This window comes from Lepus europaeus, chromosome 2, assembly GCF_033115175.1.
Source record: "Lepus europaeus isolate LE1 chromosome 2, mLepTim1.pri, whole genome shotgun sequence".
Lineage (NCBI taxonomy): Eukaryota > Metazoa > Chordata > Mammalia > Lagomorpha > Leporidae > Lepus > Lepus europaeus.
This window is the reverse complement of record NC_084828.1, coordinates 163,272,266-163,344,354: the sequence shown is the minus strand read 5'-3', so window position 1 is coordinate 163,344,354 and position 72,089 is coordinate 163,272,266.

Sequence of the window (72,089 nt, the reverse complement as noted above, 5' to 3'; positions counted from 1 at the left end):
AATGGAGCTGAAACTTGCCAGAGAAAGCATGCACTTACTCTACACTAGTCGGTCTTAGGAAACTCAGATGGGCTCAGTGTTGTCCCACCATACTACCCTAGGCCCTTTTTCTCATAACTGCTTGGTTATTCCTCATTTCACTGTCATTATCACTTATTTTCACTCTTCTCAGCCTGTAACACCTCCTCGCCCATCCTTACTCCTCCACTAAGCCACTAGAAGAACTAGCGGAGGGCCATTACCCATGATCAGTGTCACATCTCCACAAATTGTGGATGCCCATGACTTGACCTTTCCTCCTATCACCAGGAGCCATGATTTCTCATGTGTTCAAAGATGCTGTTTCAGGAAACTGTCTTCTCTCTCTCCTCATCATTAATTTCCCTACCATCTGGATCATTCTCATTCATATAAACATGCTTTGGTTTCCATCTTAAAAAATTACTAAAAATGTCTCTTAATTCCACTCACTGTCCAAAGACCAAATTGGGTTTTTTTTTTTGTTCCTCTTATAGCAAAACTTCTTGAGAAATTTATCTGTCGTTACAGACTCTGCTTCCTCCCCTCCTTTTGTTTGTTAAGCCTAATCCATCTGGCTCTCATCTTTTTCACGACAATGAAATCATTCTTGTCAAGGTTATGCATGATATTTATGCTGATAAACCAGTGACTCATCTGGGTCTTTCTTTCATACTTGAATTACTCCCTTAGATTCTGAGATTCCAGTCTTCTGATTTTCCTTCTCCTTGCTTGCTCACTCTTTCCCATATCATTAGCTGGTCTTCCTCGTTTTTATAATTTCCAATTATTGGAGTATTCAGATGGCTCTGATGACCTCTCTTTTCTCTCAACACTCACATCTTCCTTTAAATACCATCTATAACCTAACATTTTGATGACTATAAGATTTATAGCTACCCAGAGCCTCTTCTCTGAGCTCAAAGCTAATCTATGCAGCTGAAGAGCTCCGTGTCTACTAAGTCTACTTATATCCCAATTATTCCATGTCCCATAATTTTCTTACTTTTTCTGAATCTCAAATCTTTTCCTCTTAAAATATTTCCCACCTCAGAAAATCTCAGCTCTATTTTCTTGAAATTAAACCTTTTTAGTCATCCTATACTTTTCTTTTCCTCACATTCAACATCCCTTATATCTTCAAGTTGTGATGCCTGTACCTTGAAAATACATCCAGAATCAAGTACCAAATCACTGAATCCGCCTCTACCACCTGGGCTCAAGCCACTGTCATCTCTCACTTGAATCATGGCAATCACTTCCTAACTGGTCTTTGCTTTCTCTTTGGCACCCACTGCCCCCATCCACTGTAATTTTCACACAATAGTCAGAGTGATTCTTATGCCACTTGTCTGTCTGCTCAAAAACCCCCGAAGTTTCCATCTCTTTCAGCGTAAAGGCCAAATCTTTACAAGACCTAATGAAGTAGGCAGGTGCACTCTAGTAGGCCAGACCTACGAGATGAGCCCCTGGAAAATCCAGATGCTGACTGCTTTACTCATGGCAGCAGCTATATGAAGGAAGGAGTTAGAAAGGCAGGCTATGCCGTAGTGGATCTTACTCAGACGATAGAAGCCCAAGCACTACCACACAATACCTCAGCCCCAAAGGCAGAGCTAATTGCATTTACTGGGTCTTTACAACTGGGAAAAGGCCAGTGAGTTAATATATATACAGATTCCAGATATGCTTTCCTTGTGTTACATGCACATGCAGCAATCTGGAAAGAGAGGGGCTTATGGACTGCAAAGAATTACCCTGTTAAATATGGAAAAGAGATACTGGCTCTACTTCAGGCAGTACTGGAGCCTTTAGAAATGGTCATCATCCACTGCAAGGGACATCAGAAGGGAGACAATTATGTTAACCAGGGAAATGCATTAGCAGATAGAGCAGCTACACAGGAAAATTTGGAAATGGTCCTTATACCTCAATCTGTGGAAGTGGCTAAGGAACCTCACTATACGGAACCTGAGGATGAATGGGCCCAACAGAGAGGCTATACTAAAAACACAAATGGATGGTGGATGCTAAATCATAGAATTATGCTACCAATGGCCAATTGATGGAAAATCATTAAGGAGATACACAACTCTACCCACTTGGGAAGAGAGGCCTTAACACAACTGGTCTCCCGAGCTTTTGGAGGAAAGGAACTAAATACAGTCATAAAGGAAGTGACTCGCTCTTGCCCACTATGTTTACAGAATAACCCTGGCCACGTAAGGCCACCTCCCTGTTGACTCCTGTGCAGAGGAGGGGAACATACCCAGGTGAAGATTGACAGGTTGATCTTTCCAATATGTCCCCCAAAAGCAATTATAGGTATCTTCTAGTCTTTATTGATACTTTTACAGGATGGATAGAGGTCTTTTCGACCCTAGCAAAGAAAGCACACGAGGTGTCTAAAGCCTTGTTGAAAGACATTGTGCCACGCTTTGGACTCCCACGGTCACTCCAGAGTGACAATGGACCTTCATTTATATCTAAAATAACACAGCAGGTAGCCACTGCTCTAGGAATTTCTTACCACCTCCATACTTCTTGAAGGCCTCAGTCATCAGGTGGATCCAACAGATACATCGGCTTATTCCTGTGAGCCAATTGAAGATCTAAAATACCTCTTCAAAAGGCAGAAAGATAAGTAGAACTCTTGTCCTAGCCATGCCAATATGCTGCAATTCAGTGCCCTCCTGATGTACATACCGCTCCTGGTCCTTTCTGGGTGCTATTATTGGCAGAAGGACCCCTTGATGGGTTCCTCAGTGGTAAAGAATGACAGCCCAGTAGAGTTTTATGAAACCAACTTTAAGAACCTGACCTTAGCTGTGGGTAATCTGGCCTACACTTCAGGACGGCTTCTGCAGCAGGCTGTGATTTCAGTAGACTCCCTGTCCAGGGTAGTTATGGACATAGACAGGCCTTAGAGTTCATGTTTATAGAACAAGGGGGCATGTGTGCAGTGCTCAATGGGATCTGTCACCTTTATTCAAATAATAGTATGTTCACAGAAAAGGACATCAAAGCCCTCTATGCTCAAGCTAAATGGTTTATAGTTTGCATAGGGGTAATCTCCCACCACCTACTGTCTGGGAGATGGCTAGACATGTTTTTTCTATTTTAAGGGGCACACCAGTTGCACTTGGGGCTATTCCAATCTTGCTCATGGTGATTGACAAATATATGTTTCAGAACCAACAGCTTCTGAGAATAATGATGACCATGCAGGGGACATGGAGGATGGCAGTGACTGAAAGAGCTCCAGCTCGTGAAACGAACTCATTAGATGAGATAGGCAGAGACTTCCGGACCGAGAACAGGCAGGGTCTGCACCCCTAATAAGCAGGAAGCAGCTACAGAAGATGGTGACTCAACACCCACCAACATCTCCTTAAGATTAAGGTCTGGAGTCTCTGAGGGGGGAATGAAGTAGGCAGGCATACAGGTTAAAATTGATCAGATTTGTGATCTGGAAGACCACGCCTTTGCCACGCCCCTGTGTGACCTCATGTCCCTACCTGATGCCTTCGCCAAGCCCCTGTGTGGCCTCATTCCCCTACCTGGCCACACCTGGGTGCCCACCAGCCAATCAGGTTAATTAATCACTTCCCTTTGGAAGTGGGTTAAAAGTCAGGACATGGTGTGGCCCGGGCCCTTCTCTTCTTCCCTGGACTCTGGCCAGGAGGCAGGCTTGCTGTAGCCCTGTGCCTCCAGGGCACATGGCCTAGACGTGCCCTAGACTTCCAGGCCTAGATGCTCCTTCACGTGCTGGTTCCTGGTGCTTGGTATGAATCCCTGTTTACCTCTCTTAAATAAAGCCCTCACTCTCCTATGCGTATTTCTCACTAAATAAAAGCCTAAAATGTACTATGCTGCCTTGTTTATCTGTGCTGGTATTTAGAATTCTTCTCTAAATATTAGGCAAGAACCCTCTTGGGCTTATTAATATTGGGGATTTATTAATAAGCTCATGGTGAAATCTCATGGCATCCCAAATTCTGGTAGCACATGTGGCACCCCAGACAGCACTTCTGGGGAACTTCCAAGGGCCACATTTCAAGGTAGATTTTATGGGGTCATGTCCGATTTCATTACAAGATGGGCACTCTTTCCTCTCCTAGTCTCCTAACTCTCTCCTGACTGGCTGACTCCACTTGAACCACACTGGTCTCCTTGTTAAGCCTTGAATCTGCCACACAACATTCTAACTATGTCCTTTGCTTATGTAGTTCCGCTCAGAGCCCTTTTCCCTCAGTCTCAGAGTTCACTCCCACACCTCTTTTCATCATCACATTAGTGGAGGCTTCTTCCCAAGCACCCAGCTAGCAACACCCATTTCAAGAACATCTGGGTTTCAGGGGCAGAGCAGCATATTAGCATCTTGTCATCAAGGCAGCAAGTGCAGAGCAACCTCCACGCTGTGGGAGTGCTGCAGTGTGGGGTCCTGGAGAAAGGAAGGTTCACTGTCATGGGCACTTGAGGAAGCATTGTGGAGCAGTAGGGTTTGAGCTGGACCTCAAAAAGAAGTAGATGTGGATAGGAGGAGAATTTGGCATAGAACATTCTGACTTGAAGGGACTGAATTAGAACTAAAGAGGCCGGTGCCCCGGCTCAATAGGCTAATCCTCCGCCTGCAGCACCAGCACCCTGGGTTCTAGTCCTGGTCGAGGCACTGGATTCTGTCCCAGTTGCCCCTCTTCCAGGCAAGCTCTCTGCTGTGGCCAGGGAGTGCAGTGGAGGATGGCCCAAGTACCTGGGCCCTGCACCTGCATGGGAGACCAGGAGAAGCACCTGGCTCCTGGCTTCGGATCAGCATGGTGCGCCCGCCTCAGCGCGCCAGCCGCGGCGGCCATTGGAGGGTGAACCAACAGCAAAGGAAGACCTTTCTCTCTCTGTCTCTCTCTTACTGTTCACTCTGCCTGTCAAAAAAAGAAAAAAAAAAAACAAAAATAAAAAATAAAAATAAAAGAACAAAAGAGTTGGGGGGAGGATCCAATAACTCATGCTGTGTGACCTTTGGTAAATCACTCAGGTTTCCTAAGCCACAGTCTCCTCATTTGTAAAAAAGAAGTTTTATTCTGTGCAATCTCCCAAGTTTCTTCTAGGTATAAAAACCAACGATGAGATCTTAACAGGGAATTAGCTTGTAGTGAGGAAGCCAGGGAATTAGCTTGTAGTGAGGAAACGCAGGTGGTTCCTTGCATTGACTCTCCTTCTTTAGACAATAGTGTCTTGAGGGGAAAGCAAATTAGGCAGACGGGTTTTGAAAGATTAGTCAAGATCTCCGACCAGGGCTCAGGCTGTGATGAAGAGAGATGTCTGAGTGGGAGGAGGGATCCTGGGAGCCCGGGGGCTCGTTCATCCCAGCGCTTTTGCTTTAGTTTGCCTCAGGGTAAGGCCAGAATCATAGATTTCATCTCACTTTTTAGAGAAAGAGTGGATTGTGGGTGCTGGATCTGCTCTACTTGGTTCGTGTCTCGGCTCTGTCACTTACATAGCCACTTAACCTCTCTGTGCCTCCATTGCCAAATCTGTGAAATAGGATAGCAATAGTACATTATTGATAGAAATATTTTAATTCTTTTACTGTTTGCAAAACACTCAAACCAGATCCTTTTATAACATAAAATATGTAATGGTAGTTATTATTTTTATTAACCCTTACAAGTCTTGCTTTATAGTCAATTTCCTGGAACTCAACTGGAGTTTGGGTCTTTCAATTCTTGTTCCTTTGTGCTTTTTTTTAAAAAAACCTATTCTAATTACATATATTTTTTAAAGATTAATTTATTTATTTGAAAGCCAGAGTTACAGAGATGCAGAGGTAGAGAAAGAGAAAGAGAGAGAGAGAGAGAGGTCTTCCATCCAGTGGTTCACTCCTCTGGTGGCCACAATGGCTGGAGCTGTGCCTATCTGAACCTGGGAACCAGGAGCTTCTTTCGGGTCTCCCATGCAGGTGCAGGGGCCCAAGGACTTGAGCCATCTTCTACTGCTTTCCCAGGCCATAGCAGAGCGCTAGATGGGAAGTGGAGCAGCTGGGACTTGAACTGGTGCCCATATGGGATGCTGGTGCTTCAGGCAGCAGCTTTACCTGCTATGCCACAGCGCCGGCCCCTCCTCTCTGCTTTGATTGTTGAGGGGTGAGGACTGGCTTTAAGTTACTGCCTCATATTGTATATTGATAATCTATTCTGAGTGAGGCATGCTATAGTCTCTCAAGTGTGAAGTCAGCTCCTAGAAGGAGATAACTTGCCTTATTTTCCTTTGAAACGCAAACCCAGGATGGGGTTCTTGCCCCATCATGTATGAGGAAGGAGAAGAGAGTGAGAGTGAGCAGGTACACATCAGCACCACATGCCCTTGACCATGTGCCCCTTCCTCAGATCTCTTTCTTCTTCAACTTACTCTCTTCTGATGGTTCATGTTGCCTACAGAGTAAATAGTCCTCCATAAGTCCACTTTTTGAATCTCATTTCCATTAAACCTACCCTCCTAAACTGTTTTCGTAAACACATGGTAACCTGGTCACCTCTCAACCTTCCTTGCCTTTTCCTCTTCCTGATGTGCCCCTCTCTCTTTGATGCCACTCATCTTTCACGGTACAATTCAAATGCTGCTGCTTGCACGCAATGCTGTCAGGAGCCCAGACGTATCTTTTGCTGTGCATGCTGGCCAGAGCTCCCGGTGAAGATCCTTCGTCCCTGACTTAGACTCTGATCACAGGGTCCATTCTACCCATTCAAGTCTCACTGCAGGCACAGAGGAAGGCATCCCCTGTCTCTCTCTGCCTCAGCATCATCACTAGGATCCAGCAGGGCTGGAATAGCTGTGAGTGTACGTTGCACATGGGCTCCCAGTTTCTCCAGTGGGATCGGTCTCTTTGACAACACACCCTTTATTAGCTTCCTTCCCTTCCTGTGTCTCTCCCCACTTTCCTGCTTTTGTTTCTTGGGAATCAATTCCAAGAAAAATTGCTTGCCCTCAGAGCTTTAAATATGCTTTTTCTTCTATCTGCTTCCTGAGAAATCCCCAAGGAGAGGGATATTGCTTCCCTATGCATATTCTTGGAACATCTGTACATGCCTCTCCATTTCCTGTGTATATGCTCATACATTTGTGCACAAAACACAATTAATTGCATTATTTGTGTGTTGACTATGAGATAGCAGAGCCCAAACCCGTGTCTTTCTAAACCATGCAGCCTTTTAAACTGCTGCGCACCTGTCAAGTAACTAGCACCAGATATTTATTTATTTATTTATTTATTTATTTATTTATTTATTTTTGACAGGCAGAGTTAAACACAGAGAGAGAGACAGAGAGAAAGGTCTTTCTTTTCTGTTGGTTCACCTCCCAAGTGGCCGCTATGGCCGGTGCACTGTGGCCGGCACGCTGCGCTGATCCGAAGCCAGGAGCCAGGTGCCTCCTCCTGGTCTCCCATGCGGGTGCAGGGCCCAAGCACTTGGACCATCCTCCACTGTACTCCTGGGCCACAGCAGAGAACTGGACTGGAAGAGGAGCAACCAGGACAGAATCCAACGCCCCGACTGGGACTAGAACCCAGGGTGCCGGTGCTGCAGGTGGAGGATTAGCCAAGTGAGCCACGGCGCCAGCCCCAATATTTATTTTTTAAGGATTTATTTATTTGAAAAGCATGGCTATCTATCTATCATTCTTTCTTTCTTTTGATCTTTCTATCTATCAATATATGTATAGGCAGAGAGAGAAAAGAGGATATATTTCATCCACTTGTTCATGTTCCCAATGGCTGAAATGATTGGTGATGAACCAGGCTTAGGCCAGGAGCCAGGAACTCCATCTCAGTCTCCTATATGGGTGGCAGGATCCCCAAGTACTTGCACAATCTTCTGCTTCCTTCTCAGGCACATTAGTGGGAAGATGGGTATGAAGTGGAGCAGCTGGTACTTGAACTGGCACTCAGATATGAGATATCAGTGTCACAAGCTGAGGTTTAACTCCCTGCACCCCACTGCTGGCCCCTCCCCAGTATTTTGGATTGACTTCCCCTTCTCTAACCAGAGAGTACTCTATCTTGGCATGGCAGGGATGCATCAGCAATTTTCTCCCAACTCCTGTTTGCACCAGTATCTTTACTGAGAGCTGGTCATGTTATTCTAAGAGTCCCTGGACTTTAACCAGTGTAGCAAGCAGCTATTGAAGAATTACAGAGAGGTCTAAAGGTTAACCAAATTTGTGATTATAAAAAGTTCAGCCTAATAGCACTTGGGGAATTGTGAATGTTTGTAGGATGATTAGTAAGCAGGAAGGTTAAGCTAATGAGGACTGAGACCATGACCCAGGGAGGCAGGAAATTTGCCAAAAATCACAGATCTCATTTCCTAGTCATGCTGGTCTCTCAGGTTACAGTTGGAATATAGAGTTGGAAAGAGAATCACTCCAACATTTATAACAAGAATAAAGTCGTTAAGAATACAAAATCCCGACTTTTCTTGAACTCATGGAATAGCTAACATTACAGAGCAATCATTTTGCCTAAAATCTGGAGATTGGCAGGCATTTGCATGATGCTTACTACTGCACACCAGCAAGAATTCTGCTGGGCAAGTTTGTTGCTGGTGGAACCAAGGCAAGGGCTGGTGGGGGCAGTAAAACATTCATTCCTGAGGGCTGCAGACACAGGGAGACTGTACCATGCTTCAGGCTTTTCTTCTCTAAACCTACCAGATGCTCACAGTGAAGCCAGGAAGAGTCCAACTTCACCCTGGAGGTAGGGAGATGAAAGCCCTTGCTACAAGGAGAGGCACAAAAAATTCTGCTTAGACCCTGATCCCGACCTCTTCTTTAGAGCCAAAACCTTCATCAGGAAATTGGAAATCCCTTCCCTGGAGCACTTTGTATCTGTTGGAAGGGAATAGCAAACACAAAGCAAAACATCTTTACTCTTGGTGGAGGAGCAGAAATGCAATGTGAAACCGGAGTATTCTATAGTGCCAAAAAACAAGAGTGTTTTCAAAACAGGATGAGGACACATTAAAAGGGCTCCAGAGCCAAACTGAACAAATCCACAATGGCACAAATCTGAACAACAAAATAATGAACAGGAGTAGAGAGTAGAACATGGACCCATAAGTGCATCCTGATAGATGAAAATACGTGGCAGAACTGGCAACTCTTCCCCACAGAACACTTCCAGTGAATAAATGCAGAAGGAAGGAAGGAAGGAAATAGAAAAGCACCACTGGAACATCTTGGTAATCATTGTTGCAGGCAAGATCCCCTGATGGGCTCTGAAATTCGGAGAGAAATAGGACACACTCATAGTCTCCAAGTATTGCCTCAAGAAACTTATCAATTGTAAAGTTTGAAAAAGCCCATTAGTTCAAAATATGGGGAAATCTATATAAATCCCATAGTTTAGTTGGAAGTATTGAATAAATATTAAATTTTTAGTTCTGTTAACTATGCTATGATTATGTAAGATTTTAAAATAGGGAAGCTAGAGGCATGGTATACAGAAATTCTATATTTTACAATATAATTTATAAATTTAAATTATTTCAAATTAGAAATTTTAAAAAGCATTATATAAACTATGTCTTGGGGCTGGTGCTGTGGCATGGTAGGCTAAGCCTCTGTCTGTGCTGCCAGCATCCCGTTTGTGTGCCGGTTCGAGTCCCGGCTGATCCTCTTCCAATCAAGCTCTCTGCTTATGATCTGGGAAGACAGTAGATTGGGTCAGCTCTGGCCATTGTGGCTATATGGGGAGTGAACCAGCAGATGGAAGATCTTACTGTCTGTAACTCTACCTCTCAAGAAAAAAAAAGTCTTTACTCTGTTCACTGTTATCAAATGTTTATTCATTGCAGAAATATTTGGGAAGAAATACATGCAGTATTATCAGTGCTTGCATTTGGTTGATGAGATTGGAGAAATTTAAATAATATTCTTGAAATCCTTCCAATTAATTATTTCTCTTAATTCTCAAAACATCCTATGATGCAGCATGATTATTCACATTTTACAGAACACAGGCTCAGAGAAGTGAAATGTCTTGTCCAAGTTTATATGGAAGCCAAAAAGATCCCTCAAAGGAACTTGGACTCACTAACTCCAAAGACCATAGATAATGCTGTATTCTTTAATTTTTGCATTTTTCTCCTTCTCTTTCTCTCTTGTCTGTTTTTCTTTTGGATTATGTACTTCTATTACCTTTGTAGTGGGAAAAACACAACACAGTCTAATAAAAAAAGAAATGAAATCTATTCCTGAAGGCAATAAAACACTGAAATATACCAAATGAGTGGAAAAAACAGAGTTCTTGTCTTAGAGTTTCTTATATGGATGGCAGCTGCTGCTTAATTGCATTTCTTAGCACTCACAGGAATATTATTGAGTTTGCCAACCAAGAACTTGCTGTATTTCTCTTGTTTTCTGGGCTTTGATGCTCACTGATGTGCCAAGCCATGGGATATGTTAGGAATATATGAAATAAGAATTCCTAATTTTTTGTTTGTTTTTGATAGTGGTTGACAGCGACCTAAAGAATGTAATGCAAGCTGTTGCTGTTCTTTCCAAGAAAATGTACATGAAAAATGATGCAACAACACAAAGTTCCTTTAAGGCTGAACCCCCAAACAATGGAACAATGGAACAGATGTCTAATCCAGTGAATGGAAGTGCTCTACCTCTCAAAAACTAAGTAAAACTTTAAAATAAATAAAAATAAAAACATTTTAGTAATAAATTTTATTTGGTCCAATATGTCCAAGATATGATAATTTCTTATTTTATTTTATTTTATTTTATTTTTTGACAGGCAGAGTGGACAGTGAGAGAGAGAGAGACAGAGAGAAAGGTCTTCCTTTTTGCCGTTGGTTCACCCTCCAATGGCCGCCGCGGTAGCGCGCTGCGGCCAGCGCACCGCGCTGATCCGATGGCAGGAGCCAGGTGTTTATCCTGGTCTCCCATGGGGTGCAGGGCCCAAGGACTTGGGCCATCCTCCACTGCACTCCCTGGCCACAGCAGAGAGCTGGCCTGGAAGAGGGGCAACCGGGACAGGATCGGTGCCCCGACCGGGACTAGAACCCGGTGTGCCGGCGCTGCAAGGCGGAGGATTAGCCTAGTGAGCCGCCGCGCCGGCCCCAAGATATGATAATTTCAACATAGTCAATACAAAATATATTAAGATGATTTGCTTTTTAGATTTTGGTGTGTGTGTGTGCCAAAGCTTTGAAATCAGCACACCTGAATTTGGACTAATCCAATTTTCAGTGTTTAGAATTGGTCAGCAGGGATACCGAGTCTATGAAAAAGTGAAAGTGGAAAAGGCCCAAAGGGAAGAATTTCTTTGGAGCGAGTGGAGGGAGTGCTGTAGTGTTGGTCCTGTTCCACTCTCCACCAGAAATGTTGAGTGAAGTGCCAGTGCTTCAGGGGTCCTCCTTCAGGAACCTGGCACACATGTCCTGTGGTGCTTACGACAGAAAGCCTGGGGTGTGGTTTCCACCTGGTGAAGACCAGAGTGAAGAGACATGGCTGGAGTTATCCTCCTGATGGAGGCACAAGCCAGAGACAAGACTGCTGAGAGCAAGGCTGTGCGAACCTGTGGCTGGCACTCATTTTGAAAAGCTGCTCATTTTTTTTTTGAAAGATTTATTTGAAAGAGTTACACAGAGAGGGAAGGTGAGACAGAGAGAGAGAGAGAGAGGTCTTCCATCCACTAGCTCACTCCCCAATTGGTTGCAATGGCTGGAGCTGGGCCGATCGGAAGCCAGGAGCCAGGAGCTTTTTCCAGGTCTCCCACACGGGTGCAGGGGCCCAAGGACTTGGGCCATCTTCTACTTCTTTTCCAGGCCATAGCAGGGAGCTGGATCAGAAGTGGAGCAGCCAGGACCCAAACTGGCGCCCATATGGGATGCCAGCACAGCAGGAAGGGCTTTACTCACTATGCCACAGATCTGGCCCCAGCTCCTCCTTTTAAGTATACATCCTCCCACAGGCTGTGGATGTCCTTTGAGATGTTGATGTGGTTTAGAAACAGGTAGCAAGGGGAGAGTGATTGTTTACCCTACGTGATGACCTCAGAAGGGAGTATCTCCAAGAACTGATAGAGAAGGCCCAATATAGAGAATCAAAGTGCCATCAAGGCGGGGATTTATGCCCATTTTGTTTACTGATGCATTTAAGGACCCAAAACAGCACCTAGTAGCACTATTGGATGAGTAATTGCTATTGTATCCTATTTATAGGATTCTAGATGACTCATGGGAGAATGAATCATCTGATCCTGAAGCCAGACCACAGCAGGACCACGTGACTGTCCTCCTGCTTTCTCCTCCTTGGACAGCTGGTCTCAGGAGGAGAGAGAGAGAGAGAGAGAGAGAGAGAGAGAGAGAGAAATGGAAGGAAGCACCCTTCTCCCTGACCCAGCTCCGGAAAGTCCTGAAGCAAGGGGAAAAGCTCTCTGAATTTATTCACTCAGCTGTAACATGGGCACAGCCTTCTCCACCCAGTAGAGTTGAGATCAAACAAGATAGCACACGCATGGAGCCTGTGTTGTAGGGCAGTAGTTAAGCCTTCACTTGCAATGCCTGAATCCCATAGCAGAGTGCTGGTTTGAGTCCCAGCTGCTCTGCTTTCCATCCATCTCCCTGCCAATGCACCTGCGAAGGCAGTGGACCATGACCCAAGTACTTGGGCCCTGCCAACCATGTGGGACACCTGGAGGGAATTCCTGGCTCCTGGCTTCAGGCTAGCCCACACCAGGCTGTTGAAGCCATTTGGGGAGTGAAGCATCAGATTCTCTCTCTCTCTCTCTCTCTCTCTCTCTCTCTCTTTCTCTCTGTTGCTCTGCCTTTTGAATCAATCACTCATCTTAACAAAAAAGATTAACTCTTGTGGTTGTGGGCTGGGCTGGGGACTTTCCAAGAGACACTGCCCTGAGCAGGTGGCTCTCCCCATTCTTCAGACAGGGAGACTGAGACCCAGAAAGCCAGAGGCCGTAGGGGCCCTGCCCTCACTTGCGGGCACTCGGGACGGTGGGTGGGGGAGGGGTGATGACCGCCCTCGATGGATGGGAGCCGCTGGCCGATATGGATTTTCTTCTTTTCCTCCATTTTACAAATGGCAAAGCTGCCAGGCAAATAATAGCAGGTACAGAGACAGAGGCCATGCGTTCAGGTTAAATCAGGGCTGCGTCACAGTTGGGGCATCCTGAACAGGCACTGGTTTCCTGTGAAAGGGCCTGGGACCCTCACATCTTCCACCTGACACTTCTCTTCAGTTAAAACACTAACGGATCACCCCAGGCCCAGACTCCCTCACCTCACCTGAACCGTTGGTTTCAGGTTTATAATTGGCAGCAGGAAAATGACTGCTGTGTCAAGCCCTTCTCTTTTTCCTCCCTCCGGAAAAAGGGAAAAAAGTCATTTTTCTGTGGAGCTGTATCAGCTGTTACTGCTGCCAACAGCTTTGTCCACACAGGGGTCTGCAGGTCGTGGGTGCACAAGCCTCCCTGAAGCCTCTTTAAGAACAGGCAGGATGTAGGCTCTTTTGTAAGTTTTAAGTGAAAAATGAGATAACGGTTGTAATGTTCTTAGCGAACCACCTAGCATATAATAAGCACTCTAAAGTATGCGATTCATTGTGTAATGGCATTTCCCAGTCCCTGCACCACAGATAGAGGATCCACAGTGGTGTGAATATTTACCCAGGCTATTCCTTCCAGGATGAGGTAAGGGGGAGCTACAATCCATGCTGAGAAAACATTCACATAAGAAGTGCCACCTCTTCCTCAGGTTGGGAGATAGCTCTAGCTAAAGACAGTTTATTCTGCATATTTATCACTAAGGCCTCTACTTAGGTACAGCAGTAGGAAGCCGTACATCCTTCTCTCCCCACTTTGTTGGCAGGTGTTCCCAGAGCTCTGAGGGCATGGCTATGTCCCACATGCTTCAGTATTGATTTCAAGCACCCGGCAGAGACAACTGGGGAGTCTGGTCAGGTATGAGCAACCCCGCCTTTTGGCCTTCACTTTCCTGTTGGGGTTGTATATTCTGCACATCAGAGGCATGCCAGCCTGCTGCTGTCATGATGGTCTGTCCACCCCTTTCTTTCACTGTGTAGGGTAAAACAAGATCCTGCACGTGTGTCATGCTCTTTGTCTTCACACGGGAGTGGCCCAGCCACCAGGCTGGAGAGGTTGACTTTAGCCACATGTTCTGTCAGTGAAAGAACTTGCTTGGCAGAGGATAGAGCATGTCCAAAGAATGGCAGTGTGGAAGCATAGTTCTCCTGGGGAACAGGGATTTTCCATGTCTCTGATGTGCTGAGTTCCATGAGGATTTCTGTTGAAAAAGTTGGTCTCCATGATGCTACTTGGGTTGGAGCAGACGGTCTCTCAGTCTTTCAGGTAAATCCTGGGAGTATGTGAAGTAGCTGAAGAAAATTACGATGGTATTCAGGGAGTCTTTACACATTCAAGCTTTACAACTGGTATTGCGAATTTGACCTAGAAAGGCCAGTGCTATCATCCTACAATGTTGGAGAGGGAAGGGAGGATCTTTCATCACTGGAGGAGTTTCAGAGGGTATCTCAAGTGACATGTTCATCGATCCTAGTACAATATTTTCCCTTCTTTATCATCTGCAGCTTTCTAGGCATCCAGGCCCCTATCTTCAGGCTCTCAGGGGATTTTAATTGCCTTGGGCTATTGACAATGGTTAGCTGACCCACGGAGTAACTCAGATACCATGAGCACATTTAGGACAGGGTCAGATGATAGTGTTTTTGCAGGATGACACTAGGCTCACTACTGGCTGAGTGCTATTTATTGATGGCCTTGAGCGACAGCCGGTGTACTGTAGAGGCAACACTATGACACAGTCTTCCCTGGCAACCTCAGATCTCTAGACACTGACCTAGCTCCTGACAGCTTCCTGGTGCTGCCAACTCACCTCTTCTTCAAGGCAGACTCTGAAGAAACTTCGGACACTAACTGCTGGGTACATGGTTCCTTCCAGACTCTCCACTCACTCCCACGTCCTTACTCCCAGCCCAAACATGTACTTCTCTTTCTGGTTTATTTCCCTGTGCTCTAGGAATGGGATGGGGCAGCAAGTTCTTCATCTCCAAATCCATTATGAACAATAAAACATTTTTATTTTGCTGCCCAAAAAACCCAGATTTTTTTTTCCGAAGAAATCCTTAGTTGTCTTTGCCAAGGGCGTTAGAAGTATATTTTGAAATTCAAAGCTGTGCAGCCACCTTGTCTTTCTTAAGGCATTTTTATTGGAACAACCTTACCCTGAGGATAGCATGTAGAAGAGAGTCCCTTGCTGCATGAATGGTTGGGACAGAATAGGAGTGAAAGAAATTGCAGAACAAAACACACAGGTTGATTTCAAAGTGTTTATGGTAGTACTCAGAGAATTTTGGTCACATCTTACTCATCCCAGATGTTTGCAAAGTGTCCAGGTAATGAACAAGAAACTTGGGTTTGTTGCCTTAATTAGCCAGCCTCCCATTCAATTTCCTACTACATTGGTTGCTTTGCTATGATTTGAATATAAATGATTCCACACAAAAGAGGAACTGTGCATACACTTCCTGTAGGAATACTACTCTTTTTATTTTTAAAGATGTATTTATTTATTTGAAAGTCAGAGTTGCAGAGAGGCAGAGGCAGAGAGAGAGAGAGAGTGAGAGAGAGAGAGATCTTCCATCTGCTGGTTCACTCCCCAATTGGCTGGGGGGGGGGGGTGCAGAATTGGGCTGATCTGAAGCCAGGAGCCAGGAGCTTCTTCCGGATCTCCCATGTGGGTGCAGGGGCCCAAGGACTTGGGCCATCTTCTACTGCTTTCCCAGACCATAGCAGAGAGCTGTATGGGAAGTGGAGCAGCCAGGACTTGAACCGGAGCCCATTTGGGATGCTGGCACTGCAGGTGGCGGCTTTACCTGCTTCGCCACAGTGCCAGGCCCAGGAATGCTATTCTTGGAAAGCAACACTGGTTCTTTGCCTTTGCGAGCTAAGGTGGGTTAGTTAAACATTTCCCTCATAAAATAAATGGAATTTGAGGAGTACTGTCCAGGCAGTTTGAAAATAGCATGTTCAGAACCCAGTAGAGACCTATGGTGGAATATGTTGTCTGTGTTTTCAGACATGGTTCTAATAATGTAGGATTATGTATGATGCCACATGTCTTTGAAGGAATCTTCTTTGTGTCTTTAATTTAGATATGAGATAGAGTTCAACTAATTTTCAGCCACCCTATTGTGAATAAAAGAAAACCTGTAGTGACCTCATTATTGTTATTATGTTAGACTTACATCTCCATTACTCCAGCCATAGATGTTCTGTCTCCCTGAAGAAGATGGATTTTGCTCCCTTTGTCACAGCTTCTCACCAGAGTCCTGATGACAAGGGACCAAATGCTGAAAAACCCTAGGATTTTGAAGGCCTGCCTCCCAAGACTACCACTGGATACCTGTGCCTAGTTTCTTTCATTTTCAACTCTCCTCTCTCATGAACACAGGGCCCAGAGGGCAGGCTTTGAAATCACACTTCCTAGGGCTATGTCTTGGCTCTGCCTCTTGACAGCTGTGTGACCTTGGGAAGATCCTCCTTCTCACTGTCACAGGTTAGTAACAGTTGCCAGGTGGTGGGTGTGGTTTGTTGCCATCCATCATCCATCATCCATTTCTTCATTGTTTTTTCCCCCAGAGATCCATGCCTTCAGGGGAGGTGAGCTTTGGCCTTTTTACTCAGGAATTGGCACATGTCCCAATTATATCCACTGAGACGTGTGAGGAAGTCAGCCTGTGGGCAGTTCAGTGGCCATTGAGAGAGAGTCATGTGAGGAGTCCCTTTTCAATTGTAGTGATCAGTGTGACCACCTAAAACTGCACTAGTCATCTTGTGACACCACCGAGGATGGGATGCATCAAAACCTGTCTCTGATGACGTGGTTAAAGCACTCAGCCAGTCCAGCCCCCAAGTCTGCCAGACTTCTGGACTTTCTGTTATTAAGAGAATAAATTTTCTTCCAGGTCAAGTCCTTGAGCCCTGCACCTGCATGGGAGACCAGGAGGAAGCACCTGGCTCCTGGCTTCGGATTGGCGCAGTGTGCCGGCAATAGCAGCCATTAGGGGGGTGAACCGATGGAAGGAAGACCTTTCTGTCTGTCTCTCTCTCTCTCTCACTGTCTAACTCTGCCTGTCAAAAAAATAAATAAAAAAAAATAAAAAAAGGATGCATTGCATTTTGAAATTAACATATGATTGATGCTTTCTAATGCTAGCCTTTTCACAGCTGAGTTTCAATGCCTTTAAGTCCAACTATCATCCTGGATTATCATTGTCATTTAATTTATCTCTTTTTCTGAGAGCCATGGGGCTAGGAAGACCTCAGGTTAAGAGGCTTACCTGTTTTTGTTTTTCAAAATTAATATAATATTTTATGGATAATTGATAAGTCAGGAATTGAGAACTTGATGTAGGCTGGAACACAAAACGATGAATTTCATGTGTCAACTGTCAGAACAGGAATAATATTTTAAACTCTATTAGAATTCTATAATTAGAGAACAGTTATCACAACCTTGAGAATATTATAATTGGGTGATATCTGCTGGGAGATGGGTTAAGTAAGTAGTTATCATGACCGGATTTAAACTTCTTATTTCTTAAGCTAATTCAATGTTTAATTTTAGAGTCATGAATCTGCAGTGTTCTCACAAGGGAAAAATACACATCTCTAATTCCTTACTAGCTCAAATAATAATTCCTTACACAAGCATCTTCCTTTGTGGTTATCTCACCAACATCACCTTGAATTTCAGTAACATGTTCTTTGGAAATGATAGTCATTGTCAGTTTTCTGTCATGGGATATGGTGGATGACCTAGAAAAACATGTACATCTACAGATAATCCTCAAAACCCACTTGGCCAGCAGTTTTACTTTCAATATTGCTGCTTTATGTGAATAAACTGTGCATGAGATGATGAGACATTAGAGGTGGCTGCTGTCTCTTTGGGATCTTTCCTTGATGAAAGGAATGGCAAGCAGGGAAAACAGGTGCCGCAGACGATTATTAAGCAACCATCAGGGTTTTACACCCACAACCTCGTTCATAGTTTACAATTGGTGCTACTTAAACCCTGCTGCAAATGAAAATCTCTTGGGAGAGTGTTTGATAAATCCCAATGACTAGGCTACATCCCAGACCAAGACCTCAGTATTTTGTGGGCTTCTCAAGGGATTCCAATGTTCAGTCAGGATGAGAATCATTGCTCATAGAACTCCCCTTTTTCAGAGTGGGGATTTTCTGCTAGCTTGTTTTAAAGGCCTAGCAACTTTGACTTACTTAAGATAAACCAAGAATAGATTTTTGAGACAACATTTGACTGCAAATTTGCTAGCATCCAAGTTTAAGTTTGCTTTACTTACACTTCTCAGCCTCTCATGTTTATATTAATGACCCTTAGGAAATTGAAAGGCATCACAAAATGTTCTAAGAATGAATCTATTTGAAATGCTTGGCACACTATATCATATTAACTTTCTATTCTGTTCTATCCTATCCTGTCCTATTCTGTTAATTTAATTTCTTATGCGGCTAGTTTTCTTAGAAAACATATCATGGCAAAAAGGTAATCAAACATACTGTTTTGGTTATTTTTTTTTCACAGGCAGAGTGAACAGTGAGAGAGAGAGACAGAGAGAAAGGTCTTCCTTTGCCGTTGGTTCACCCTCCAATGGCCGCTGTGGCCGGCGCGGTGCTGATCCGAAGGCAGGAGTCAGGTGCTTCTCCTGGTCTCCCATGGGGTGCAGGACCCAAGGACCTGGGCCATCCTCCACTGCACTCCCAGGCCACAGCAGAGAGCTGGCCTGGAAGAGGGGCAACTGGGACAGAATCCAGTGCCCCGACCGGGACTAGAACCCGGTGTGCCGGCGCTGCAAGGAGGAAGATTAGCCTAGTGAGCCGCGGCGCCGGCCATTGGGCCATTGTTTGGGTTCTAAGATGCATGCTCCTGGATCATTTCCTACCTGCCTCCATGACCCCAAGTGAGTATTTACCTATGCAAGTATTCCACGTAGATGCACTCCCAGAAGCAGTACTATGTTGGTCACCATGATACTCAGAGCAGCAGGCATCTTTGCACCTCCAGCTGAGGCTTGTGGGAGTCAAAAAGTCACTCTCCTTACCTGCCTTTTCTTTTCCTGTCTCCTGGGCTGTAGTCATTAGCATTTAGATACCTAAAGGATAGCATCCCTGTGTCTATGCAGCTATTTCCTCTTGTCATTTTTAAACCTTGGAGATTGCTTTGTGTGCCATAGGAAACATTCCAAAGTGAATTCTAAGGAGGAAATGAAGCAGTTGGCTTATGTGAGAGCAACGGCATAGAATGTGAACTTTATTTATCCTCTCAGATACTGAACCTAGGGAGAGGCTATGGCAGTTAGGATCCTGCTCCCACTGGGATTTCCTGAGAGCAGTGCCTATCATTGAAGGTAAGGGTGGAGGAGAAGGAAAGGCTTGGGGGAGAGGCTGGGAAGCCAAGGAGGACTAAGCAGCGGGAAGGCAACTTAAAAATCTGGGGTACACTCCCCACTGATGGCCGAGTGGCCACAGACTACAGAGAGAAGATGAATTCCTGCTTCCAATATCAGCATTTTAAAAAAATTCTACTTCCTAACCATTTATTGTGTATTTCAGAATAGCTAGGAGGTTTTTTTGTGCATTGCCAATACAAAGACATAATAAATGTTTGACGTGATAAATATTCCAATTACCCTGATTTGATCCAATATCAATTTTGAAGGTGGTCTTGGCAGCAACCTCTTCTCCCTGGACCTGCAGTTAGCACTTGGTTGATGGGTGGACAGGTTGAAATAGTGGAGGCTGCAGGTATGCTTTGCCTCCAAGGCATCCCTGGTCCACAAGCTTCGTTTATTTGTTATCTGTTAACAATCGATTTTCAGGCTGCGTTAGTGACATCACTTGGTCGATGACAAGGGCCTCTGGAACAGGTGCCCTAGCAGAGCTGGTGGGCAGGGATAACCTGCTGGATTGCCTTACAATGCTGAGCAGGTCTTGTTGGAGAACAGAAGGTCCAAGAAGCAACTGTGCCTGCAGGGAGGCAGCTTCTGATGAATCTTAGCCTTTGCCTCATTCTGGCCACTGCTGGGAAGGGAATAAATATTGTATCTTTAGAGCAGGGGTGAGGGCAAGTAGCCTGCCTCCAGCGAGGGACGTGTGAGCCTAACTCTGAGAGGAAAATGAACTCAAAGGCAACCAGCACAGAGCTGTGGTAGAGTGGGCAGCCTCAGACCACAGAGAAACCTGTGGTTGAATCCAGGTGCATCCACCCAGAAATTAATTGGCCTCTCCAAACTTCGTTATCTGTAGGTAAGTTGTGCAAGAGCAAAAGCAGTGCTTCTCAAACTTTATTTGCATCAAAACCACCATTGAGCTTTATTACTGCAGATTGAGGGGTGTTACCTTCAGAGTTTCTGATTCAGTAGGTCTGCGAGTGGGCTGGAGAATCTGCATTTTTAACTGGTTCTATGCGGCGGCTGCTGCTCTGGGGACCACATTCATTAATTCTGTGGATATATATCAAATCATTTACCTGGAGTCAGAGCAGTGAACCAAACAAAATCTTATCTCTCCGTAAAGTTTCTCTGTTTTAAGAGACAGCAACAAACAAAAAGGCAAATGTATAGTAAGATATGTTTGTATCACAATAAAACAAGCTACATAAACTATATTAAAGCAGGATAAGGGCTGCATCGGGTTGTGGTAAGAATATTACTCCATATACAATGGTAAGGGTAGAACTCACTATGTTGACATCTGGGCACAAACCTGAAAGAGGTAAGTGAATTAGTCTTTTCCAATGTCTAGGGTTATGCATTTTAGGAAGGCAAAGCAGCAAGTCCAGAGATCCTGAAGTAGGAATGTGCTGTATGTGCTTGGATAACAGTGAAGTGGACACCATGATTTGATGAGGATTGGGCATGGGAGAGAGTGGCAGGAGGTGAGGTCAGAAGCATAGCTGGGGGCCTGGCACTATGGCGCGGCGGGTTAAAGCCCCGGACTGCAGCACCAGCATCCCATATGGGCGCCGGTTCCAGTCTTGGCTGCTCCACTTCTTATCTAGTTCTCTGCTATGGCCTGGGAAAGCAGTAGAAGATGGCCCAAGTCCTTGGCTCCCTGCACCAACGTGGGAGACCTAAAAGAAGCTCCTGGCTCCTGGCTTCGGAATAGCTCAGCTCTGGCCATTGGGGCCATTTGGGATGTGAACCAGCAGATGGAAGACCTCGCTTTCTCACTGGCTCTACCTCTCTATTACTCTTTCAAATAAATAAAATAAATCTTAAAAAAAAAATAGCTGGGAGAAGGTGATGCCTCCATGGTACTGACATGGGCCCTTGAATTGGGAAGTCCATTGGTGGTGTCACAATTGCTGATGAATTCTGCCAGTGCCGTGGGTCCAGTCCAAATGCAAAGAAATCTGCCCCCTGCCCCGATAAAACTGAGGTAAACTCAGGACGGGTGTTGGAGTCGGCATTCAGCTCCCACACCTGCCTGTTTCTTCCAAGCCTTGGATGGCGGAAGTGATGATGGTGGAGTCTGGTGTGCCCTGAGGATGCTTGAGAGAAGCTGTGAATTCAGCTCAGCAGGCTGCAGAGGCCAGGGTGCCCGGGCCGGGACGGTGCAGGGGAAGGGGGCAGTGCCCCATCTCTCCTGTCCCCTGCCTTGGCTTCTTCCAATGTCCTGGTTTGAGTAGCTCAAGTAGCAGATGGCTTTTCCCCACCACTGTTGGAAACTGTACACGTTTCCTTTGACAATGTCTCAGTGATGTCACAGGCTACATGGTGAGGGGGCTTTGGAAGCTGCATGTCCCACTGGCTCCCGGTGCCGAGGCTGGCCTGCATCTGCCCTGACAGCGGAACTGACAGCTCTCCCGGGTGGCCTGGAGCCACAGTGGGCACTTGGGTAACATTGAAAGCAGGTTCGATGGTAATTGCCTCGTTTGGAAGTCTTTGGCGGCCTGGAGAGAGCCTTGTCCTGGAGACCTGGGCAAGTGGCGGTGTTGAATGCTGTGTCCCCTTGGACAGAGCCCACCGGGTGGCTAGTGTGCCAGGGCAAGGCTCAGCAGGGACCCCGAGGTGGGCGGAGACCCCTTGGCCGACTCAGGGCAGCAAGTGCTCCCTGCAATAGGGAGAGTGAATCACACAGCAGTGCTGGACAAGAATGGATTTTCCTATCTGGCTTCATGATGTGGTCAGTTAAGAAGGCAATGCGATTTCCAGATCATGTAGGGAGGATCCCAGAGGTCTTGCTCTGCCCCAGGGGATCCCCTGGCAGCCTCAGGGCTGGTGCCTTCGGGTGAGATGCTATTTTTGGTCTTAGAGCGACTGTGTTAAATTCAGGTGAATCATTCCCTTATCAGTAAAGTGAGGGGTGGCGAGCAGCGAGTGGCAGCTGTCAGTGTGTCCAGAGCGCTCCTGTGACATCAGTCGAGGCAGGAGCCCACATGGCTTTTTCTAATCTTCTTTTTCCCCAAACCTGCTTTGCTGTAAGCTGCAGGGAAGGAAGTATGTGCAGAGGTCCTGGGGCCGCTGCCGTGTGGGCCCTGTGGCTTCAGTTGAGTGGATTCCTGTTTGTGTGCAAGGCGGAAACAGTGATTTTTTTTTTGAAACTTACAAAAAACAAACATTCCTAAGTGTATCTGGAAGACACAGCTTATGTGTTAATTAGAAAGCTTTTTGTTCCGTCTCTTAACTCACGGCTTGCATGGAATAGGAATGAGCTGTATTTCCGGAGAAGAGTCGTTTTCCTGTCCAATCCTGACCTCCAGAAGATAAAATTTTGAATGAGTGCCTTAGTGTTTCTTTGCCTTTTTCTGGGCTTGGGACATACTGGATAGTATTTGACAAAAAAATAAATTTTAAATTTACCTTTGACATCTGTCCCACTCTGTTTTGCTTTGTGATGTCTTCATTTAACAATAAATTATCAAACAAAAAAAAAATGGGAAGTCCACCGGAGAATTTGGTCGGGGGGAGCCTGCTCTAATTTCCATTATAAAAGATTTACTCTGGCTCCTATGTTGACAGTGGACTGTAGGAGAGTGAGGATGGAAGTGTGAGATTCCCTAGGAGGCTACTACAGTTCAAAGAAGATATTGCTCCTCAATTCATGCAAATATTTAATCTCCAAAGTCCTAAATTAGTACCATTATGAGTGTGGGAACTTAATCCAGTTATGGTGCTCAGGAGGTGGATTTAGAGGGAGGTACTTAGGTCAATGGGGGTGTGTTCTTGGAAGGTGGTTCTCACAAGAGGGCTGGTTTATAAGCTTGGATTATGCCTAGTCATTTTCTCTGTGCATCCTACTCACCATCTTACCATTCTACACTTGGAATTGCCATCCTCTGGTCACAGCAGGTGGTCAAATCCGTGTGAAACTCCCAAAGTGGGGGCTGGGATAAACCTTCCTGTATGCAGAGCCTGTTTCAGGTATTTAGTCATAGTGATGAAAAGCTGCCTACTACAAAGGTGGTGCATAATGACAGCAATGGACCACGGCTGGGAGAAGATGTGAAACAATGAATACATTGTGTAGATAATGAATAAATTTAATGTGCAATAATGGAGGAAAAAGAGAGGTCAATATCACCCCAGATTTGGAAGAGTTGTCTGGAAAGATGAGGTTATAACTGACACACAGGGAAGACAGAGAAAAGGAAACAAAATGGATCCCATTTTGCATACTCCAAAAACAACCCTATCTTTAGGACTAAGCCTTGGCTAGCTCCTAAGAGTGATCCCTGAGCCCTTGGAATATTCTGTCTTACAGGAGTGCTTTTGTATGTCTGAGGGCTTACCCTACTCTACCAGTGTGAGCAGACAAGTCTATAGTAACTGTGATTTGTAGTCAATGCCTCTTTTTGCTCTTGAGCCTTGAGTGTGAATTATGGCAATGCTCAGACGACTGACACTCAGTGACGTTCCTCATCATCGAGGATGGCCATGCTGTGCATGTCTTGTCACATGAGTTCCAGGTGAACTAAGCAGAGATTGTCCCGCTGGGAGAGACATCTGGAGCTTGTGTTGCATTTCCCCTGAACTACACTCCATGAACCTAGTTCTTTTGTTGATTTTAACCAGCATCTCTTCATTGCAATAAAATCACAGCTGTGGCCAGTGCTGTGTTGGCTAATCCTAGGCTAATCCTCCGCCTACAGCACCGGCACCCCAGGTTCTAGTCCTGGTTGGGGCACTGGATTCTGTCCCGGTCGCTCCTCTTCCAGGCCAGCTCTCTGCTGTGGCCCGGGAGTGCAGTGGAGGATGGCCCAAGTGTGTGGGCCCTGCACCTGCATGGGAGACCAGGAGGAGGCACCTGGCTCCTGGCTTCGGATTGGTGCAGTGCGCCAGCCATAGCAGCCATTTGGGGGGTGAACCAACGGAAGGAAGACCTTTCTCTCTGTCTCTCTCTCTCACTGTCTACTCTGCCTGTCAAAAAAAAATAATAAAATCACATCTGTAAATACAACAGATTTTCTGATTCTTGTGAATGCTTTTAGCAAGTTGCCAAGTTGGAAGATGATCTTGGGGACCCCCTGAAACACAAGATGTAAGGAAAACCTGAGAGCTTGATTTTGGACATGAGGCAGCCACAAAACATCCTAATAGAGACATGTGCTAAGTAGTTGAGATATGAATCTGCTGTTCAGCGTAAGGTTTGGGCTGGAGGTGCAAGTGTGAGGGATGGTTACAGTGCAAAATCTCTTGCTCTCTGTAGTCCTCACCTTCCTCAGTTTTCCTACGAAAAGTTTGGACTAGGACTTAGCAGCTAGCATTCCCTCCAGAGATGATGTTTAGAATCTGGAGTTCTCTTTCTAGATTAGTGCAGTTGGTTTTGCTTTCTTACATAGGACCATGCTCCCAACAGGGTAGTCTGATGCACTGGGCAGAGAAGATGTGAGTGGACCTGGTATGAATATGGTCAGAGAGAAGTGGAAGTTATTTCAAGGTTTGCTGTTCCACAGTGCACTGCTTTGTAGTCACTTGGTGTTTTGGCTACCTTCTAATAGCACCCAAGGTCTGCCTGATGGAGGGTCCATTGGACCATTGAAAGTGAAAGGCAAATACAAACCAGGGCTAACTCTGGGTATGCCCCTGCTCCGCTGTGTTTTAAGCATTTGTAAACAAAATACCTTTAGTCCTGAGAAATCTATTGCATGGGTGAATCTTTTCTTAGTTGCTGTCCATAGACATCTGATATAGACGTCATGATAAGAAGTCAGAAAAGCCCCTTGAGTGTGTGGAGAGTGTGCCATTGAGGTCACCAGGTGTAGATACTTAGCACTGAGCTATAAGTCTGGGTCTACTTTTCACCATCAGGTAATAGGTTGTTGTGTTTATCCTGTGGTTACACTGAGGGGTTTTTCATGACGTGGGACTTTCAGTGTTTGACCAGGAAAAACCAGAAAACTGGGACAAGTTGGTCACTCTAGATGACCCTCAGGAATGTGTTGGACTTTGTCTATGCAATACAGATGATAGTAGCTTCTTTACAGGGCAATAATGAAGATTTAAGGAGATTATGTATTCAAAGGAAGAATCATAAAGGGTGTGGCCCCAAATATTTGTTCTCTCTTTGTTTCCAGAACCTGACCCACTACGTGGTATGGTGTGATAAGAATGGATTTTGCCACTGTCTAGGGCCATGTTGAAGTTTTGGAATTCAGTGTAACTAAAGACTGGCTGGAATGTTAAATAATCATATTAAAATATTTATTTATTTATTTGAAAGACAGAGAGAGGCTGGTATCTTCCATCTGCTGGTTCACTTTCCAGATGGCTGCAATAACTGGGGCTGGGTCAGGCTTAAGCTAGGAACCAGGAACTCCATCCAGGTCTACTGCTTGGGCCATCATCAGATGCTTTCCCAGGCACATTAGCAGAGAGCTGGATCAGAAAATGGAGCAGCCAGGACTCCAACCAGAACTCTAATATGAGCTGTCTGCATCACAAGCAGCAGCTTAAATGCTGCTCCACTATGAGGGCTCCCTAACTAATCACAGCAAAAATCTTGGAGCTGGCACTATGGCATAGCTGGTGAAGCTGCAGCCTGTGCTTGCATCCCATGTGGGTACCAGTACAGGTCCCGGTTGATCCACTTCCAATCCGGCTACCTGCTGATGTACCTGGGAAAGCAATGAGGGATGGCTTAGGTGCTGGCTCCCTGCACCCACGTGGAAGACCCAGGGGAATCTCCTGGCTCCTGGCTTCAGATAAACCTCACTTGGGCCATTGTGGCCATTTTGGGAGCGACCCAGCAGATGGAAAATTTCTTTGTCTGTCTGTCTCTCTTTCCTCAACTCTGCCTTTCAAATAGATAGATAAGCCTTTGGGAAAAAAAGTTAACACCTTACATTTTGTGCTGTGTTGAGCTGCCTAAAGACCCTTTCATATTCTTCACCCCCTGTAGACGTCCTGCATTTTGCAGGTAGGAGATGAGAAACTATGACAAGCCTGTGGCAGCAATGAGAGGAGTCCAGGCTCCAATCTCAGAGAGGCAGGTGTTAAGTCCAGGTGTAAGTGTTCATGGATACCTAAGGTGTGAAAATGACACTTGGTTAAGTGACACTCTACATGAACATTGTAACCTCCCCCTCCCCACAAAAATAAAATGATTTTGTCCATTTAAGGCTTTTGTTATCTATCTCTGACCTCCAAACATCTCCTTAGGTATCATGATAAAAGGAATAGGTTCCGGCACAAATAGTGGATTCTCTTTTCCAAGACAAGGCTTGTCTAATATCCCCAGTACTAACCCAAGAAGACTGTTTTCTCTGTAAGACTGTACAACTCTAATAGGCCCTTTTCATTGTTCTTAAAAGCAAAGTTCTTTTATGCAGTACTTCAAAAAGTTAAAAATGACTTTTTAAATCACCTACTGAAAATAGTGACTCTACACAGGTTGGTGCAATTTCCTCAGGTGTTGGCAAATTTGTTCTTAAAACATCAGCAGTAAAAATTGTGGGCTGTATGGGCTACATTAAGGTCTGCTATTGTAGTGTGAAAAAAACCACAGACCATGCTTAAATAGATGTGGCTGTGTTCCAACAAATCTTTATTTACCAAAGCAAGTGGCAGCCATGGGACTTATCTCTGTCCCATGTTCCTCAACCCTTTAAAAATCTTCTAAACAGATTTCACCAGCCATAAAGTGTATTCTTGCCCTTGAAAGTAATGGCTAAGACTCAGAAATAATACCGTCCTGGTATGGTTCCGATTTGAGTAGGTTTATTTTGTTTGTTACTTTAAGAGCCCTCTGTCATTGTCTATAACTTTCGTAGTTTGCAGGAGAATCTAAGACATCGCAGACATTCCCTCCCCAACTGTGATTTGTCCCTCACTCTTCAACGCACCCTCCACGATGGTAGCCTATGATTCACTGGACCATAGTGAAATAGACTAGGAGGGAATACTTAACCAAGATGGGCCTTTGAGGTTTTCTTTGTATGCCTTTTGGGAAAAGGCTGAGTCACTTATTTTTGAGGAGCTGATTTTGGAAGTCAGATGGACACAAAGCCTGAGTGAGGCTGCCATACTGGGATACATTCAAAATCATGGAGTCTTTCTGCAGAGAGATGAGAGGAATGGAACACATAGTTGATGCAAACCTGGAGCAGGAGACCATGAAGGTGGAGGAAAAGACAGGGAGACACTCACTACCTGCTCGGGAACAATTCTGTTCCCAGAGCCCAGCTGAAATTTTGCAATTGATTCCCTGAAATTTATTTTTTTATAGATTTCTTTAAACAGGTGTCTGTTCTTTGCAGCTTTACAATCCCTAAGATGTTGTTCAACTCTTTTTTTCTTTTTCTTTTTATTTTTTATTCCTTCTGTGCTTGAAAAGTCTTCTATGAATTAATGCCTGCTGGGACTTCTGATGTTACATGAACTGCATTGAAACTTTGAATAAGGTTACAGAAAATATTCTCTTTATGAGATATAGCTTGGCCATTGTTTCAATGGAGAATTTTGGAGACATGGAAGGATCATTGACTTTGGAGTGAAATAATGTGGATTTGAATACGGCCTCTTCTAATATAGGCTGATTAATTTTTGAGCATAATTTTTGTATCTGTGAAATAGTTAATAATATCTATCTCATAGAATTGGGATGAAGATGATATGAACTTATGTAACTAAAAACCTTGGTACAATTCTGACACTGAGTTGGGGTAAATCTATAAATGATGCACATCACTTATATTACCAAATCAAAATGACAGGGGCCAGGAGGCTGTCTTGGTGGGGGAAACAGGTTGTCATGGAGAGGAAAGCAAAACTTCTCTCCATCTGCGGAAGGAATGGGAAGTGGGTTGATTTGGTATTATTAAGCAACATCTGTCTGGTGACGTGCTAAGAGTTAAGGTCAATGACAGGATTTCGGCAAAGTCCGCTGTCACAGATCCACAATATCCTGTAGGAGGTCAATTGAGCAGATGAAAGACAGCAGTTATTTCAGTGACAGGATAATTGCTGCATTTGAGAAGGCTCCTGCCAATGGCTAGCTGTAGGCTATTCTCCCAGGCTTCAGAGCCCTGCTGCCTCCTTCTCCTCTTCACCCAGAATTTCCTCTTCTGTACACTTGTTTATGTCCTTCTCATGGAATTGTGTCCCCATATTTCCATGCAGTATTACTCAGTTTTCAAGGCTGCATCTAAATGGCCCTTCCAGTTGGTACAGCTATAGTTTTGCTTCTGCCGGTGATCTCTTACAATCCTTTACCCATGTTCCTCCCTGTGCTATTTGGCACTGTATGCCCTGCATTATAATGTATACCAAGCAGATATTCTAGGCTGATTAGGGTTCCCACTTCTGTACATCATTCTGCTAAACAGAGTTTAATTTTGCCTAATTCTTAATCCAATTCTGTTATTGATGGACTACTTCAATAATGTAAATTTATAAATTTACTTATATTTATTTATAGATTTATAGATTTACTTTGCATTTAACACCAGTAACGTAGAATTTGGAGACTTGAAAGGAACAAGATTTAGTCACATTGTTGGTTTCTTATGCAACACCAAGTTCCTTCTTTCTTCTTTGCTAATAGAACCTAGTTTTGGTCAGTTATCTAGCAGGTACAAGCTCTTAGTTTAAAGGGAGCCCCTCTATAATCCAAGGAGATAAAACAGTTAACTTTATTCAGTCCTGGTATTCGCAATATCTTTGCTTGAATAAATAGTGGCATGTGACCTGGTTCTGGCCAGTGAAACTAGAAGGAATAAGGGAAAATGCGCTGCAGCATTCCAAGGAGTGTTTTTACATCCCATGAAAGATATGTACAGGCAATGATGGGACATGATCTGAGAAATGTGGCATTAGGTGATTCTGTTATTGTAGGGGTCATTATAGAGCATATTGACACAAATCTATATGGTAGAGGTCAGTTGCTCACTGTGGCCCCTTGATGCCGTCTGGAAACACGGTAACATGAGATGCCTAAGGCTGCATTCAGCATCACAGAATATATGTTTTGCAGTAAATGGTTTTTATAAGTAGAAGGAATACATTCTAAAGCAATGGTAAGTATATGCCTTCTGCTTTGCACCAAGTCATTGTAAAGAGAAAGAATGTGAGAATTTCATACAGAAATCATTTCTGGACTGGGTCAAGAAATGATAAATCATTTCCAATAGAGAGACCTTAAAAATTTATAGATTACAACATCAAACTGCAAAAGAGACCAGGAGACATCGTCTACTTGAGAAGTAAAATCAGAGTTTTGTGTCAGAGAGCTGGTGAACTGTTGCAGATACCAGTAGTCTTACTGTTTAAGCTGCTCTCAGCTGTATTTTATGTTATCAGATAGGCACAGAAAACCAATGACATGACACAAGAGGACCCTAGGCACGGTGGCTGGATCTGAAAGGGTTTTTTTTTTTTCTTGGAGAAGAAAGCTATGGATGAAGGGTAAAAGAGGATTTTGAGGGGTAGCGTTTAGAGAAAGAACTGCAGGGCCAACTATGTGAGGTTAAGTTGATGGTAAAGAAAGGGTTTAACTAGCTTTTTTATGTACTCTATCTTTGGATACTATGTTCAGTGTCAGGGAACTTCAATTTCAGTGTTTCAGTAAAAGAATCCTGTGACTTATCATCAAGTCAATTTCACTCACCTTCCTCTGTTTCTTTAATCATGTTATTATGCTGAGACTAGAACACATGAGTGCTGTATTCTTAAGAATTACCTGATGTATACATCTAATCTACCACACAAGACTGCTCTCTTATGTTGGTGAGGTCAATATGATGGAATATGGAGGGGACAGATGCAGGGAAAACAGAAGATAACTGGAGGGAAGTGAGAAAGACCTCAACTGAGATCTTTAAAAGTAATCTCCACTAAGGGAACTGGTCTGGAAACACAGTCAGAAGTCAAAGAACTAGGCTTTCAAAACCAGGGTATGGATGGGTAATCATTGCTACCCCGGCATGCTCCATGCGGGGTCATGACTCATAATGGAGTCTGAATTCTTCTCCATGGAGCAAGGTGATTTGAGTGTCTCCTTACCTTCTAAAGTTATCTTCACTGTGCTCCCCTTGTGTTACATACATATAAATTCAAATATGTTAATCAAAAAAATTTTTGAGAACACAATTCCTTTTCTCACTTTTGAGGACTTTGCATATACATCTGCCATTGACTGGAATATTCTCTCCATTTTCTATTTTCAGTCAGGCCCCCTTCACTCAGGCCAACACTGAACTGCCCTTCAGATGTAGGATTAGAATGTTACTTCTCCAGGAAAGCCTACGCTGCTCTCCTGCCTTGGGTTAGGTCCCTCTCTTGCATGCCCTTACAGAACCTTTCCTTTTCATTGCATAGTTCCTGTCATATGGTTAGCTCTCCTGCCCCCCCTCATTCTACTAAAAATCCTGTAAGGACAGGGATGCCCCCTGTCTGTGCTCACAACCATTAGTTTGGAGATGACGCCAAGTGGATACTCTATAAATTCTTATTAATTGAATGAATGATCGGTATGGCACTGAGATTCCAGCAGAGAGATTTTTGGTCAGAGGGCTGCCTCATCAGTTTTTAGAGGAAGAGGAGCAATGGATAGCTTGGTACTGGAGACAGGTATGATGTTCTGCACTTGCAAAACATCAGTTACCAGTAGCATAATCTGCATAGCTCAAAATTGCCTTCTGGTCCAGTGGCCATGCTGAGCTTCAGCAGGGTTTGTGATGGAGTAGAAAACAGAAAGACCCAAATAATTAAAAGTAAGACAATATGAAGTTTAAATGATTGCCATTAGGGTCTGCCTTTTGTATGCACAGCAGCCACTAAGAGCTAATTAGGACATTAACAAGCCCTTGATTTGAACTAATATCTGGCTTGATTGTATCCCATCATCATTATTGCAGACAAGAGGTGAATTAAAATTAACCAGTTTCCAAGTCATCCTATTGACATAATGAACTGAAGATAGTCTGAAGATAGTGGTAACTTTGTGTCCTATCAATCCTCCTACTAAACACACATTCACTGCTTCTTCCTTGGGAAATCACAACTTGAGGTCTGAGGAAAGCAGACTTGAGGTCTGAGGAAAGCAGACGAGGCTCGTAGTCACATTGGGGTAGTCAGGAATCCTGGATGAGAAAATCATCTGACAGATGATGCTGTCAATATTTCAAATTAATGTCATTTTGATCAAGAAGCCCTCTTGCAATGCAGACCAGGTGCATTGTGTGTGATCTGAGAAGTCCTTTTTATCTCTGTCTTTGTCTTTGATGGTGGGGCGTCCCAGTGCTTGGCACAATCTCTGAGAGGTATTCAGTGTGTTTCAAAGAAGAAAGGTAGGAAGAAAGTAAGGAAGGAAGGAAAGGAGGGAGAGAGGGAAGGAGAGAGAGAGAAAGAAAAGAAAGGAAAGAAAGAGGAAGGAAGGGAGGGAAGGAAGGAAGGAAGAAGGAAAGAGAAAGAAAGAAAGAAAGAAAGAAAGAAAGAAAGAAAGAAAGAAAGAAAGAAAGAAAGAAAGAAAGAAAGAAAGAAGGAAGGAAGGGAGAGAGGAGATAAGAGAAGAAGAGAGAGCAGAAGAGAGGTGAGGAGAGGAGAGGGAGGAGAGGAGAAGGGAAGGGAAGGGAAGGGAGGAAAGAGGAAAGAAAGAATAGCAATGAATTCCATGAGTTGAGGGGAGAGGTTGGGAGATAAGAGGACATGAGCATTTCTTGCATACCTAGTACCAGATATTGCCATATAAAATCATACATGTTCTCATTACAGCAATTCTGTAAAATTAGTGAGATATCCTGTGTTCCCCAGGAGTAGTTTCACCTTTTATCAGCTTTATGATCTCATGTAAAGTTACCAAATTTCCTTACAACTTGATCCTCCTCATCGGTATAATGGGAATAAAAATATGTATTGTATAGGGTGCTATGAGACTAAGACTAAATGATATATATATAAAGTCATTGTCAAATAGTAGAATTCCAACTAATGTTGTTTCCTTTTCTCAGTAAATATTTCTGGAATAATCTAATGGTAGATTTGAAGACATTGACTTACAAGGCTGCTTTGGCCTGCCCTAGGTATGATGAGGGAACCATCTAACATTTTTGTTAAGTTCTTGTGAGAAAGTGATCAACCAAAAAGTTCATGAAATCCAAGATATAGGGTATTTCACATGGAAGTTTTCATTGCCCCAGAGCACCAAGAATATGAGTCCAGCCAGGGTAGCTACCAGACTGCAACTTGTCCAAGAAGAAGGATGAGGAGAGAAGTTGCTAGGGGAAGGTGATTTATCCCCAGGGCTGTCCTCTTTCTGGGTGGTGATACTAGGTTTTCCAGCCCTCTCCGCCCAGAAGCACGCCCCTAGGGAGAGGCACACACTGCTAGGGTGAAGGTAGAACGGTAGGTAGTTGTCAGCAAGGAGAGCTGGGTGGATGTCTGTAGCAGTGTGTTTTCCTCCAGAAGGATTGCTGGAAATTTCACTACCTTGTAAAGTGTCTGGTTGTGGAAGACAGGATTGACTTTCTCCTTACATGAATCTTCTTTATTGCCTGGCATATTTCTCAGCAGTGTCTTGAAATTGCAAAGTCGGGAGTGACAAAACATGCAAAAATGAATCACAGGTAAGAGTGACAGTTTAGAAACAGCAAAATGGGCTATAGGTGGCATGCAGTTTAATGGGACATGAATGATAACAGGACTTTCTTTTCCTCTTTCTTTCTTCCATCCACCTTGCTCCCAGTCCTTGTGATGGATGAAATTGTGAAACTATGCAACTGGCAAGAGGTAAATGGAATAAAAGGTCGGGTCAGGGTTGAGGGCTGAAGTGAATATGTGTGACAAACACTGCTGAAGAGTGCGTCACAATGCCCTGTGCCTGCGTCTGTAACAGGGAGGTAGGGACAGGATAAAATAGGAAGATGAATGAGATACACAAAGTGACACACGTGATTTTTAGGCATAGAACGAGTCACGACAAGGCTAGAATTCTAAGGCAGAGTGATGGATTGATCACCTACTGCACCAAAACAGTTTATCAATCAGTTATTGTTATGTAACAAATCACCACAGACTTGCAGGCTTAAATCAATTATTAATTTTTATTGTTCACGTGTCCCTTGTTCAACTGGTTGATACTGGGTATGGCTGTCAGCTCTGTTTCAAGATGTGAGTTTCACTGAACTTGTTTCTCACTGCATATTAGGCTCAGAGCTCTTTCACGTATATTTATATAGTGACTTGTACTAAGGGGCCAGCTGAGGGAAAATCTCATGATGATGGCAGAAGTGCAGAAAGGAAACAGGAAGCATGTGATACTTCCAAGGCCAAGCCCTGGAATTGGCACATTACTAGTTCTGCCCACGATTTATACTTGGCCATTCTCAGTGCAAAACCAACATGAAGAGGTAGGGAAAGCACATGGCTCTGGTGAGAAGTGATGTCTAGTTAATAGCAGAGACTATCAATACAGCGTGTTTGAAGAAATGGCTCCATAATTCAATCTACCATAATTAGTATAGTCTCTGAACTTATCATCTTGTGCTTTTTTAGATATCTTTGTAGGAAGACTGGACAGAACTCCTATTCCCATCACTGGGGCAAGGATTCAAGTTTCATTCCCTTTGATTTGACAGGAAGAACAAAATTTCAAATGTACTAACATCTCAGCTTAAAAAAAAAAAAGAAAAGAAAAGAATCACCATCAGGTTAGTAGAGAAGGTTACCAGAACCTCAGAAGCCTTTGGTGTGCCTTGTTCCAATCATAGGCCTCCTTCTTTCCAAAAGTAAGCACTAGCTTGACTTTTTTTTTTTAACTTTTATTTAATGAATATAAATTTCCAGTGTACAGCTTATGGATTACAATGGCTTCCCCCCCCCCCCCATAACTTCCCTCCCACCCGCAAACCTCCCCTCTCCCGCTCCCTCTCCCCATCCATTTGCATCAAGATTCATTTTCAATTCTCTTTATATACAGAAGATCAATTTAGTATAAAGATTTCAACAGTTTGCACCCACATAGAAACACAAAGTGAAGCATACTGTTTGAGTACTAGTTATAGCATTAAATCACAATGTACAGCACATTAAGGACAGAGATCCCACATGAGGAGCAAGTGCACAGTGGCTCCTGTTGTTGACCCAACAAATTGACACTCTAGTTTATGGCGCCAGTAACCACCCTAGGCTGTCGTCACTAGCTTGACTTTTGAACAGTAATTTCCTTGTACTTATTGATAGTTTAGAACTACACATTAAATTAAAAAATAAAGTCCCCTTTTAAAATTACAGATTCTCCATCTATCCTTTTCTTTTCCTTAACAATTTTTCTGTAAAAAAAAAAAAACCTGTTTGTTTAACCTATAGAGTTTTGCAAGTTCTAAACTTTATCGTTTGTATAATCATAGCTAATTCAATTACATTCCTCTGTATTTCCTTCAAATTTATAATAGAATCCAGCTTTATAAGACTTAAACTTCACTCCCTTTGACCAGACTGTAGGTGATGTGTTCTTTCATCAGGAAATATATAATGCATGTTTACACTCTCTCATTTTGAGATGACAGCAAGATTCATTAATTACTTAAGATTTGTAAATTGGTGATAGTCTATCATTTTATTTGCATTTGTTAGTTGAAGTCATTTTATGAAAAGAATCTTCCTATCATATAGGGTTTTGTTACTCAACAGTGCACTTCACATAGGAAAGGCAAAAAATAGAATTGTTATCAGGCGAATTTTTCCCTTTATATGCCAGTTTTTTTTAACCTGATCTTTTTCTTGCACTTTAAAAAAAAAAGATTTATTTATTTATTTGACAGGCAGAGTTTTACAGAGAGAGGCAGAGATACAGAGAAAGGTCTTCTATCCTCTGGTTCACTCTTCAAATGTCCACAATGGCCAGGACTGTGCCAGACTGAAGCCAGGAGGCAGAAGTTTCTTCTGCATCTCCTACATGGGTGCAGGGGCTCAAGCACCTGGGCCATCTTCCTCTGCTTTCCCAGGCACAGTAGCAGAAAGCTGGATCAGAAGTGGGACATTTGGGCTTTGAACTGGCTCCCATATGGGAGGCCAGCGTCATAGGCAGCAGAAAAACTCACTATGCCACAACACCTTCCCCCAGTTTTAAAAACAATAAATTTGTTTTATCTTCCTTTGAAGATGACAAATTTTTATATCATTGTTAATTCATAGGTTTAAATATTTGCTTACTTCATAATTCTTATCTTTAGTGAAGCTCAAATCATCCCAAATTTGGTCAGTGGGAAACTTGTCAGTAGACTCACGAATTCATTTCCACATTAATCTGTTGGTTTTGATATCTTTTTTAGTATCTGTAAGAGATTCCCAGATTATGTTATAAATTTCTTGGTCTAGACCACCATCTGAGTGTTAGGGATGGTCTTCATTGCAGGATTCAGTATTTTTTAGCTTGATTTTTTTTTTTCTACAGTAGCATCCTACAGCATTTGAGTGCAACTTTGTCATTTTGTTTTATGCTAAATGTTGTTCATGGTTTTTAGTATTGGAGTCTGGTTGTTCTGATTGCTCTGTTTTTCTGTGAGAATTTAAGAAGAAATAAAAGCTTTGCTGTCTTTATCTTGGCTGTCTTTACATCTGATCTTACTATTTGAAGTAGAGAAATGGTAAAAATATAAAAAATATAATTATCATGTTAACTAATGAATGGGAAAGGAAACATGTAAGATAAAGCTCTTTTCTGTTTCAAATATGTACTCTGCATTTTTCTCAATGGCTTAATCTTACAGTAAGATATTCAGGATTATCTGGATTATACACTTAATGGCTTTTAAATTTAATTCACGGTATCCTGCTACCAAGAGGTATACAGCTGCAACAGCCCAGAGCACTCCTCTGGGGGTCAATCTAAGAGTCTCGGTAGAATGCAGATTTTCTCAGAAGCTTCAATGAAGCACCACCTGAAGTTTGATGGCTTCTAGGTATGTAATCCTGGAGGACACAAAGCATTGAAGAGAGGCTATTATGTGTGGTCCAAAGAAGAAGTAAAAAAAGATGGCACTCATTGGCCCTAAGAAGAACAATGGCCAAGATAGCCACTTCCAGTCTTTAGAGAAATTTCCCGGGCAAGATGGCGGAATAGGCAGGGAGCACACAGTCTGGGGGGAGAGAAAGTTTAATATAAGTGGAGATACTGCAGGGTCAAGGAAGAGTAGGGGATGAAACAGCAGAGGAAACTCTTCTGGAACTAGTGATTCACAGTGGACCTGCGTGGAGAGCGTGGGAGCCCAGGTACGGGACACCAGCGGCAGACTCAACACACCAGCGCTGGAACGCGAGGTGAGTCGAACCTCCATAGCCCGAGACACCAGCGGGCAAGCGGAAAGAGGAGACTAGAGGGAACGAGGCTTGAAACTCCGTGGGGAAAAGTTCACCAGGCTAACTAGAAGAGAGAGAAAAAAAATTAAAAAAGTGACTGATACGGACACAAGTTTCTCTCTCTCCGCTCACCTCTCAAAGGCGAGCAAGACAGAGCAGGCGCCATTTTGGACATACGTCATAAGCAGGGCGACCTCAGGTCTGCACCAGCCCTGAGCCTAGCAGAAACACCTGACTCTGGGGGGAGGGGTGAAATAACAGGAGATTAGCATCTAACTTGGCAACCCAGTGGGAGACTGCAGGAGAATTGGAGCCCACACTGAGGGCAGCAGAGATTCCCTGTGTGGTCCTTGGGAAAGAGCTTCCAATCTCTGGCTCCTGTGGGTATATCATTTGCCTGCTAACTACCTCCAATTACATTCAGCTGTGCGGAATTACTTCCCTTTTAAATCAAAAAAAGAAAGAGAGATTTACCACACCTAACCTGGGAGTGTCATCCTTGACACACCCTCAACCCTGAGGAACCAAACACAGCTCTCAGTCCACACTCATCTCAAGCCTCTAAGGCTCCACTGAAAGCAGACAGTCCACTTAATATAGAGCCATAGTGTAACAAGAAAAAACCCCACAGTGAAGAAACCAAATATCTCCAACATGCCAAACAACAAACGCAAAAACCAAGCTAACAAGAACAAGGAAGAAACTATGACGCCCCCAAATGAAAAAGACACCCCAATTCAAGATTATGAAGATGATGAGATCGAAGAAATGCAAGAAGCGGATCTCAAAAAATTGATAAGAACATTAACAAGTTCTCAAAAACAAATTCTTGAACTACAGAAATCCTTCATGGACAAGATAGAAAATCTCTCTCGTGAAAGTGAAATATTAAGGAGGAATCAAAATGAAATGAAACAACTAGTGGAACAAGAAATGGTGATAGTGACTAGAAATCATAATGAAATGAAGAGTTCAATAGATCAAATGACAAACACATTAGAGAGCCTTAAAAACAGAATGGGCGAAGCAGAAGAGAGAATATCAGACTTAGAAGACAGAGAACAGGAAAGGAAACAGGCAAACCAAAGAAAAGAAGAAGACATTAGAAATCTAAAAAATATTGTCGGGAATCTACAGGATACTATTAAAAAACCCAACATTCGGGTTCTAGGAGTTCCTGAAGGCATGGAGAGGGAGAAAGGATTAGAAGGCATTTTCAGTGAGATCCTAGCAGAAAATTTCCCAGGTTTGGAGAAGGACAGAGGCATCTTAGTACAGGAAGCTTATAGAACCCCTAATAAACATGACCAAAAGAGATCCTCACCACGACATGTTGTAATCAAACTCACCACAGTGAAACATAAAGAAAAGATCCTAAAAGGTGCAAGAGAGAAACGTCAGATCACTCTTAGAGGATCTCCAATTAGACTCACAGCAGACTTCTCAGCAGAAACCCTACAAGCTAGAAGGGAATGGCGAGACATAGCCCAGGTACTAAGAGAGAAAAACTGCCAGCCCAGAATACTATATCCTGCAAAGCTCTCATTTGTGAATGAAGGTGAAATTAAGACTTTTCATAGCAAACAGAAACTGAAAGAATTTGTTGCCACTCATCCTGCCCTGCAAAAGATGCTTAAAGATGTCTTACACACAGAAACACAGAAACATGGTCACCAATATGAAAGAAGGTAAAGGAAGGAAACCTCACAGCAAAAGATCACAGGAAGCTCAATTTCTCTTTGACATAGAATTAAACTCTGATGCTCTGTTAAAGCAATGTGTTAAAGTAATCTATTATGTTCTCTTGATGTCTGTTAAATTCTAATTGTTCAAAAACAGCTGAATTTTTATTAAGAGCTATGGGTTATTCAAATATGTGCTTTTTTCAAAGATTTGAATCATCACCTTGTAACAATGATCAAATTTGGTCTATGTTATGTCATGATTTTAAGAAATCTTATTTCAACCAGATATTTTGGATTTTGAGCCTTCTTGGCATTCTTGACAGGCATTCAAAAAATCAAAGTTTCAAACAATCTGGTCTCTAAAATTTCCAGTAAATCCTGGACTTTGGTTTTTCCAGTTTGGGCCCAACTGAAAAAATCGAAGGACCTATGTCTCTCATCTTATAGAGACACCAACTAATCAGTCTATTTGGAGTATATTAGAAGGACTGTCAAGATGTGATGTGGTACCAGACTTTAAGTTTCTATAATGGAAAATGCTATTAATACAAATGTTTGAGAATTAAAAAGTCTAATGATCTTGTGTTACTAGACATGATAGTTATCTTAATGAGAAAGCCCCAGAGGCTTAAAGGGTTAAATACTTGTAAAATCCTACAGGTGCTTTCAAAAATACTGTGAAGTAAGCAAGTGCCTCTTGTTGGTTGATGAGTTTATAATTTTAAACATGGTGACTTAAAGTCTTTTGTCATCCACAGTTATATATGATGTGCTGCTCATAAAACTAAAGCGTTGTTGGTTCTGTGTTTAGCTGTCCTCCTATAGGTTCCTATGGACTTTTTCCAGTCACTTTTATTGTATTCAGTACTTTGGGATGGCTCTGTAAACAGATGAAACCAATAATGTATTAACAGTACCAACTGAGAGAAAGTATGGTTAACTGAGGTTACTAAAAAAGAAAAAGCAATTCAAATCAATTGGCAATCTACAAAAAGAGTTAAAGATTTTAAAAGTTATTATTAAAATTGCTATATTGGTCTATTATGCTATGTTATATGTGTGTACATATTGTATGTCCACATGGGGAAATTTTATTATCACTGAAAAGTGATCCCTGTTAAATCTAAGAGTGGAAAAAGATAGGGAGGAGATGAACAATTTGGAACATGCTCAATCGGACTGGCCGCAAATGGCGGAGTTAGAAATGTGCCAGGGGATTCCAACACAATCCCATCAAGATGGCATGTACCAATGCCATCGCACTAGTCCAAGTGATCAATTTCAGCTCACAATTGATAGCTCTGATAGGTCTAAGAGTCAAAGAGATCACACAAACAAGACAAGTATCTACTAATACTAACTGATAGAATCAAAAAGGGAGAGAAAGATCCAACATGGGAAGTGGGATACACAGCAGACTCATAGGATGGCAGATGTCCTAAACAACACTCTGGCCTCAGAATCAGCCCTCAAGGCATTCAGATCTGGCTGAAGAGCCCATGAAAGTATAGCAGGCATGGAAAGCCAAGATATCATGGAAAAAAAAAAAAGACCTAAATGAATGATCTCTGTGAGTGAGATCCCAGTGGAAAGAACGGGGCCATCAAAGAAGGAGGTACCCTTCTCCGAAGGGAGGAGAGAACTTCCACTTTGACTATGACCCTATCGGAATAAGTTCAAAGTCAACGAACTCTAAAGGCTTCCATAGCCCTGGCAACTCATGACTAGAGCCTAGGGAGATTACTGACGCCATGAACAGGAGTGTCAAATTGTTAAATCAGCAACAGGAGTCACTGTGTACTTACACCCCATGTGGGATCTGTCCCTAATGTGTCGTCTAAAGCCAAGTGATGCTATAACTAGTACTGAAACAGTATTTTTATACTTTGCATTTCTGTGTGGGCACAAACTGATGAGGTCTCTACTAATTATATACTGAAGTGATCTTCTGTATATAAAGAGAATTGGAAATGAAAAAAAAAAAACAACCTGGTGTTCAAATGGAAATGGCATAGAAAATTAATTAATTTGAAAAAAAAATTATGTAGGATCTCTGTCTTTAATGTGCTGTACATTGCTATTTAATGCTATAATTAGTAATCCAATGGTAGTTTTTTCACTTTATGTTGCTATATGGGCAAAGTGTTGAAATCTTTACCTAATATATACTAAACTGATCTTCTGTATACAAAGAGAATTGAAAATGAATCTTTACATGAATGGAAGGGGAAAGGGAGCGGGAAAGGGGAGGGTTGCGGGCGGGAGGGAAGTTATGGGAGGGGGGAAGCCATTGTAACCCATAAGCTATACTTTGGAAATTTATATTCATTAAATAAAAGTTTAATAAAAAAAAATTAATTCACTATTTCTCCATTTGTACTAAAAGTGAACTGAAGGTTAACACTTTAGAACAAGAATAACCACTAATAATTTGTTTATCCTGCTTTGAATATTGTTTTTACTTGAAGATTTCAATAATGTTAAATGCCTTAGTTTAATGTCTGAATAATTCTTCAAACTGGTTATTATCTCCTGCAGAGGAGTGCCTTGCAAGTACCCTTTGGTCTTATTCTGGCATCCACTTGCCCACATCTGAAGCCTAATAAACATCTTAGAGAATCCTCCCTGACAAGACCAAATGTAGATGGCCAGGAATCCTGACAATTCTAACACTCCTAGTCCTTGGGATACCAAATACAGTGCCTTATCCCATAAAGAGGTGAATAGATGAACCTCCTGTCTAAATTGGTACTTCACAGGGCCTCAGAGAACTTCTCTTTGGACCTGGATAACAAAACATCCAGTTTAATGTATTTCTCTCTTAATAACCCCTCTACCAAAGTGACCTAAAAATTAATGAATCAAGAAACCACTGGGGCACAAATTTCTGTTTATTTGTCTTTTCATTTTCCTTGAATTCCTTCTCCTCCCATCATAATTTCTTTATTTTCCCCAATTAACTTATCAAAGCTTTCATGTCTACAAATTGGGACCAGTAGGTAGGGGTTTACAAAGGGGATGGAGGTGCATTGGTAGTAGCTATCCTGCAAGGATCATTATATTTACAATGAATACTCTAGAGTTCTAATCAACTACTGTAAGCCTTCAGTTTTAGTGTTCTACAGTAGGTAGAATTCTTGTCTGAACAGCTTGCTTTTATAACATCCTTCTCTTTAATCGTTTGAAAAGTTCTCCTCCAACTTTACTCAACACTTTTGGTATTATAGTCTCAGGAACCCTAGCACTTTATTCTATTTTATTTATTTGACAGGTAGAGTTATAGACAGTAAGAGAGAGAGAGAGAGAGAGAGAGAGAGAGGTCTTCCTTCCATTGGTTCACTCCCCAAAATGGCCGCTACAACCGGAACTACCCCGATCTGAAGCCAGGAGCCAGGTGCTTCCTCCCGGTCTCCCATGTGGGTGCAGGGGCCCAAGCACTTGGGCCATCCTCCACTGCTCTCCCAGGCCACAGAAGAGAGCAGGACTGGAAGAGGAGCAACCAGGACTAGAATCAGCTCCCATATGGGATGCCGGCATCGTGGGTGGAGTATTTACCTAGTGAGCCACAGCGCCGGCCCCTAGCACCTTTTATAAGGGTAGGCACATGATCTGGATTGACTGATAAGATGATTCATCTACCTTAGCTATGGTGATTGGTACAGGCATCAGGAGGTGACCCAAACACAGTTCATCAAAGATGTTGCCAGGTTGATGTATGCTCTTCGAGAGAGGGAATGCTGAGTTTGAAGGATGTTAGATGGGAGTTCCTGGTGACTGTCTTGCCTCTAACATGGTGGGAAAACTGCCTGAAGCATAAAGCCACACAGAGAGAAGCAGAGCTGGTTATATGAGGGGAAAGATAAGCCTATATACTTCTGGACATAAAGCTAGATGAATTCCTATTTTTTGCAATTAATGAATTAAAAATGAAAGCTCAAAGTACTTACATTGGATACTTTCTTATAACTCCCCCCTCCCCAAGAGACTTAGGTAAGACCACTCTGGGAGAAGAGAAGAGAAAGTCTAGAGTGGAAATGAAAACTAAAGAGTTATATGGAGCTGAATTAGAGTAAAAGTGAGAATGAAGAATTTCAATCTCAAAGCACTGAGACAGAATGGAAAGTATTCCAGGACAGAACCCTTATAACCTTGTTGTGGGTAGATTCTATTGTTGGTACTAATAATTTACTTCTCTCTGTCAGTTGTCTTTGAACTGTGGATTTATGGTGTCTTCCTGATATTAGCAAGGAGTACTTCTTTGCCTCTCACCTGAGTTCTGAATGTGACTTGCTTTCTTTAATAGAATGAGATAGAACTGATGATGTCCAGACCAAGACTAGATCTTAAGATTGTTTGCTTTTTACCTCCTGACTCTTCTATCACTGCAAGATCCTGTCCAGGGCAGTTATTAGTCCCAAAAGAAGGATAAGAGACATCTGGAGCAGTGCCAAAGTGAACTGCAGAGTGAGTGAGCCCAGCCAGTTCACAGGCCTCCAAGGAGATTTCTTCTTCCAAGTCACTGATTTGGGGGTGGTTTGTTTCACAGCATTATTATGACTATGGTTAATGATACATCTGCTGAAGTATCACCTGCAGATAACTTGAAGTTCAACTATGTTGGATACTAGGAAACTTTTAAGAGATAGGGCAGGGAATTTGGAAATCCTAGGAAAAATGGGGCAAAAAGAGAGAAACTTACCCTTTGCTCAGAGCAAAACTCAATAGAACTGATGGAGAATTTCACTATAGTTAGGCCGATATGAAGAAACTGGATACAATCTTGTGAATATAAATGTAAAATTTTGATTTATAAAAGTACTATTTATATCCTAGTCATTTGATTTGATATATTGAGAACTCCAGGATGTCAGATTTGTGCTGTTTTTGCTATTACCCCATACTCAGATAATTGTAGAATCAGCTCATCATTAGTAATCAATCTTATTTTTCTATAACAGATACCCTGACTCCATCGATCTACTTGTTTCCTGTTGTTAACTTTGGTCTTTGTCAACAAAGACTTGACATTCATGGAGAACTCTAAATGATGGGCCACTAAGATATGCAACATTTTTATTATTCCATAAATGGAAAAGCCAAATACTTTTTCAGTGATTAAACTCAGTAACTAATCCATTATTGAGGTAATTACTTTTTAATTTCCTGAAATGTTACAGCACAGCTGGCAGTGACACTGGGAAAAAAATTGACTGCTTGTGGGTATTAGAGGCAAAGGGATTAAACCAAGTATGACAACAGCAGAATGTTCTGCTCAGCATACCAGGCCCGAAGCTATTTGATGTTCTCCTCAGAAGTTAGTACCGTTAATCTAGCTTTTATTGCACTAAACTGAGGCCACTTCCACAGCTGTACTCCTTAGCATTTCTTTCAGCTTTGAGGCACAGTTACACAATGGGTTTCACTTCATACTGACGGCAAATCACCAAATGTGACCTTGAAAGGATCATCTCTCTTCTTCAGCTTCAGTATTCTCACCTGTGAAGGTCTTCCTATGAAATTGCCTCCAAGAGCACCTTCTTCACTAAAACAGTGTGATGTTCTCAAGGTCTGGTTAAGGGGGTGGACCTCAAAACATGGACAGGTACCAGAATCAGCTGGAACTTTGTGAAGTTGAACGATGATTAAGAGACTTTCAGTTAGCAATATTTTGGGGCAAACTAGTATCTGAATCCATTAAGCCACATTTCAAAAATTCTAGTTGCCTGCTCTTTGAGATACATTGGAGGTTCACAATTCTGAAAGGGAGATGTTAAGGTAGGAAAAGGCAGGGAGAAGAGTTTGGAACTTCAAAGTGAGTTGCGGGACATTGGCGGTGGAGGCAGCTGGTGGTCTCTGACCTGTGGACTTTTGTACTGTTTCTCTTCTTGTTTTTCCTTACTTCTGTTTTATTTTTATTTTATTTTATTTTTTTATTTGACAGGTAGATTTATAGACAGTGAGAGAGAGAGACAGAGAGAAAGGTCTTCCTTCCATTGGTTCACTTCCCAAATGGCTGCTACAGCCGCACTGAGCCGATGCGAAGCCAGGAGCCAGGTGCTTCTCCTTGGTCTCCCATGCAGGTGCAGCCACCCAAGTACTTGGGCCAACCTCCACTGCCTTCCCGGGTGACAGCAGAGAGCTGGACTGGAAGAGGAGCAACTGAGACTAGAATCGGGCACCCATGTGGGATGCCAGTGCCGCAGGCGGAGGATTAACCATGTGAGCCCTGGCGCCAGCCCCTCTAACTTCTGTTTTAACTGGCTTTGGACTGATCCAACACCTCTCTAGATTCAGTTAGGCTCTGATACAAATCTCTACTCTGTCATTTAATAACTATGCCACTTAAGCCTATCACTGAATCTTTGAGCTTTGATTTTTCTATCTATAATGTTGGGAACATAATACCTGCATCATAGTGTTACAGTTGAAACAATACACATAGCAAAAGGATCTCAGCTTCAGTCTAGATTGGGCCCATCATGGGTATATTAGTCAGCTTTTTGTTACTACAATGAAATACTTGGGCAAAAAATTTCATAAAGGGAAGAGATTTATTCAGCTCACAATATTGGAGGTTGATAGGCAAAGATTTGGAGGCCCTGTTGGTCTGGCTTCTGCTGTGCATGGTGGTGGACAGCAATGATGGAGCATGAGCTAAGTAAGTCTCAGGGAACAGAGCGTGATTTGTGAATGCTGAATCAGCAGATGGCATGCGCTTTGTTGCACACTGACATGTGAACTTCACTGTTAACTAAACTGGAAGGAGGTGCTCGCTTCAGCAGCACATATACTAAACTGGAAAGAGAGGACATTTTTTCTGAGGCTACATGGTTCCAGGCAGCACGTGGTAAGTGTGTTTGAAAGGGAGTATGCAAACTTCTCTACCTAGAAGAATAGTTCTTGTGTGAAGAAACATGAATGGGAGTGAAGTCCAGAGTGAAATCAAGCAGACTCTCTTCCAGTGTCAAAAAAGTCACCTGCAAAGGGAATAGGCACTCTACCGGTTCAGTGGACAGAAGTGGACAAAAGAAGAGGGGCCACATAGTGGTTGCCACAACTCGAGAATGAGACCAACTCAAGGAACAAATCAAAAATGTTATGGTCATTGACATTGCATAACTTTATGATAGTTTTTGAAGACCTGGCTGAAGGAGATGGTAGTCTAAAGAAAATACAATGAATAGAGTTAACTCAGTAAATCCCCATTTTCTACTTTTCCATTCTTCAGGTTTCTGAAGTGACAGCTTATTCTGACTGTATTTAAACTGTTCCAGAGCCCATAAATACAAGGAAATGCTGTTGGCACTTCATCTAGATCTCCCTACTGATCCAGGGTACCCATCCCTGAGTTTCTATGAATGTTGGCTGCCAATGGCTCAGATATGTACCTTTCTCAGAACTGCCCTGGCCCATGGAGCCACCTCACCTAGAAACACTGGAGAAGTTGAGCCTGCTCCTCTGGAGCAGCTCACAATGACTAAGTAACTGTGGTGACAGCACATAACCCAGCTCCTTGCCTCAAAGTTGCACAGCTCTGTAGTAGCATTTCTGTGTATGTCAGAGTTTCCTGTGGGTTTAGGTACAGGCTAGATTACAACTCAAACTGGATCTTGGCATAACTTCTTCCTCTCCTGCTTCCATTACTGCCTCATAGATTTCTCCTGGGAGAAACTGCTCAATGAATCAATTACATAGAATCCCTATTTCAGGCCTTTTGTTTTCTATGACCTAAAATAACAATATTTCCATTATTTTTCCAGCATCACTGATTAAATAGAAAAAAGAAAAAAAAATTCTCAGGATAATAGGAAAGCTATAGACCAATCTAACCTACAAATACTGATCTAAAAATCTACATAAAATAACTGCAAATAGAATTGTGGATGCATCATGATTATATGGGTTTTATTTCATGAATTCCATCACATCTTGATGCTTCAAATTGAATTCCATAATTCTCCTATTACTCTTCCTAAGAAAACAAAACATATAATATCATAATAGCATATATCATTCAACAACTAAGCCATACTGAGGCAGTTTCCTTTTCATCTTTTACATCTGCCAAAAGTCTATTAAGGGTTGAATAATTCTTCCTCATGAAGTCTGGTGTCAATCAAATTGTGGCATTCCTAACAAGAGGTATCATTTAGAAATGTAAATGCATGTCATTTAAAGGAAAGAAAGCATTGAAAGAAGAACCTGCAAAAGAAAATTTATTGTCTACAATATGGATTCTATTTTTTTTTCCTTCCAGAAACCTTTTATTTAAGAAATTCTTTAGGCTGGGCTACCACCATTTTCATAAGTTCTTATGTTGTAATTTTGAGCCAAATAGCCTGGAATCTGAGGACAGTATAGCAAATTAACAAAGTAGCCTAGGGGCTACTTCTTGAGTATAAAAATGAAGATAAGAATGATGAAGTTAGACACTTGAGCAAGACTCCAAGATCTGGAAGCAGAGACTGTAGACACCATGCCTCAACTCAAATTTTGGGTAGCCTTTTTGGAAAGTCACTTGAAAGGGTCAGTTACTCTGGGTGATAGCTATTATATGGTAGATCTCTCATTACTAACCTCATTTGATAGACACATCTCATTTGGGATAAAAGATTTTTGTAACTACTCTTTTCTTTTCAGGCAAGTTTATTTCAGAAAACATAGATAAGAAAAAAATGTAAAGATTAACACCTATAATTTTAGCTTCTCAGAAAATATCACTGTTATCATTTTGCTATATTCCCTTCTAGGCTGTCTGATTTGCCATAATCCCTCCCCTTTTAGAAAATGTTTATAAGAAATTTTGAATTAGGATTTAGGGCTAGATGTTGTGGTGTGGCAGGTTAAGCTATAACCTAGTTTGAATTTCATTTCCTGCTTCTGATTCTACTTCCTGCTAATGGGCACCCTGACAGGCTGATAATTTTCCAAGCACTTGGGTTCCTGTCACACCTCTAGAAAACTCATATGGAGTTCTTGGTTCCTGGCTGTAGTTCTGGCCCAGCCCTGACTGGGGTGGGCATTTAAGGATTGAACTAGAGGAAGATATCCCTATCTCTGTATCCCTTTCTCTCTGACACTCTGCCTTGCAAATAAATAAATAAATAAATATCAAAAAGAAATAAAAATTTATGCTATCTCATAAATCTTATAAGATTTGAGAAATGTGTTCAGGCTGTAGCATAATAGTTAAAGTGGATTATATTTAAAGATATGGAGGTTACTTTATATTTTTAGCTTAAAATATCATTCCTCCATGCCAACGTGTATAACTATAATGTTTAATGGCTACCTAGTGTTCCTTTGTACAGATACACTGTAATTTAGTTAGTATTTATCTTCTTGGTTGGCATTTAGGCTTTTATCAAGTTTTTGCCATTTTGAAATAAACAGTAATCTGCAAACTTTGTGACTAAGTCTTTACACACATCCTTAATTGATTCTTTCAGGCAAACTCTGAGACACAGAAATGCTGGACAAAAGACTACGCATTTTTGAAAGAGTGTTGCCCTATTATTGCCAAATTGCTTTATGGGAAGATTATGTCAACTAATATTCTGAGCAGTGGGAAGATGGACTCTGATTTTCAGTAATTCCTGTGAAAGGGTTGCCACAGTCATGGTAGGTAGAGCTTAATGTTTATCATCTGAAAAACCTACTCTATTTTTCTGTTAATGTTCTACTGGGGAGCTAGCATTCAGCCAGGAAGGAGTCATTGAGCCTTAGCTCTGATGAGGACTTTGCAGAGTGCCTTCAGCTTTCAGAACTTGAAGGTGAATCATCACAATGACAATGCAGCTCAAATTTAGGTGACTTTGGTGAAGTATTTTAATCTTCCTAATTTTTAGTCATATTATAAATGGAGGCAGTTAACAGAACCTATAAGCAGAGTTCTATGTGGATTAAATAAGATAATTTCTACAAAGTACACAGCACATGGACCAGGACAGAGAAAGTGCAGGAAAGTGGTAGCATTATTGTAACTAAGAAAAAAAATTAACTAATCTATGAATAGAGTAGTTCCAAGCACCTACATAGATGGAGCATTCAAAATTATTTGCAGAACTGAATTGAATTTGAGGGATATCATGTCAACTCAATACATTTTTTGATGTCTTACTGCATGAGAGACTTAATTCCACAGATACATGTGTGGAATAGGAAAATGAGGAGTTGTGGTCTTTAAGTAGTTTGCTGAGACATGAGGCAGATAGGCTAGTTTATAGGAAGGAGGAATTCTTTCTGTCTCTCTCCAGATGGAAGATTTCATGGAATATTAAATGCCTTTCTTTTAAAAAATATTTATTTATTTCAGAGGCAGAACTACAGAGAGAGAGAGGGACAGACACAGAGAGAAAGAGATCATCCATTCACTGGTTCACTCCCCAGATGGCCACAATGGCTAGAGCCAGGCTGATCTGAAGCCAGAGGCTAGGAGTTTCTTCTGGGTCTCCCACATAGGTCAGGGGCCCAAGCACTTGGGTCATCTTCTGCTGCTTTCCCAGGGCATTAGCAGGGAGCTGGATTGGAAGTAGAACAGCTGGGATTCGAACTGGTGCTCATGTGGGATGCCAGTGCTGCTGGTGGAGGCTTAACATACTACACGATGATACCACCCCCTGTATATGACTTTTAAACAAGACAGAATTTCATATATAAGGATGTATGGCAAGTCTTCTAGGAGGAAAACATAGCCAGTGAATTGAGGAATCCATGAGCTACTTGCAGGTAGCCACCCATCTTGCCTAGAGAAAAAGAATCCTTAGTGAAAGCTAGGTCAGGTTGGGTACTGGTGTTGTGTGATGGGGGCAAGGGAAAACAAGTGGGAGGCTATGGGAATGGCTAAGAATGAAGTAATGAAGTCCTAAGTTGGGAGATGTGAAGCTGAGGGAAAGTCTACAGGATTTGGGGACTGTTAGGGGAAACTTCCAAATCTCTGAAGCCCTGATTGCTCTTGCTGCCATCTTAACACCCAGCTGCTACAGGCAATTTGCTTAATTTTTTTGGAGTTTGCTTTTTCTTATTCCTCCCTTTTCTTGTTTTTTTTCTTTTGATTTCTACTCTATCCTCCCCTCCCCTTCCCTCCCCTCCCCTCCTCTCTCCTCCCTCCCCTCCCCTCCCCTTCCCTCCCCTCCCCTCCTCTCCTCTCTTCTCCTCGCCTCTGTTTTCATCATCTTTCCTCTTTTTCTTCTGTACTGTCAACCAAGTGAGAAGCCAAATCAAAGGCAAAAATGATGATTTGAAGGGTCCTTTCAACATGGTGTGTGAATCCAGTGTTCCTTAATTGAAATAATATTGAGGCAGACACAATGAAAACACAACATTATTGTAACTGCTTTGTTGCTTCCTGTTGTTGATAGCTCTAATTTGGCTTTAAAAACCTTTTGTTTTTGGAATAATTTTAGGTTCCCAGAAAAGCTACAAAGATGGGCTAGAATTCCTGGATCTCTCATGCCTAAATTCACTTTGGTTAATATTTTTATTTACTTGGAATATTTGTTAAAACTAAGAAGTCAACATTGCATGTTTCTATCAGATGGACTTACAGACTGGGCTAATTAGATTTTCTATTAACTCTTTTTGTTCTAAGGTCTGATTCCGGGTACCATACTGCATTTTTTCATGTTTTCACAGTCTCTTCCAGTCTGTGACAATTTCTAAAGCTTTCTTTGTTTTCTTTACCTTTAAAGTCTTGAGGAATATTGGCCAGGAGTCCCTTTGGCACTTTTTTCATGATTAGATTGGAGTTGTGCAGTTTTGCAAGGCAGACTTTGGAAATAAAGTGCCTTTTTAGTCAAAACCTATCAACAAGTACATGATATCCAGTGCATTTCAGAAAGTTGAGTTTAAACACGTTGTGTGACTCAATGTCTCTACTCAAAGTTAGGGGTTCATTTTTTGGCCTGCTTCACACTGTTGGGAAAATGATGGATTGATGGGAAGAAAGTAGTGAGCATTGGGGTATTTTGGTTCAAAACTCAAGAGTTTTAAGTTTACAAGTATTAGAAATGGTAGTAGACACTGTTGATGCCACTCCAGATCTGCTTCTCCAGCTGGTACTGCAGCAGATGGTTTCATCTATGACTGCCCTCTGTAGTCATAGTTCCTCAATGGGAGTTCCCTCAATGGGAGATGCTTGGAGAGTTCATATTTTATTCCCAGCCACTAAAAGTGGTCAATGACTAACTCTCGAGGGTACAAAAGCCCAGCTCTCTTGTCTTAGGAGGTCATTGTTGAGATGCAAAATATGTTCTCATCTAGAACCAACCAATGACCAAGGGAACAGGTAGAGAGGCCAGGACTTGACTATGAAGCCTTGCTCAAGTCTGTATGTTTCTCTGTTTTGCTTCTCTGACTCTATTATAGTTTTTCTCTTAACAACTCTCCCAGATTCTCTTTGGGAAACTGATTTAAGGCAGACATATACTCTTGAAAATGAATGTTAGCCTTTGGGAGGGCTCCATCTAGATCAACACTCTGCAGTCTAAAAAGAATTGATTAAATTTTATTTAATTCTTCATTATTAAAGTTTACTAATTTCAAATCTTAGTTCTGCCTCATAGTTGAAATTATGATGCTGAATGTATTACCCTAGATTATTTAAAGGATTTATATTAGTAGGATAATTATTATTGAAATGACTACTATGCGCTTTATCTTAGCCTCTCATAATCTTGAAGTCTAGTCACTAAATGTGGCTGCTATGTTTATGCCCATTGCCTTGGTAACCACAGAGGTCAAATTGTTCTTATGGTTCCACATAGGGAGTCCATGCGATTTCCTTTCAGGAAGTTTGGATCTTGGAAACCAAGAAGCTTCACATTACCTTTCCCAAGGTTTGCGTCTTTATAGCCTTGAGCTTATCAAAAGTATTAATAATTTAACAAACTCCAAAAAAATAATCTGAAGCACGGTAGAATATGGATAATAGATATAAGCTAAGTTGCTTCAAGTCAGGATTGTGTACACACGTACACACATGTTCTTCTGAGTCCTAATGAAGAATCAGAATAGAATTTGGAAGTGAGGAAAGCGTAAATTCAGAGATGACTTCAATATTTCAATGCAAAGTGGTTGTGTCTTTTTTAATGAAGACTATCCAGTATGTAAAACTTTGTCATTTTTCAGTTCTAAAAATTTTGATTAAAACAAGTAGTGGGAAACCATAACTTATTAGGGCAATAAATTCATTGCTTTAAATATTAACCAGATAAGTAGAAGTTTTTATTCTGTGTTCTTGTATTGGAAATTTCAGGAAATTTCAGCAAGAAACAAGAACAATGGGAATGATCATCACATGGTTTAGAATGGAGGAAACATCTTGGAGGTTAAACTATGCTAGGGTGTTAGACTAGGGAAGAAATACTAACACATAGGGAAATACCAGTAACAGGTAGTGTTCCTGTTTTTGCATTTTAAGGTGGTGAATTCATGTTTTATATTACATAAAAATAATTTCTTAAATTTAATACATGAAAGAGGGGGATGGATATGTCAATGATGAGCTTGTATCATGAATTCTGGGTTATGTTTATGCTAATTCTACTGAACTAATAGAGAGAATGAGGCTTGGAGAAAAGAAAAAGATAGGAGGGAGACAGATATATATTTAGAGAGAAAATATTTAGATATATATATATATTTAGAGAAAGAATATGAACACAGTTTTTAGATCTCAAAGATATTGAAGTTTATATATAATTATGAGTTTATTTATTCTTGTTTTACTTCAGACAAATCCACTTAAGTTGCCTAGTGAGACCATGCAGAGAAGGGTAACATAAAATAAAATGGACATATAGAATATGCATTTCAAGCTAGTCATGCATCTGTATGGTCTTTGGCACTTCCATAAAATAGCCTTGAGGGTAGCCCAGTCCCATGTTTCCGGCTTTTTTGGGAGCACATCTGCAAGGATTTAGTCAATGGATTAGTGCCTCCCATGGAGCTAATGCTGCCTCTTCTCTGGTGAGAATATAGATGAGCAAACAAATATAAATTCTATCCTTCCATGAAGAAACTTTTAGGACGCTGAACAAAATGACTTTCTTCTCAAAATTAAGTATGCTTAGGATTGGTCCTAATTTCCCCCAGGGGTAGCTGGGCTTTTGGAAAATGAAACTTAGAAACACAATGGTCACAATTGGATCAATGTTCATCAGTGGCCTAACTGGGTCCAGAGGGCTCTCTTGTTGGAATCCTCAGAGATGGCTTTCTGTAATGACTCTGAGATGGGTGTGAGGTGAGCATTTCCACACGGAGTATAATCAAGATTCTTTTAGATTTATGAAGCCTGACTTGCTCCTGAAAAATAATAGGTTCAGATATCACATCTGGCCTTTTGGGGTTCTTTTCTGAGTATCACATGCAGGAAAGAATTCCTGCCATGAGCCAAACTCTGACATTTTTGCCTGAGCACTTTTGATTGGATTTTGGGATTATACTTGAAGTTAGAAGTCACTTGGGTGGGCTTCCAAAATAACAACAACAACAACAAAAACCCCAAAACAAGCAAACAAACAAACAAAAACAAGGCAAAAGAAGTCAGAGATTCTCCAAGTAAATTTCTGTGTTATTTGCTCGATAGGTGGAACACAGGCTTTTTGTAGTCCACATCAATTCTTTCAGCCACTGTCTTCCTTTCCCTATAATTAATCTGTCATATTACATAATAATTATATCCATCCTTGTTATAGTTTTAATTTTACTCTTGCTTTTTTATCAAGTTTCGATTGGGGTGTATTCATTGGGTGGTACAATTAGTAGAAAAATAAAGATGGAAAACACAAACACATGGTTAGATACATATGCTCTTACCCTGCTTAGTTTAAAGAAGCATAAAGGGTCCAGTGTTGTGGCATAGCATGCAAAGCCACCACATGGGTTGCCAGCATCCCATATGGGCACTGGTTTGAGACATGGCTGCTCCACTTCCCATCCACCACCCTGCTAATGCGCCTGGGAAAGTAGCAGAAGATGGCCCAAGTGCTTGGGCCCCTGAACCCATGTGGGAGATCTGGAAGAAGCTCCTGCCTCCTGACTTCGGGCTGGCCCAGCCCCAGCCATTGTGGTCATGTGAGGACTGAACCAGCAGATGGAAGATCTCCCCCTGCCCCCTTCTCTTTCTCTAGCTCTGCCTTTGAAATAAATAAGTCTTAAAAAAAGAAGCATAAAATAACTTTCTGAAACCTCATTGTTTAAATCCAACCACAGGGAAAATTGACACCATTAATTTTGCATGAAAACAATATATTGAGTTAAGATCAGATGCCTGAACAATTAAAAATATAAAAATTTTAATTGTAAAGCCTATATTTTAGTATTTCATAAGCATTGTTGGTCTCAGAATACATTTATGCTTTTGAAAAATACTGGGGACTCTCTGGCCTTTTTTCCATGTGAGATATAGTTCTTTATCTGTGCTGTAATAAAAATTAAGACTGGATAAAATCTAAAATATTTATTATTGCACTTCAAAAATAAAAATGGTGACCTTATTACATGTTAATATAGATATTTTATAGAAAAAATCACTGTTTTCCAAAGCAAAGAAAATATTGTGTAGAAAGCGGCAATTTAAAAAAAAATTATAGACTGCAGAGTCAAGGAAGAGTAGGGGATGAAACAGCAGAGGAAACTCTTCCGGAACTAGTGATTCACAGTGGACCTGCGTGGAGAGCGTGGGAGCCCAAGTTCGGGACACCAGCGGCAGACTCAACACACCAGCGCTGGAACGCGAGGTGAGCCGAATCTCCATAGCCCGAGATACCAGCAGGCAAGCGGAAAGAGGAGGCTAGAGGGAACGAGGCTTGAAACTCCATGGGGAAAAGTTCACCAGGCTAACTAGAAGAGAGAGAAAAAAAATAAAAAAAGTGACTGATACGGACACAAGTTTCTCTCTCTCCGCTCACCTCTCAAAGGCGAGCAAGACAGAGCAGGCGCCATTTTGGAGATACGTCATAAGCAGGGCGACCTCAGGTCTGCACCGGCCCTGAGCCTAGCAGAAAAACCTGACTCTGTGGGGAGGGGTGAAATAACAGGAGATTAGCATCTAACTTGGCAACCCAGTGGGAGACTGCAGGAGAATTGGAGCCCACACTGAGGGCAGCAGAGATTCCCTGTGTGGTCCTTGGGAAAGAGCTTCCGATCTCTGGCTCCTGTGGGTATATCATTTGCCTGCTAACTACCTCCAATTACGTTCAGCTGTGCGGAATTACTTCCCTTTTGAATCAAAAAAAGAAAGAGATTTACCACACCTAACCTGGGAGTGTCATCTTTGACACACCCTCAACCCTGAGGAACCAAACACAGCTCTCAGTCCACACTCATCTCAAGCCTCTAAGGCTCCACTGAAAGCAGACAGTCCACTTAATATAGAGCCATAGTGTAACAAGAAAAAACACCACAGTGAAGAAACCAAATATCTCCAACATGCCAAACAACAAACGCAAAAACCAAGCTAACAAGAACAAGGAAGAAACTATGACGCCCCCAAATGAAAAAGACACCCCAATTCAAGATTATGAAGATGATGAGATCGAAGAAATGCAAGGAGCAGATCTCAAAAAATTGGTAAGAACATTAAGAAGTTCTCAAAAACAAATTCTTGAACTACAGAAATCCTTCATGGACAAGATAGAAAATCTCTCTCGTGAAAGTGAAATATTAAGGAGGAATCAAAATGAAATGAAACAACTACTGCAACAAGAAACTCTGATAGTGACTAGAAATCATAATGAAATGAAGAGTTCAATAGATCAAATGACAAACACATTAGAGAGCCTTAAAAACAGAATGGGCGAAGCAGAAGAGAGAATATCAGACTTAGAAGACAGAGAACAGGAAAGGAAACAGGCAAACCAAAGAAAAGAAGAAGAAATTAGAAATCTAAAAAATATTGTCGGGAATCTACAGGATACTATTAAAAAACCCAACATTCGGGTTCTAGGAGTTCCTGAAGGCATGGAGAGGGAGAAAGGATTAGAAGGCATTTTCAGTGAGATACTAGCAGAAAATTTCCCAGGTTTGGAGAAGGACAGAGGCATCTTAGTACAGGAAGCTTATAGAACCCCTAATAAACATGACCAAAAGAGATCCTCACCACGACACGTCGTAATCAAACTCACCACAGTGAAACATAAAGAAAAGATCCTAAAAGGTGCAAGAGAGAAACGTCAGACCACTCTTAGAGGATCTCCAATTAGACTCACAGCAGACTTCTCATCAGAAACCCTACAAGCTAGAAGGGAATGGCGAGACATAGCCCAGGTACTAAGAGAGAACAACTGCCAGCCCAGAATACTATATCCTGCAAAGCTCTCATTTGTGAATGAAGGTGAAATTAAGACTTTTCATAGCAAACAGACATTGAAAGAATTTGTTGCCACTCATCCTGCCCTGCAAAAGATGCTTAAAGATGTCTTACACACAGAAACACAGAAACATGGTCATCAATATGAAAGAAGGTAAAGAAAGGAAACCTCACAGCAAAAGATCACAGGAAGCTCAATTTCTCTTTGACATAGAATTAAACTCTGATGCTCTGTTAAAGCAATGTGTTAAAGTAATCTATTATGTTCTCTTGATGTCTGTTACCAGACTTTAAGTTTCTATAATGGAAAATGCTATTAATACAAATGTTTGAGAATTAAAAAGTCTAATGATCTTGTGTTACTAGACATGATAGTTATCTTAATGAGAAAGCCCCAGAGGCTTAAAGGGTTAAATACTTGTAAAATCCTACAGGTGCTTTCAAAAATACTGTGAAGTAAGCAAGTGCCTCTTGTTGGTTGATGAGTTTATAATTTTAAACATGGCAACTTAAAGTCTTTTGTCATCCACAGTTATATATGATCTGCTGCTCATAAAACTAAAGCGTTGTTGGTTCTGTGTTTAGCTGTCCTCCTATAGGTTCCTATGGACTTTTTCCAGCCACTTTTATTGTATTCAGTACTTTGGGATGGCTCTGTAAACAGATGAAGCCAATAATGTATTAACAGTACCAACTGAGAGAAAGTATGGTTAACTGAGGTAACTAAAAAGAAAAAGCAATTCAAATCAATTGGCAATCTACAAAAAGAGTTAAAGATTTTAAAAGCTATTATTAAAATTGCTATATTGGTCTATTATGCTATATTATATGTGTATACATATTGTATGTCCACATGGGGAAATTTTATTAAGAGTTTTATTTTAAATGGCTTATAGATAAGATTGTCCATAAATTTAAGCTGCTAAAATCAATCAAAGATACATTTTAATTTGTGTGACCTGAATCTGTGTATCATATGTTTTAGACTTGTTGGTAGAAAGAAACTAAAAACATTTTAGATGGTTGTGCTTAAGTTTACTGGCTAAACAAACTACACCATGTTAGATATTTAAGAGGTGTTTTCAAATACATGATTCTTAAAATTTATAGAAGGCATTGGACCTTCTGGTAAATGTTTTCTTAAGTTGTTATCTAATGGTTGAAACGGTTTGGTAAGTATTCATGTGATATTGCTATTGTCAGCAAGCGATCTAGGACTTGCTCCCTCACTTCTCTATTCTAAGCCCAACTTGTTCTTTCATTTCTCTATTCTCTTCAAGGCAGGAAACTAATTCTATTATGAAGGAATCTGTAGGATGCACAATTTAATCTTTAGACCTTATAAAAGAGATGGCTAACATTTTTCTGCAATAGCATAGCCAAAATAAGAACTTAAATAATAATCTCATAGCTAGATTCACTTCGCCATCAGCGAAGTATACAGTAAGTAGGAAAAACCTCCCTTTCAGACCAAAGGGAAAGAAAGTTTTAAAGTGAGAATATAATTTTACTCATGGGCATTGTCTACCTTAGAAAAACTACTACAGAACATGCCTGTGACTATAGACTTGTAGTTCAGGCCACCGAAGATTAGAGATGGGAAACGGGCACTCCCTTGACTTGCATCCTCTGGTCTGCTTTAACACAAACCAGGAGGAAAAGAAAGCTCGGCATCAGAAGCAATGGGTGGCAGGCCTATTAATGGCTGATCTGTACAGTGATCTGCCCTCAGGGAGACCCAACAGGCCAGTCCACTGCTTTGGCTTTCAATGTGGTAAGCCTGGGCTTCAGCAGAAGTCAGCTTGTGAAGAGCCCTGGCAGCTCTGCCAAGAGTTGGATCACTGGAAATGGACCTGCCCTGGAGTCGAAGGATGCCCAGGTCAGAGCCACAGATCTTATTGGCTCTAAGCTGAAAAGCCCTTCACTCAGCCCAACTTCCAAAGGGACCACTGCAGCTGAGGGGATGGTCAAGTAGGGTCAGCAACATTGCAGGCAGAACTGTCAATTTCTTGTTAGAGATGCCCCCTGCCTTTACCTGGCCAGCTCTCCTCCCAGGCCAGCCAAGTAATGAAAGTCAACAGAGTGCCTTCCCCTAGGAGGTTCACACCTCCCTTAGGATATACCCCATGTGAAGAGATAGATAGGTCTGGGCCTCTGAACTTACAAGGCCTAAAGCCCACCAGATTATTATCAAGCCCCTTCTATCAGGTTCTATTTGCCTCTCAATCAGAAAACTTAATTGTAGCTTAGACAGCACCTTTCTTAGCACATCTAATAATAACTCTGTCCTTTGTTCTAGACCCTGTCTAGCACACTTGGGCCTCATTCCTTTGTAATCATAACCTCTACTCTACCACCAATGGCTCTACTCCCAAACTGTGTGTACTGATGGTTCTCTTCCCCACTTAATGCTGTATAATTGTTCAAACCTGGTAAATGCCACTCTTAGGATCATTGGTTACTATCCTCACTCTGTCTTTTATGACCTTGTCTAAATATGATCAGAGTCGGCAAACTTGGAAGGCTTCCATAGCCTTGGCAACTCATGACGACAGCCTAGGATGGTTACTGGCACCATAAACTAGAGTGTCAATTTGTTGGGTCAACAACAGGAGCCACTGTGCACTTGCTCCTCATGTGGGATCTCTGTCCTTAATGTGCTGTACATTGTGATTTAATGCTATAACTAGTACTCAAACAATATGTTTCACTTTGTGTTTCTATGTGGGTGCAAACTGTTGAAATCTTTATACTAAATTGATCTTCTGTATATAAAGAGAATTGAAAATGAATCTTGATGCAAATGGAAGGGGAGAGGGAGCGGGAGAGGGGAGGGTTGCGGGTGGGAGGGAAGTTATGGGGGGGGGGGAAGCCATTGTAATCCATAAGCTGTACACTGGAAATTTATATTCATTAAATAAAAGTTAAAAAAAAAATTATAGAGGCTGGTGCTGTGGTGTATTGGGTAAAGCCGCTGTGTGCACTGCTGGCATCCCATATGGGCACCAGTTTGAGTTCCGGATGCTCGCCTTCCGATCCAGCTCTCTGCTATGGCCTGAGAAAGCAGTAGAGGATAGCCCAAGTTCTCAGGCCCTTGCACCCACGTGGGAGACCTGGAAGAAGCTCCTGGCTCCTGGCTTCTGATCGGCGCAGCTCCGACAGTTGCGGCCAGTTATGGAGTAAACCTGCGGATGGAAGACCTCTCTCTCTCTCTCTCTCTCTCTCTCTCTATTTCTCTCTCTCTCTGCCTCTCCTTCTTTGTGTAACTCTCACTTTCAAATAAACAAAAAAATCTTTTAAAAATTATATATTGATTTAGAAGGGAAAGCGAGAGAGAGAGAGAGAGAAGATATCTCATCCACTGATTCATTCCCCAAATTCCCTCAATGGCCGAGGCTGGGCATGTCTAAAGCCAGGAGCTGGGAACTCAATCTGGTCTCCCATGTGGATGGCAGAGATCAAACTACTTGGCCACTACCTGCTGCCTCCCCTGGTCCATGTTAGCAGGAAGCTGAGTCAGGAGCAGAGCTTAACTCAAACCCAGGCACCACAATAGGAAATGTGGGCATCCCAAGTGGCATCTTCACTGTTATACCAAATGCTCACCCCAAGAATGTCAGTGTATTAATTTTTTAAATCTCTTTAATGTTTGGCTTAACAGAAGATGACTAGATTCAATTATCTGCTTCTATATTCAGTTATATTTTTGTATTCTATTGATATTGATATATTCACTTCTATTGAAATATTTTTTTAAGATTTATTCATTTATTTGAAAGGCAGAGTTATACAGAGAGAGAAGGAGAGGCAGAGAGAGAGAGAGAGAGAGAAAAGGAGAGGCAGAGAGAGAGAGAAAGTCTTCCATCTGCTGGTTCACTCCTCAATTGACTGCAACAGCCAGAGCTGGGCTGATCTGAAGCCAGGAGCCAGAAGCTTCTTGGATTTGAGCCATCTTCTACTGCTTTCCCAGGCCATAATAGGGAGCTGGCTCAGAAGTGGAGCAGCCAGGATTTGAACTGGCTGTGGGATATGGGCACTGCAGGCAGCGGCTTAACCCACTACGCTACAACGCTGGCCCCTACAATATGTTTTTTTTTTCATCTTTTAAAATTTTTATTTATTTATTTTTATTTAGTAAATACAAATTTCCAAAGTACAGTTTATGGATTACAATGGCTTTCCCCCCCATAATTTCCCTCCCACTCGCACTCCTCCCATCTCCCGCTCCCTCTCCCATTCCATTCACATCAAGATTCATTTTCAATTATCTTTATATACAGAAAATCGATTTAGTATATATTAAGTAAAGATTTCATCAGTTGCAATATGTTGTTTTAAGTATATGAAAAAAGTAGCCTTACACAGATAGATAAATTGGCAAAGGCAAGAACCCTGTGGAATCCTGAGACTTTTTGGAAACACTCAGATTCTCAGCCGCCACTGTGAGAACTTCTGTTCTTTCTAATATCTATGAGCATTGAAGTCTCAGGCTGAGTATGGAGTGAACTTACCTCTTCAAGACAATGACATGCTCACTGAGCATCTTTGCACAGCAGAGGATACTGAAGGAGGCAAAGCAGCCCCTGTCTACACATGAGGTGCTTGAAACATAGGCACTCAATGGATGGTAGTTATTAGTATATTTAAAATTGATATTAAGGATAATATTCATGATAATAATTCATCTATATTTAGCACTTCTAATATGCCAGGACATGGTCTAAGGATTTGGTATGTTTTATGAACAAATTTAATCTTTTTAATGATCTGTTTATTTTTTGAGAGTCAGAGTTAAAGACAGAGAGAGGAAGAAACAGAGAGAGAGGTCTTCCATCCACTGGTTCATTCCCAAATGGCTCCAATAGCTGGAGTTGGGCCTATCTGAAACCAGGAGCTAGGAGCTTCTTCTAGGTCTCCCATGAGGGTGCAGCAGAGACCCTACCATCTTGCACTGGGCCATCTTCCACTGCTTTTCCAGGCCATTAGCAGAGAGCTGGATTGGAAATGAGCAGCCAAGTCTTGAACCGGTGTCCATTATGGGTTGCAGGCATTATGGGTACTGCAGGCAGAGGCTTAATCTACTACGTTACAAAGCTGTCCCCAACAAATTTAATCTTCACAACAACTCCACGAATAGCATGTTCATAATCTCCTAGGGCTGCTTCTAGCAAATATAACAAAATGAGTATTTTTAAACAATAGAAATTTCTTGTAATTCTTGAGCCTGGAAGTCTAAAAGTAAGGTGTCAGCAGGGCCATGCTTCTTCTGAAGCCTCCATGGCAGTATCTGTTCCCTACCTTTCTCTAAGCTTCTGGTATTATCTACAATCCTTGGTGTTCCTTGGCTTGAACGTGATACTTGGATAAATTCATGGAAAACGACATTCAAAGATAAGTTTATTTTTGATGCAAAAAATTTTTTGAAATTTATGCAAAGATTTTTCATAATATGGATTTTACCTGAATTTTTTGAAGGACTCTCATAGTTGCACCATTCCAATCTCTGCCTCTGTTGTCAAATGGTGTTCTCCTTGGGCGTTTAACCATCTTCTCATGAGGACATTAGTCATAATGAATTTAGGGTCCACCCTACCCTCATACGAACTCATCTCAATGAATTATATCTATTGTGAACTTGTTTCTAAATAGGCCCTCATTCTCAGATTCCAGGATGAAGGTGACTTTTGAGGGGACAGTATCCAGTCTAGTACAGAGAAATGCTATTCTATTCTCTTTTTATAAATAAGTAAACCATGCAAAGAGAAAGTAAGAAAGCTGCCTAATGGTACACAACTAATAAATGGCAGAGCTGGGATTCAAATCCAGGACTCTAGTCTCCAGATAGTCAATGTTCTACATTGCCTTATATATGAACAACTAAGTAAACCACGGATCTTTATTCTGGGGCAGCACACTTCAACATCCATTTAGGGCCAAATCTATCCTGTAAATGAAATTTGATGTAGAATTTCAAGTTGTAGCTCTGATAAATGGGGAGTTCCTCTAGTTGAATCTGCTGCAGGGGGCCTTGAGAATATCCCAGAATGCTGAGGCGTGTGTCTTTAAAGCCACTGTCCCCATTCCTTTCACTACTGTAAGAAATTACCACAAATTTAGTGGCTTAGGACAATGCAAATGTATTTTGTTACAGTTCTGGAGATCAAAAATCCAGGAATAGGTGCCAATGGTTTAAAATTAAGGTGTCAGTAGGCTTCTGGGGAGACTACTGCCTTATTTTCCAAATTCCATAGGTTGCTTACGTTCCCGGACTGGTGGTCTTTTCTTCCATGTTCAAATGCAGCAGTCCGGCATCTTGAAACCTCTCTTTAACTCTGACTCTTCAGTCCTTTTCTTCCCTCTTTTAAGGACCTTTTTGATGACATTGAGTCCACTTGGGCAATTTGAAATAATATCCCATGTTAAGATGCTTAACCACACCTGCAGAGTCCTTTTGTCAAGTAAGGTATCATACATTCACGGACTTCCCAGACTAGGTCTGGGAAATCCTGGGTGCTGTTCCTTTATCACAAACACCAGCCAATGGGGGAAGGAGCAATCAGGAGGTCTGGGGTGTTGGCAGGAGCTCGCTGGGCAGAGGGAAGTTTGAGTTAGAGATTAAAGGTGGGGAGGTTTTTCCACCATGGAGAGAAGGGGTTCAGGTAGACTGAGCGGTATGACCAAAGACACAGTGGTTATAAGGAGTCCAGTATGGGCACACTGGGCAGTAGGGAAGGGATATGATTTAAAACATTGTGAGAATGAAAGCAGTGGAAAAGTTGTACCCTCAATTCTTGTGTTCAGAAATTTATCGAGTAGTGCTTCCTTTTCCGCAAGCAACATTTCTGTATAATTTATGGATGATCTTTGCTGGAAATAGGAACAGAATAGCTAAACTTCAAAGATTCTGTAACAGACCTTCTTTTTCTGAATATAATCTTTCTAATTTTCTCTTTCCTGTTTCCATCAACGTGTCATTTTTTGTTAACCGTTGTTTTCCTCCCAACAGAGTTTGAGCTTCGTAGCCAACACTCCTTACTCCCACTGTACTCCGCTCTTGAATCCCTTTACCTTTCAACATTTTTTCCTACTGTCTTCTTTGACCCTGGAGCTTGCTTTGTACACCTGGAAGGTGGCCAAAAATTGCATGGAACTCACAACTGTCTCACTTCCAGCAGTTCTTCTGCAGGGACCATAGGAAGTTGATGTACACGTTCTATCTCCAGGCTCCAGCCTTCAGATGGGATAGCTCTGATGTGTGTGTTCCAACACTGGCTCCCAGAACTCCTCAACATCCTAGGCTCCAGTTGCCACAATGGTAACTTAGCTGATACTGAGCCCTATACTGATTCTTTCCCCTTCTTGTCTCACTGCCCTACTCCACTGCAGGCGTTTGTTGGAATCACCTCCCAGATGAACTGTTTATACTTGAATTATGTCTTTGGGGAAATGAATCACATCTCTGGCAAAACCTAACCCAAACAGGCTTTCATCAACTCCTGATTCATCCTCTTTAAAGGTTAAATGACACCATGTGGAAAAGTGCTCACTAGTTTACTAGAAAAAAAAAAAAAGACAGGTGTGAAGAGGAGGGGGCAAAATGTGATAGAAGGGAATATATTAATTAAAATGGTTCTAATTAGTAATATTCTAGAGTATGGAAAAAGAAACAAGTTCTGCAGAATCATTGTGAAAAAAATCTAGTCAAGCAGTCTGGGCTTCTGTGGGGACACATTGGCAAATCCTAACCAGCTCCTAACCTTGTACTGTGAATTAGCAAGAGGGTCCATGGAGCCCAAATGTGCCTATGATTCAGAAAGCTCATCACTATTATGGAGGGACATGGTGTAAGAGGAACCATTTTACTACATGAAACAGTTCATGTGGAACTCCTGGAGGAAGATCTAACATGAATACCCCTCTTTAAGGTATTGGGAAAGTGCCTTCTTTCCTTTCAAGATATGTTGGTTGGTATTGCCCTGGCAAACGCGCAATTGTGTTTTCCTCAACACCATGGAAGCATCATCTGGACTGAGACTTAATCCTGATGAACCTTTCCTTCTAGGGATTGGAGATCAGGTGATCTGTTATCAAGATCTGTTGTCTTTGAACAGATACTCATAATTGTCTTCCGAAGTTTTGAATGGGCTGTCAACTGCTTTGTTGCACTTTGATTATAGTTCTTATTTCCGTTATTCTTTGCTTTGAGAAAAATGAATGAGTTAAGCTGAATGTGTAAGTTATTTGGAGGAGAGTTGCAAATTCTTGTGATTTATACTGAGCTTCAGTGGGGCAGGAGATTGGGGAGGTTGAGAGGACAGGATGGCTACTGAGGAGTAGGATGAATACTATTGATAGATAGGCTGAGAATGTAAACTTTGCTGTGGAATTAATAGGGAGCCAACTGTTTTTTGTTTTTTTTTTTTTGAGCATAGAAATGATGCCTTCAGTATGGTGAATGGAGACCCTCCAAAGGTTTTCTTTTCCTTCCTTGTCATTCAGAGAACCATACAGCACAGATTAGGTTGCATGAAATATGTTAGTTTTCACTATTATTTAAGCTGTAAGAGATCAAATATTGGCAATTTCATGAGATTTTGTCTAGTATTCTGTGTGAAATAACTAAATCTGGTTCAAAATTTCTGGATTTCTGGTTTTAGAACAGAATCCAGGCTATCGTCTTCCTCTCCATGGGCAGCTGCTTAGTCCTTTCAGTTGAAGATGGGCAACACCCAGAATAGGAGGCCCCGGAAGACTGAATACATTCCCTTTCTTTCTCCCAGCCTATGGGAGTCAACTTTCAGTCCAACATCAGAAGATCCGTGCTGGGCTAGATCCTCTTCCAGAACAGCTTCTCAGGGAGCAGGGGGTGCCAGCATGTGGTTCTATCCTTACCAACTACCCAGGAATAAGAAGGGCAGCTGGCATCTTCAAAGAACTGCTGCTTTCCTGTGGAGTCTCCTAGAGGCCTCATAGGCTGTCCACTGGCAATCACATGGCCAGGTGTCCCGGGGTGAGTCCTGGTGAGAAGAGGAAGGAACCAATCTGTCAAATTCTTTGTGAAGGGTGAGAAATGAAGAGATGGCAGGATAGGTGGAAAGAGAGAGAAAAAAAATGCAGGAGGGGGAGGAGGGATTGACAGAGGATTGGAACTGAAGCTTGCAAGCAGAAAACGAGGTGTCTAGATGTGTGCCCCCATGCTAGCCTTACATGAGATACTGATGCCTGCTGAACTGCACAAATCGCAAACAAGAAGCATGTATATACTTGTTTTTTGCTTTGCGAACATATTTATATAACATCCAAAAAAATGTGTAAAACTGATCATCCAGACTGAAAGGAATGAAATTGTATTTAACTAATGATTGTGCAATGACTAAGGATCACTGCACATCTGGATTCTCTCCTGAACTAACTGTGCAGTTGTGTGCCTTTTCCTCCTTTTTCTTGACTCAATTATTTTCAGTAGCAAAATGACCAAGTCATTTAGGTTAGTCATTGAAGGTGGTGAGTGAGTTGACTAAAACCTAGGTGGGCAGAACTTTGACTTCCCACTCTCTGTCTCTTGGATTATGACAGCACTGGACACTGTCTCATTCTTTATTGTCCATTTTGCCACTTGGTGAGGCTGGGGCACTTTTGAGGAAGGCCTTTTTGTCCAGTTCACCTGAGACTTTCAGACCTCTCCACTTTTGCAAGAATCTCTGTTGAATTGCTTACCTAAGATTCCATGAGCCTTTATCTTTCCTCCTTCAGTACAGACTATCATCAATGAAGGTAGAAAACAGAAAATAAGTATGTCTGCTAATAAAAGAATTTCCTTTTTCTTGGTGGCTATAGCCTGATTCAGTACTTGAATGTAATCACTGAAAATAAGACTTCAGATAAAAATAAATTATGTTGATGGAAATACATTGTGAGTGCATAAGATCCAAAGCATCTGGTGGATTTCTATTATCTGTTTTTCCACTTGAAGAGAAAGATGAGTTTCCCATGCTTTCTCTGAGTGCGGCAGAAGGAAGGTTGTGGTTTTGGTTGAGAAAGCACTCTTATTATCCACCCCTATTTTTAGAATTTTTAGACATCTAACTTATTGACTTGAGTTTATAATTTAGGCCTGTAACCTTTAGGAAAAATGAGCCTTCCCCTTTGAAATTTCTCATGCATGATTTTAGCCTAGAGGAGGATTTTTTTTTTGAAATTTTAGCAAAATCTGCCTTATCATCAGAGTTATAGGGCAATTCAATGAGAAAAGAGTGATGTTTTACCCACAATATTCTGACACACTCCCTGGACTCACACTCCCCAGAGTAATTTTTAAGGAACCATGATAAATACATACACGAACTGGAGAAGCCCTAGTTCCACATAGCTAATGTTCATTCATCCAACATATATTCCTTGTTGTTTATTCTCTGCTTAGAATGCATGTTTAAAGTATATAGTGGGGGGAGGGGGTCAGAGACCCACCTGTGAGACATTTCAGAAATGGCCATTTGGAACAAGCTATTGTAGGTATTGTAGACGCAACAGTGCAGTGGGTGCACCTGTCTCCAGATGTTCTAGGTATTTTGTAGACGCTACAGTGCAGTGGGTGCACCTGTCTCCAGATGTTCTAGGTATTTTGTAGACGCTACAGTACAGTGGGTGCACCTGTCTCCAGATGTTCTAGGTATTTTCTGATCAGGGAGGACTTGTTCTGTTCTGGATATTCATGTCCCCTCAAAATTCATATGTTGAGACTTAATTTTCAATGTGTTGGTGTTGAGATGTGGAGTCTTTTGAAAACTCTGCCTGCATGACTAGGGTTAGTGGCCTTGTCAAAGAGGCAGGCAGGTACTTATCGGGCTTTTCACTTGCGAAGGCACACAGAAAGTGCCATCTATGGGGAGCAGGTCCTCAGCAGACATTGAACCCACCAGCATCTTACTCTTGGACTTCCCTGCCTCTAGAAATGTAAGTGGTAAATTTCTGTTGTTTATAGGTTATCCAGTCTGTGCTATTTGTTATAGCACCCTGAAGAGACTAAGACACTACTGAAAGTTGCACCTTTCCACAGAGATTTGCCCTCTATGCTAATAGCTGGACTTCTAGACAATGTCTAAGAGATTAGACCCTCCTCTCCAGGATGACCAGGTGATGAATGGCTGAGACGGAGTGCAAAAGCTTGACCACTTTTGCGTTTTTAAAAGACTTCCTTGGTGCTGTTCATCTTCCACAGCTCCATGGGAACTCAGGCTGAAGCTTCCTTCTTGGCATCTTTACATGCTCTGTCCTGTTCCTCTTGTTGCCTTATGATTGGTTATCTCCTGGGGACCCTATATCCCTTGGCCAAGAATCTTTATCTTTGGTTCTGCTTTTATAGAACCTGGTCTAAGATGGTAATAACTATTTTGTTAATTAATCCTTACTTTTTTCTTAATGTAATGCATGTTCATCATTGAAAATAAGAGAATTAATATAGGCTATAGGGTCAAAATAAGTAACTCTGGACCCTAGAGGGGATCCTTGTTGATGTTGGTAAATATTCTTTCATTCAGAAACTTTTCTGCAGTGACTGTTACATTGATGGCCCTTGATGGACTGGATCTCCTGTATTTGTGCCTTTGGTTAGTCCCTTCCTTCACTTACTCTGAGCAAATAACTTATTCTTACCAATGAGATCCTAACAGGCATCATACAAGCAGAACATTGATAAGAGCTTGCACATTGGACTTGTATTGACTATATTTTCTTATCTTTTGTGTTCTGAAATTCTGTCATTTGGCCCTGGAGACAGCAGGTTTCACGTCTGGCAAGGACCTGCTTCTCATAGACACACTTTCTATGTATCCTCAGAAAGCAAAGAGGGCAAACAAGCTCCCCTTGGGCCTGATGATAGGAGTGGGTGAATCCCAGGGATAGCAAACAGCTCTGCAGCAAGTCTATCTTCAATATACAAACTGACCAGTCCAAAGTCCAGGCCCCTGATGGTCTCCTTTATCTAACTCCCATACACCTTCCCTAAATCTCCCCAGGGACAGCCAGGTGCTACCCTTGTCACCCAGAGTCCTCTAAAGTTCTCCAAACTTTCCAATCCTAAGATTACTAAGTCTACCTACTCTGTCTTGCCCATTTTATTCCATGCAAAGCTCAGTACATGCAAAGCCATGTGCTTCCTTCTCTTCTCTCTGCATATTGAAGGATCCTGGTGCCCTCGGCATGGGGGCTTGCATAGCAGCCCTGACTGCTGTTCCTAGGGAACTTATTTCTCATGATAATTGTGTCCTGGTCTGTCTATTTTACTTGGTTGAGACAAATCATGGACACATGTTTAGGGCAGATCTTATTTTCTTAGCCAGTTGCCATGGGTAAGATTCTCAGGTAATGCTCGTGAATGAGGAATGATGAGTGGACATCTTGGGGCTTCTACCATCAGCTGAGCGCCTAGCTGAACACAGCTACATGTGTGACTTCTGCCATGTATATAGTATTTGGGGCAGAGTTGCACATCAAAGCCCAAGTCAGTCCATGGACTGATGAGCAGGGATGTCACTGTTGCCACTGCACTGTGAAGCAGTTTGTTAGGCAGCAGCGTGCTAAAGCAACGTAAGACCCTAGGTCTGCCTTTTATTCTACCTGTGATCATGCTTCTCACTGTAAGCAAGGAGAGCTGCTAATTTATTGATAAAATTCCATACCATCTGCGGGACCTTGGTTACTGGTAAGCCAGGTCACTGTAATGAAGAGGTAGTTCTCAGGTAATTTAATTTCTTTTTTTAAACTTATTTCTTCTTTACTTAGTATATACTAAATTGATCTTCTGTATATAAAGATAATTGAAAATGAATCTTGATGTGAATGGGATGGAAGAGGGAGCGGGAGATGGGATGGTTGCAGCTGGGAGGGAGGTTATGGGGAGAAAAAGCCACTATAATCCAAAAGTTGTACTTTGGAAATTTATATATATATATTTTTGACAGGCAGAGTTAGAGAGAGACAGAGAGAAAGGTCTTCCGTCCATTGGTTCACCCCCTAAATGGCCACTATGGCCGGTGCACTGTGCTGATCCGAAGCCAGGAGCCAGGTGCTTCCTCCTGGTCTCCCATGTGGGTGCAGGGCCCAAGAACTTGGGTCATCCTCCACTGCACTCCTGGGCCACAGCAGAGAGTTGGACTGGAAGAGGAGCAACCAGGACAGAATATTGTGCCCCAACCTGGACTAGAACCCTGGGTGCCAGCGCCCAGGCAGAGGATTAGCCTATTGAGCTGCAGCGCTGGCCTGGAAATTTATATTTATTAAATTAAAGTTAAAAAATAAATTCATGATGAACACAGAAAAAAATTTATTTCTTTGAATACACACACACACACACATATACATATATATATAAATAATCTAGAAAACTTTTATTTAAGGAATACAGAATTCATGCATTTCATAAATACAACTTTAGGAACATAATATTCTCCCCATTGTACCTGCCCTCCCACCAACACTCCCACACTTCTTCCTCCTCCCTCTCCTATTCCCATTCTTATTTTTTACTAAGATCTATTTTCAATTAACTTCATACACATAAGATTAACCCTGCACTAAGTACAGAGTTCAACAAACAGTATAAAAAAAACTGTTTCTCAATGTTTGAGACAAGGGCTGTTCAGTCATCACATCTCAAAGTGTCAACTTCACTTCTATAGATTACCTTTTAGGTGTTTTATTAGTTATCACAGAGCAGGAAGAACATATGGTATTTGTCTTTTGGGGTCTGGCTTATTTCATTAAGTATGATGTTTACCAGTTGCATCCATTTTGTTGCAAATGACAGGATTTCTTTCTTTTTCAATGTTGGTTGGAATGAAAACTGGTGCAGCCACTATGAAAGACAGTATGGAGATACCTCAGAAATCTGAATATAGATCTACCATATGACCCAGCCATCTCACTCCTGGGAATTTACCCACAGGAAATGAAATCAGCATATGAAAGAGTTTTGTACCCTCATGTTCATTGCAGCTCAATTCACAATAGTTAAGATATGGAATCAACACAGAAGTCTGTCAACTGAAGACTGTATAAAGAATTTATGGGATATATACACCATGGAATACTTTAACGAGTGGAGTTTACTTTCATTGCTGTCCTCATTCCATGTAGTGAGAACAGTGAGCCCAGTCAGGCCTGACTCTTTCTATACGCACAGCTAAGCAGAATCCCTGCTTTTGGCAGTGGTAGAAAGAAAAAGGCCCCACAGAGGCCCCCAGTTTACCCTTAACTGAATTGTCTTTATGGCTGTTAAAGCACTGACACAGCTAATAAAGCGGTCTTCTGTTTACTGTTGTCTTTGTTGTTTGCAATTCTCTCCTTTGGGGAAGCTGAATAGGGGAACTTAGCTGGGCAGGAGGCAGACATTGCTGAGTTCCCTGTCTCCCAAACACTGGATGCCATCAAAATTCTATTCACATTTTCACCTCTTACAGTTTGGTTTTACCAAAATAAACTCCTAATTTTTGTAACTCCCCCTTTTATCAAAGATACGCTACAACTGTCTCTATGTCAACAACAAGACAACTTCAATGTAATTCTGAATGGCAAAATGTCATTTCATTATGTGGATATATACAATAATACACTTAACTCTCAGTAATTTTAGAAATTCAAATAATTTTAAAACATAATCTTTAAAATTTAGGTTCTGCTTTTTCATTATCATAAAATGCTGTGTTTAGTGTTACTGAAGTTAAATGCTTGCACACATCCTTAAACATTTTATTGAGATATACTTATAGAGGTAGATTTTTGGATCAAAGAAGTATGTGAATGTTGGTAAATGTTGCCAAATTCTCCCTCCCCTATGAAGGCATTTTGCACTCTTAGCAGTGTATGAGTCTGACCATTTTCTATCATTCTCATCATATCAGTATTTCTGCTTTTAGCATTTTTATAAACAAGGCAATTTCCAGTGTTTTATTTTCCATTTTTTGATTATGTATGAGTTTAAATAATTTCCACATGTGTGTTTGTCATTTTGTTTCTTATTCTGTGACTTAAATATTCATAAAATATTAAAAAATCTATTTGCCATATATTATCCAAAAATTATGGGAAAAATTTATGAAGAACTCTAATTAACCTGATTGGAAGGAGAAAATAAATATCCAAGTGCATTTGTGTACATTTGTGTACATTTGACTTGATAATGGAAATCCGATGTAAATTAGCCAAACTTCCTATGCAGTTCAGGAAGAAAAGAAATTTCTTAATTTTAAATGAAAAATTGTCATTTTATTGTGGTTAAAACACTTAAAATGAAATTTACCTTTTTAAAATAATTTAAGTGTATATTACCTTATTGTTGATCAGAGATATAATATTGCACAGATCTCTAGAGCATATTCATGTGCTTCAATGAAACTTTATTCCAGTTAATTAATTGCCCATTTTTTCCTCTACCAGGATGTTGTTATTTTATTTTTAATTTAAAAAATTTATTATTTGAGAGAGAGATAAAGATATAGACGTAGCTATAGATGACATAGATGTAGATAGATAGAGTTATAGGTATATAGATATAGATATAGATATGCTGTTATCTGTTTGTTCACTATTCAAATGCCACAGTGGGCCAGGCTGGAGCCAGGAACCAAGAATGATAATGAGGTCTCGCATATGGGTATCAGGAACATAAGAATTTGAGCCATTATGGCTGATTTCCCTTCTTTAATAATAGGAAGCTGGCATCAGGGGAATTGATCCTAGTTTTTTGGAAATACTACAGGGGTGTCCAACCAGTGTCTTAACCATTAGTACAAACACCCACTCCTGTTCTTTTAAATTCAGTTTTGATGCAAGACATGATTAGAGTTTAATAAATGATTTTCTTTTTTTAAATTGTATTATTTATTATTATTTTCTTTGCATTTAGCATCGTTTTTAGCTTATTTAATTTTAAATTTTATTTAAGTTACACAATTTTCATGTATTTCATATATACAGATTTAGGAATATAGTGATACCTCCCATTCCTCTTCCCTCTCACATTCCCACTCTTAATTTTTGCAAAGATCTATATTCAGTTTACTTAATGATCATGAAGTTAACTCTAAACTAAGTTAAAGAATTCAACAAATAGTATGAGGAAAAAACACTCTTCCTCAATTGAAGAGACAGAACTGTAACAAATCATTGACTCTCAAAATATCAATTTCACTCCAAAACAT